The sequence below is a fragment of the Alosa pseudoharengus genome, unplaced genomic scaffold, assembly GCF_046254945.1.
Source record: "Alosa pseudoharengus isolate Yale_2024_CS ecotype anadromous, Long Island Sound unplaced genomic scaffold, YU_APseudo_1.1 YU_APseudo_1.1_scf_5, whole genome shotgun sequence".
Classification (NCBI taxonomy): domain Eukaryota; kingdom Metazoa; phylum Chordata; class Actinopteri; order Clupeiformes; family Clupeidae; genus Alosa; species Alosa pseudoharengus.
The window spans coordinates 39,428,549-39,494,281 of NW_027468837.1; the positions used below are offsets into that span (position 1 = coordinate 39,428,549).

General features: G+C 42.5%; 4 protein-coding genes across 7 annotated transcripts in view; 2 read left to right on the forward strand and 2 right to left on the reverse strand.

Annotated features, from left to right (window-relative positions):
* camk1b (calcium/calmodulin-dependent protein kinase Ib) overlaps nt 1-16,026 on the reverse strand; it is a 42,934-nt gene extending 26,908 nt beyond the window's left edge. The window contains exons 1-2 of one of the 3 annotated variants that reach the window (XM_076267356.1): nt 15,944-16,026; nt 10,115-10,231 (exon numbers count right to left, since the gene is read on the reverse strand). In XM_076267356.1, coding sequence (XP_076123471.1) covers nt 10,115-10,200 — 86 coding nt within the window. In that variant the 5' untranslated portion in view covers nt 10,201-10,231; nt 15,944-16,026. Of the gene's footprint in view, nt 1-10,114; nt 10,232-14,163; nt 14,307-15,943 lie in introns of those variants that run through there. The other 2 variants (XM_076267355.1, XM_076267357.1) reach the window with 2 other exon arrangements.
* A 19,121-nt stretch (nt 16,027-35,147) lies between these two features.
* On the forward strand, nt 35,148-42,522 carry prelid3b (PRELI domain containing 3). The gene is made up of 6 exons (XM_076267665.1): nt 35,148-35,258; nt 37,188-37,356; nt 38,807-38,896; nt 39,130-39,200; nt 39,388-39,490; nt 40,226-42,522. Exons 1-6 carry the CDS (start codon nt 35,227-35,229, stop codon nt 40,340-40,342), a joined length of 582 nt encoding a protein of 193 aa, XP_076123780.1. The 5' UTR covers nt 35,148-35,226; the 3' UTR covers nt 40,343-42,522.
* Nucleotides 42,523-43,923: 1,401 nt separating this feature from the next.
* Nucleotides 43,924-52,752, forward strand: aurka (aurora kinase A). 2 transcript variants are annotated; one of them, XM_076267524.1, is made up of 9 exons: nt 43,924-44,119; nt 44,498-44,555; nt 44,975-45,278; nt 45,524-45,551; nt 45,648-45,839; nt 46,705-46,843; nt 46,958-47,106; nt 51,347-51,521; nt 52,312-52,752. In XM_076267524.1, the coding sequence occupies exons 3-9, from the start codon at nt 44,975-44,977 to the stop codon at nt 52,495-52,497; spliced, it is 1,173 nt and encodes a 390-aa protein (XP_076123639.1). In that variant the 5' UTR covers nt 43,924-44,119; nt 44,498-44,555; the 3' UTR covers nt 52,498-52,752. The 2 variants fall into 2 exon arrangements, with proteins under 2 accessions (XP_076123639.1, XP_076123638.1); XM_076267523.1 differs by having other exon boundaries at nt 43,924-44,085.
* A 3,237-nt stretch (nt 52,753-55,989) lies between these two features.
* On the reverse strand, nt 55,990-58,973 carry slc32a1 (solute carrier family 32 member 1). The gene is made up of 2 exons (XM_076267935.1): nt 58,307-58,973; nt 55,990-57,372 (listed from the first exon to the last, which is right to left on the reverse strand). Exons 1-2 carry the CDS (start codon nt 58,712-58,714, stop codon nt 56,185-56,187), a joined length of 1,596 nt encoding a protein of 531 aa, XP_076124050.1. The 5' UTR covers nt 58,715-58,973; the 3' UTR covers nt 55,990-56,184.
* Nucleotides 58,974-65,733: the final 6,760 nt, after the last annotated feature.

Sequence of the window (65,733 nt, forward strand, 5' to 3'; positions counted from 1 at the left end):
AATTGCCTAAGCCCTTTTTCAACTGATCGGCCAACTGATGGAACTGACTTGATTCTTGATCATCTTTTTAAAACAATCATTTTTTGTTGTTGTTTGGCTTATAAAAATATAAACAACAGAGCAAAATGAATACAAATATACGGACAAACACAAATGCTTTGACTGTACTTTTGGGATAACCAAAAAAGCTCAAGAAGTAGCAGCTTTGTTGTATGTGCAACCGAACTGGGTTATGAAACTCAGCACCAGGTCTTCTGTGAGCGTGACCCGCGGGCTGCACTGAAACTTTATGAACAGCTCGACAGAACTGGGTCAGAACCAGGAGGCCAGAGGCGCCAAACTGAAGATTCTAGACTCTTTCACATAACAAACCGTAAGGAAGAAAATACATGATGGAGACGGACATATGGACAAAGACAAATTTCCACCCACCGGTGGACAAAGATAATTATATTCCATATAAATATGTATGATATTATTTGTCGTCTTGTGTTTCTTTTGCTGCTATATACTGTGACACTCAAAAGGCCTTTGACAGCTTAGTCCAGTTAGCTAAGCCCAGTTCATCACCATGCAATAGTTAGCTAAGCCCAGTTCATCACCATGCAATAGTTAGCTAAGCCCAGTTCATCACCATGCAATAGTTAGCTAAGCCCAGTTCATCACCATGCAATAGTTAGCTAAGCCCAGTTCATCACCATGCAATAATTGTCACCACCAGATCAGCCTCATTTCCTGCCACTGGCTGTCTGGCTGCCATCGCCATTAGCAACAGGAAGGGAAGGGGGCTGTCAAGGGCTTGGTTTCGGTGATGGACTCAAAACAGCTGGGAACCTCCAGGAAGAGCCAAATGAGCCGCGGCCCAATGGTCAACCACAGGCAAAGCAACAACCAAGTCCTCTCCGCAGAGGGCAAACAAGTGACCATCTAATAGTAGCCACTGGGTTGTACTGCTTTTAGCGATACAGCTAAAGCCAATGTGTGCACTGCTAATTGCGGTTCCCATGATGTGGACCTTTGGATTTCAAAGTCGAGGGGAAAAGCTGTGGGGGTGACCCGCTTTAAAGTGTCGGTTCGTCCTGATGGGCTGCCTACGCGCCGAACACAGGGCACGTACAAAACATCAAGGATGAAAACGATGTCAGGAGGGAACAATTGAGAACCCTGCAGTTCAGCATGTTCTTTCTTGTGTGGTTTAGGGAATGCAGAAAGGTCTTGGGAAGACTAAATGTAAGATACCGAGGGATCCTTCTATATTCGTCCTTTTGAAAATGTTTTGTCTGTTTTGCACAGATCTCCTTCTTTCTTTTTTTGCGTCCGACTGACCCTCACTACTGACTGTTTGACAGTAAAGGGGTGGAGGAGGGGGAAAAAATGTCAGCCATGCATGATCTAAGGGATTCCACAGGGCACATTTGCCACAAATCAAACACAACAGGCAGTGAGGCAAAAATGAAGTAACATGCAGGCAGCATGTAGTGATTGTTCTTATATTTACACACACGGATAATAATCTACATGCCCTGATAAGCAAGCTGCTCTCTCGTGACGCTAGAACTATAACTCCGGGCCTATAACTCCGGGGCTGGCCAGCTCTAAATGTTAACAGTGAAATTTGCAGAGACTCTGTCTAATTGAACGTGACAAGATTGAAAAAGTGCTTCACTAGAGCAGAGGGGTAAAAAAATAGAACACAATGGTGATGAAGCACTGCACATAACAACTCATGACGCACAAATGACTTTTAGCAGGAATTGTCTCACAGATCTTACAGATCCCTACATTGTTAATGACCTGTGTTAAAATTCTTCCTGGAAGATGTACAAAGACCTAAAGACCAGACATTAGGGCACATGAACAATTGTTGCAGCAGACACTAAAAAACAAGCATTGAGTCTAAGTTCTTAGAATGGCCGCCTCTGGATTTTCCTGTTATCTAAACAATGGTGACTGCACCTGTAAACAACTCTAGTGCTGACTTCCTGGTACCTTCTTGACATGCAGGTCCATCTCTACTAATAGTCCTCTCAGAATGTCAACATGCAGGTCCATCTCTACTAATAGTCCTCTCAGAATGTCAACATGCCTCTCAGAATGCCAACAGGTGATGAACAACCAGTGGGAACGGTCCTATCTATCAGGGTTGTGCAAAATACGAATTGCAATTCTGCTTCCTGTTTGCTACCTCAATTGAAGTGCAAGTGAAATTCAAGAATTGAATTGGAATTTAACCCATTCGTGCTGGATGCTGCATGACGCAACATTGACCCTCCCGCTGGATGCTGCGTAGCGCAACATTGACCCTCCCGCTGGATGCTGCGTAGCGCAGCATGCTTTTTATTTCATGTTTCTAGGTGCTACAGAGGCTTAGATATTACATTTTGGTAGACACTGACAATTTTTAGTATGCTTTCAGAAAACCCTCAGGAAATAAGGTAATTTAGTCTAGAATGCCATAGGATTCTATAAGCGTTTTTAGCAGGCATTTCAGGAATAAATGGGTTAAGAGCCAGTTTCAATTCAATTCTGGAATGTTGCACAACCCTGCTATCTATGCTCTGTCAACACGGAACCCACACTGCCACAGAACACTCCACAGAACACTCCGGTTCCAGTGAGAGACACTAGAATAAAAGCAGCGACATGATTGGGTATGAAAAAGAGCATCCCAGAGAGGCAGTCTCTAAGAAGTAAAGATGTAGAGGTTCATCACTCATTCATCTGCTTAAGGAGCTGTTGACCACTTTCTACTCAGCCACCATTCAGTCTGTCATCTGCACCTCACTGTCCGGTTTGGGTCTGCCACCAAACGGGACAGGGCCAGACTGCAATGGACAATTAGGACTGCAGAGAAGATCATTGGAGCTGACCTTCCCTCCATCCAGGACCTGTACCGGTCCTGCTGGCATCAAATTTAAAATTAACATATATTTTTCATGAAATATTCACTTTCTGCATTTGATATGTTGTCTATGTCCTTTAGCTCTTAAATATGGGTTTACACGACTTGTATATCACATTCTGTTTTTATTTGCATTTTACACAACATCCCAACTTTTTCTGATTTGGGGTTGTAGGAAAATGAAGGCATTAGGAACAGGTAAAACCTCAGGTGCAAGTCCCGGCAAATTAATTGCCCCATAATTTTGCTGCTAAGACATGTCCGTTAGAGACAAACCACTATGGCTAAAAAAAAATTATATCAGGGAATGTACATTCCTATAATGGAATCTCATAGGGCTTTACTGGAGAGATAGAACACAGTTTGTATAACAAGTAAAACTGAGGGTGATGGTGGTGGACTGTCAGTGTGCATACAGTAAACACAGCAGGAGCTATCACTGCTATTTTTGTAGCGCTGTGTCATGAAAATGAGTCCGGACCAGCTCATGGACTTAGCTCAAAATTCTAGAGCCAAGCCACTACCTTTTCCACGTTGCCAAAAATAAAGGCCAGAATATAGATGTGGCACATTGGCATGCGTTTGAATGTCCAAGCTGTGTAGCGTGCCAGCAAGGTTCCTATAGTTTGGGAGGGAGCGCTCCACGTGAGGCAAAGGGTCTGGGTGTGTGCCTGTGTGTGTGTGTGTGTGTGTGTGTGTGTGCATGTGTTTGTGTGGCTAGGTGTATGCGCATGTGTTTCTGTGGCAAGGTGTGTGTGTGTGTGTGTGTGTGTGTGTGTGTGTGTGTGCATGACGGCTGAATTATAGATGGGGCCTGGAGCACCTTCCTGTGTGTCTCCCATGCTGGTAAGGACACCTGCTCACAGTTCATTCACCCTGCAAAGCACATCAGAGTGGTGCAGGAGGGGAGAGACAGTCAGAACCCTGGGACTAACCATGAGCAAACTACACAGAGAACGCAACAGGGACAAACATCACGCCTTCATTAGAGTTTGTATCAAAAGCAAAGAGGCACTTGTTTTAAAGCAACACCAAAGAGTTTTTTGTACCTTAAAATAATGTTTCCAAAATTGTTTCCGTGGTTCATCAACTCGTAACAGGGTGAACGGCACTTCTGCATTCGCTTCGCGGCCCTCTATCGGCTATAACCGCACTATGTAAGTTTGCCAGATCGGGTAGCGGATCTGTAGTTTGATGGAATGAGACATAAGAAACTACAAATTTGACTTGCATGATGTCGCAATACATCGTAGCCTACTTTCATTAAATCATGCAACATATTCTACCTTGTCTATGGACGTCGTTATTTACAAAGCCGTTGGATAAACAAATAGCGTTTGTGCGACAGAGGAAAAGTTTTTTGGTGTTGCTTTAAGCCACACTGTAGTTTCATTATAAGCAGTTAATATTTGCTCTAGAAGGATTACAAAGGATCGCACCTTGAAATCCTGGAAACAATCATATGCTTGATCAGTTGCACCTCATTATCATATGCTTGATCAGTTGCACCTCATTATCATATGCTTGATCAGTTGCACCTCATTATCATATGCTTGATCAGTTGCACCTCACTATCATATGCTTGATCAGTTGCACCTCATTATCATATGCTTGATCAGTTGCACCTCACTATCATATGCTTGATCAGTTGCACCTCATTATCATATGCTTGATCAGTTGCACCTGTTTATCATATGCTTGATCAGTTGCACCTCATTATCATATGCTTGATCAGTTGCACCTCATTATCATATGCTTGATCAGTTGCACCTCATTATCATATGCTTGATCAGTTGCACCTCATTATCATATGCTTGATCAGTTGCACCTCATTATCATAAGCTTGATCAGTTGCACCTCATTATCATATGCTTGATCAGTTGCACCTCATTTCGTTGCGAACAACCAGTATGAGTTCAGCTGAAGCACATGGCTGTTGCAAAAAACATGCAGGACAACAACTCATTCCACCGTGATTGCACTTGGATTCGAATCCAAATCACTCAGACCTGAAAAAAAACAACTGGATGCGTATTCTCTGAGGATCTACCCGCTGAGGATCTTCAGCTCAGGTAAGACACCAAGCCGATTTGTGTGCCATTACTGCAAGGCTCCATTCACAGGCTTCAAATCAATGAAACACGACCTCTTTCCAGTATGGTAACTCAATAGCATTGTCGGCGTCCCCCTGTTCAAAGCACAGCCATTAAAACTATTCATCTCTTCTCTGTGTGAGCACTCAACGTCAAGCACTGTGGAGCCATTACGGCTGATCCCACCACCAATACAGGCTAAATATACCACTGACAAACTTTAGCCAAGTTGAGCCTCTCATCTACTCAAAACACGATGAGCGCCAGGGAGTGAAATAACAAACGTATGAGTCAGGCAGTAGGCTATGGACAAACAGCATCTAACCAACATCTCATCGAGAAGAAAGTGGAGAAAAAACACAGAATGTTCTGGATGGTCACTGCCATGGACTCGCCAATGCTTGGTTGCAAATGGAAATAACTTGGAGCACTAAAGGTCAGCATGATTTACGATGTCTGGGTACACCTCTCTGCAGATATGCAGATTAAGGACATTGTAAATGATCTGGGAACAACTTGAAAACACCAGAACAAGTGGCCATCCCAGCTTAACCTTTCTGTTGGGAGGGAAAGCACACTCAATAACCCTGAAACTCAATGTACCAAAAAAGCACAGCTTAAAACGAGCTCAACTTTTGTGACCCAAAGACAAACTGCTTCCTGACAGCTGTGCCCTACCAAAATGGCAAAAACCTACAATGGACTGCAGCCTGACTCCTACCAAGCGCTCTCCCTCCTCTGGCAATCCCAGTGGTGCAGGCTGGCCAGAGCCTGGGCAGGGCTTGAACATGCCGCCGCCATTAGACAGCGAGAAAAGCACTGCAGCGATCCATCAGCCCCATTGATTTCAGATGATTCCAGTGCCCAGCGCCCTCACAACCGACTGAGATCTGCGGACACGCTGCTCGTCTGTGGGCAGCATGACCCACTGGAAAACACACTACATTTTCTCATCAATACCATCGGCCAGCCGAGCTACGTCCACTGGAGAATAGCCTAAACTGTCATGACTAGCATCAGCTAGCTGTGCTACATCTGGCAGGCAGCTTTATTGGCAATCATGATAGTCTGCTAATGAATGCAGTTTCCCCGTCATTATAGGGTGGAATTTTTTTTGTTCATTTTTTCCCCCCAGATTTCACATTGTTTGTAATGAGGAAGATTTTTATTTTCAGAAGTGTGCTTTTTACAGGTGAGATGTTTGATATAACCTGATATATACCCATAGCTTACACATTAGTCAACCGATTATTCACCAGTAATGTGCTTAAAGGGTCGTGATGGATTGGTTTCTAAATATAGAGTTGACCTTAGAAACTCAGCTGGACAATCTTACCCACACATTGTGATGTCCGACCTGCAATGTGAAGAACCATAATCCTAAAGCGACCTTCTAAAGCAACATCAAATATATGATTCTGTCAGTGCAGTTAAGAAGGAAAGGTCAATTGTCTGATATGCATAACTACCGGTAATCGCCTGGATTAACTACCTCTAATCCAGTGGCTGATGGCTGTTCAGTTCAGATGAAGCTTCCCAGGACACATATTAATAGAGTGAGGACTGAAGATAGCTGGTCAGGTCGCCAAAACATGACCAGTATCATTTCAGGCTCTTCTGGACACAAAAGTAGCTCTATTTAAATAGTATACTGAATTTCCTGTTGTGATGTTGAAGCGTTTCACAGGAAGGAAACATGGCTGCTGGTCTCAGACAGCTCCATGAGGGGCAAACCCACTCTGCTAAAATAACACTGACCTAGCCAGCGAGACATTCATTTTTCAGCCTTATCCAGACACCTCACACTCCAACCTCATTTATCCACTTTAAGTCAAACCAGAGGCACACAGCAGTTTCTAACAATGGGTGTCACTAAACTAGATTCACATGCACTGTATTTAGGACATTCATTTCATTTTTTTTTTTTATCCCCAACAGACATGGTTCCACCCCCTTATAAGCAGACGTGGGGGTGGTTAAATCGTAGAATGCCCCACAATTTCCGAGAGGATTGCTTGTCTATTTGAGGAGGGCAGGGAAACAATTGTGCCGACAGCCCTGACCAAAATCAATACCTGCTCTTGTGCTTCACCACTCCCACTAATACCCACACTTCACAGCCCACTGACTGACAGCACTTCTCTTCCTGCAGCGGCACACATGCAGGGCCAGATAGAGTGCTAACATGGGGACATCCAGGGCAAAATGGCAAACGTGAATGCATTAGGCTGCTGAAAAGGCTTGGCTAGATGAAGGAGTCACTCTGGGAATGGGGAAATGTGAAGAGAGCACACACACATAACAAAAATACACACGGAAAACACACACACACACACACACACACACACACACACACACACACACACACACACACACACACACACACACACACACACACACACACACACACAGACACAGACACAGACACAGACACAGACACAGACACACACACACACACACACACACAGACACAGACACAAACACAGAGCTCACTCAATGGCTTTGCGATGGGGCCGCTTTTGTGTGCCCCGTTAATTGTTCCTCTGGTTTAATTACTGTAGAGTACACGCAAAGCCGAGGCTCCATTCTGCACAGCCAGAAGAGCAACACAGTAGAGTTTAAGAAGAGAAATCAGAAGAGCAACCAAAACTGATCCAAACAGTTCTACTGCGTTTGGCGTGCCGACAAACTTCCATGCATTCCAAAGTCTCTGCTAATCTCTAAATTATATAGCTAAAGGTGTAATGACCTCGACCAGAGAGCTCAGTGATCCTCAAGATGTATCTAGTGGCCACTAGAACTAATATTTATACACTGCTGCCACTCCATCCTGAACAAATGGAGTCACTTAGATGTAGATAAGCATCTAAGATATGGAGGCTCTTTTTTCCCACAAACTGGTTTACTCTACTACGGATATTGTTTATTCTAGTGAAAGTGTAGACACACCTTTAAACAACAAGTGTGCACTGCTGGAAATGATCAATGGTATCAAGATCAACAAGAAACTCGAGAATAAACATTTCTTTTTCCAAATGAACAATATTATTAATCCCTCTGAAATTGTGCCCACTGTGCCCATTTCCAAAGCACTGTGGAACCCAGTCCAGCTCTAAGCAGCCACCCGGAACACATCCACAATGCTAGTGAAAGTGTGGGGATCACACGCTCAGCCACAAGACAGAGTGTAGGACAACATGCATGGGCCAACTGCAGAGAGAGAGAGAGAGAGAGACAGACAGAGAGAGACAGACAGAGAGAGACAGACAGACACAAGGAGGGCAAATGAGGCACTAGGGTGTCAGGTCACCTAGGGTAGCAGCAGTGGGGGGGGGGGGGCACTACATCCTTATTCCTCATTCTTTCACTCCTAGCAGAGCTGAAGGAGTGCACAGGGAAAGGAATTCAGCAAATCTGAATCAAGCACTTGCAGTGTTGAATGAGAGCGTAGCGCGCTGTTTGAGTGGAGGGCTAAACTGCACCATTCAGTCGCACATTCACAAGCCAGATTATTAATAGAAAATAAAAACTTTGTTTCCATAGCAACTGTTATAGTCCATATGGAAAGTGTCTCCACCTGTTGCCAAGACAACCAGCCCACGATGAACTCGCAGCTGAGCAATGCTGTGAGGCAGTGATCTTTCCATAAACAGCCTGGACACGGGAAGACAATGGAGATAGGAAAAAATGGCAGAAAAAAAAACACAAAGGCTATCTGTCGAATAATCACCTCGTCTGATCTTGGCTATTCAGAAAAGCAGAGGGGTTTTCAGCTCACAATATCAAATCCAGATGTTCCAGATTGTCATGAAAACAGATTTGCAGCTTAAGGCCAGTACAGATTGGCTTGGAAGATATCATTAAACAAGGAATGGGACTTAAATGCTCACCAACCATGGAAATATATATCCCTTATACAAATAAGGAGAAAGACAACAGTTCCAAGTATTACAAATGGAAGATGGCCTTTCTTGAATTCTAAAGTAAATTCAGTCCCTTATTTGTTTCTTCTCATTATTTGCTGCAAAGGTGTCTTTGGACATGATCTTATAAAACGTGAAAGAAAACCTTAAATTTCATCTCGTTTTGTTCAAGATTCAATACTTTATTGCCATAAATGCAGTGCAAGTTGCTTCAGTATGCTCACGACAGGACATCAACAAAGACACAAAAAAATACATAGAACATGTACATGCACTACAACAGTGTAGTGGGGATATAAAGAGTAAGTAACAGTAAAGTTTGTAATATGGAAAAAACTATCATCCCTGAAGAAGTTAATCTGTAGAAAGGTTGTTAACTGCCAGTTAAACTGCCCAGAACAGAGTGGAAAGGATAAACTGAAGTAAGCTGAACTTTTCCCCCTCACAGACACATATTTCCTTCTGTCTGCACCACCAGCCCCCCTCCCTTTCGCTCCCTTTCGCTCTCTCTCTCTCTCTCTCTCTCTCTCTCACCCTCTCTCTCTCTCACTCTCACTCTCTCTCACCCTCTCTCTCTCACTCTCACTCTCTCCCTCTCTCTCTCAGGACCTCTGCAGGGAGGAGGGTCTGGGTTCTCGGGCCGCTTGACTCTGGGAAGATTCCATCCCCATCATGGCTATCTCTCTCCCCCCTGGAATTTCGGGAGCCCCAGAAATCCCACTCGGCTCTTCCCCACGGACTTCCATGGAAGGGTCAGTTCACACATCCACCCAAGAAACAGGCCAGCAATGTCACCCAGAAGAAGGCCCCCATCTTCGGAGTAAACAACTAAAAGTAGTCCTGCTGCATCTGCAACTTCTTAAAACTGTCACTGGCCCCTGATCTCAAGTGGGCCATTAAAGCATCACATTCTCCTTCTCCTTTTTCTAGATGTGTTTGGCACCATTCAGAGTTCTTCCACATTCGCTTTTCAATCCAAATCGTAGAATGCAGAATGTCACGACACACATACAGGCCTTTCAAGCTTTCAAACATACAGTTCTGATCTTGACGTCACCACTGAAGAAGTTCAGAACGTATGTGGTTATGTTATGTGGATATACAGAGGACATTGAGAACATTTTGTGGACAAATTTTATATTTTATGGGCATTTTTAGTATAGTATTGAAATGTAAGGTCTAAATATTGTACTTACGTCCCAAGAACATCTTTAAAGTCATACATCTCCTTGATGTCACATGTTTTCTTTTTCCATGAGTGTCCATCTTGACCCAAGGGCATTTTCCTGTTGTTACGATCAACTACAGGAAAGCTGAAGAGAATATGAAAAAGAAGAAATGACATAAACAGTGGGGTATCTGGGCACCTGCAGTGTATAGACGGGCAGAATTACAGGTGTTCATTTCTGTTAAAGCAAACTTCCAAACTGGTCATTGAAATACACAACATCTCAAGCAGATAGAGTCCTGGAAAAGCTATACGGTATGGCTCAGATAGAGAATAGCCTCTAGTCTTTTCCCTGAGCAGAAGCACTTTATGCAAGTCACTCTTTTAAATTGAGCTGTGAATTTTAATGGAATGACACCAAAAGCTTAAATAGCTAAAGGAATGCTGCAAACCAAGTTTTCATCCAGGAAGGCTTTTTGTCCAGAAAGCCAGGACAGAAAATGAGACCTCTTCTCTTATCTTTGGTCAACATGTGAGATGTGTCTACAGGTTAACTGGACATATAAGGGGTACAATGCAAGCGTAATAGACTAGATATCATGCTGTAAGAAACATTTAGGTTCATATATTTATTTTTGCTTGCTATGCATAGTACTTTACAACCCCAACTATCATCACTTCTCATTCCCCAACTCTCCTTGACCTTTGACCTTTTATGTGGCTTTCTTTTTTAAGGTGCCTGACTATTGAAAACCACTCCTGTCAGATATCAGCATGTTTTTCAAAAGTTAGGTAGATAAGGAAATTAAAAGTTCTACCAGGACACTTAAAGTGTAATTCCGAAAATTGACCCAAGAGATTTTTTCTGCATTAAAACTGACCCAAGGGTGTTTTCCTGCATCAATGGTTAGACCGATAATTCTCGTCGCAAATCGAAATTCCACTGGAGCTCCAAGCGGATTTGTACACGCAGCCTTACAACACTGTTTACACTTATGGTGTGGGTGCTTGTGCTTCTGTAGGAATCCGCCGTCTTGGTTTGTATAAAAATGAGTATTAAAGGAGAAGTTCGGTGTGGTATTGACCTAAAGTGTGTTGAAACATGATACCGAGTGTGAACTTTTGTCTCATAGCTCATCTCGGCTTGTCCCCTGCACTCCGAAATCTGGTGCTAGTTAGCCGATGCTACCAACAACATTTCAATGGGGGTGCCTCGGGCATCGGACAAGCCATGCAAATAAATCACTATTTTACACCATTTACGAGGCTCAAAGTAGCTCCACACTTCATTGGTAGACTTCCGAGGGCCCTGACATTTAAAACGGGACATTGAGAACTTTGAAAAAGCACTGGTAGTTTATTTACAAGACGATTTATACAGACAGTACCTTCAGGAAGTTTACCGTTCGCCACCATCTTGAATTTAGTCACGATAAGTCGAGCATCGAGTACGAATGAACAGGTATGATAAGGGATCAGATTCCAAAAATAATTCCGTGGAAATGCATGGATTGCAGTTGTTTCCAATTGCAGCAACTGGAATCTATGCATTTCCACGGAATTATTTTTACTGTGACTGGCTAGACTATACTTCACAAATACATAGCCTAACCTTTCTATTTGTGCCCATTTTTAGTAACAACCTGACAACCTACATGTCAACTAATGGGCTACAACAACTCTGGCCACTGGAACTTTCCAAGAACAATCGCACAGAGTCTATCAGAACTTCTTCTGTGTATAGCTAACTGATATAGCCGTGCCAAGTCTACTGGGTGCAACACATTTAAAGGTGTCAGGGCTAAGACTGAGTCATGGTGCACAGGCTCCTGGTCTTCAACAAACAAAATATCTACTCATTTAGCAACTCTGGCCTCATTTCACAGTTTGACAAGCTGTTTAAATCGATTTGAACTGTCTATCAGACAGACAGATAGATAGATAGATAGATAGATAGATAGATAGATAAGATAGACACTTTTTGATCCCCAAGGGGTCATTCAAGAATTGTCAAGCCTGTAGCTCAACACGGCAAGTCCTATTGGGCTACAATATCACAAAAACAACAAATATATTCAAATGCCTTAGATTTCTTTCTATTGTGCCAAGTTTAACGCTTTGACTGATAGCCGCAAAAGAAGGTAATAGGATTATAATCCTAAATTTACAAACTTTATAAACACCCTAGGTTATCTAGAGATGTCTCAACAGTTGATAATAAAAATATAAATGTTGTGGGACACATGACATCATACCCTTGCAGACAATGCCCTCCATGCATGTCGAAGTGGACAGGCTTGTACTCAGATTTGCACTAAATAAACAAGGTAGGCTGAAATTTGGAGATATTTGGTTGGGCTAAGGATTCATCCTGTCCCTATGAGAGGAAAGCAGGCATCAGTAAAATGTTGGCCACACTGCCACTGTAGAAGTGCACTTGGAGGTCCAAGGCTCTCCTTCAGACTGGAGCTGTGAAAGTTTCCATGGCAACCCAAGAAAGGAACCACAGAAACTGTGAAACCAAACTGTACCCGCACACAAAAGCGACAGGTGCACTATTTATTTTTGTCATTTGGGTCTGACACACACACACACACACACACACACACACACACACACACACACACACACACAGACATACACACACACACACACACACAGACATACACACACACACACACACACACACAGACACAGACACACACACACACTTCTTAGGAGTTGAATGTTTGAATTGTTGAGAGAATTGCTTTAAAAAGCTTAAACTGTTTACCATGTTGTTAGTCGCTTCGGCTAAAAATGCGTCAGCCAAATGTAATGTAATGTAATGTAATGTAATGAGTTTATCCCTCTCCTCTCCGCCGCTGCATAACACAGCCCTGTGGAGGGCTGATTCCTTCTTAAAAGTGGTGGAGGACGTTGCAGGCCATTTTTTGCAATCCTTCCGCCAAAGCAACTTGGTAAGAAGCAAGACGAGGAACCAAGAATGTACTACAAAAGCCTGCACTGTGTTCAAGACCACAACTGGGCCTAAATTTAACCTGTAATGTTCACACAGGAAATAACGAAATAGCATGACTTCTTCAAACTCACTGGCCTGCAAGCTGTACAATGTAAACCCCCTTTGGGTCAGGTTATTAAAGGAGAAAAAATATAGTTTCACACAATGGTAATAGTAAAAATGCACACACTGATACGTTTAAAATTATTATACCACATTAGTGCACTGACAACACACTCTCCAAGTTCTTTCGTACACCTGAGTGTATATTGACTGAAATATTAACTTCAAGATAATTGACAAGATGTAACTGACGTTCTAGATTGGTCACAGCTAGCACATTTTTTTCCTGCACAAATCTTACCTTATGCCAGTGTCATGAGAACATCAGTGAAGAACACAAGAACCATGTGAACATCAAGATCAGCATGGCAATCGTGTCCTTTTAACACAGTTGTAAATACAACAGCACTCTGACATTCATGATTACTGCTTGTCCCCTGGACACATCGAGCATGCTGGGTCAGTGCAACGTCCAGCCAAGGATATGAATGCCAAACAGATTCCTGATGATGTTCCTGTTTTGACATGTTTTTCCCTTTAGACTGTGATCCTTGCAACCAAATGCAACACTGTGGATGCTAACATGCTAAGAACTCAAGGGTATTTTGTCAGCAAATATTTCACCTTGACTGAAGAAGAAAATAAAGTTTGGAACGGGCACAGAGATGAACATTCATGAGACAAGAGAGGTGCGCTTGAGTGATAAAATCAATGGGAAAAAACACAGGCACAGATTGTTCTGGATTTGGTTCATGGGAAATGGGCAGAGGAACAATCGTTTGAGAAGAGAGCATGCAGGTTGAGCTATACATAAGGAACCGGAGCTGGAGAGGATAGATTGTGTCAACCAGGATATGTGAGGAACCGACCAACACAGACGACTGTCTTTAAGCAGTTAATCGAAACAACCGGATAAAGACTTCGACACATGAACTACAATATCTACAGTTATTGTGCATGCAACATTCTCATACGGATTGTGTAAATTACATATAGAGGAACGTGATACTCACTGGTTTCCCATTGCTGCGCGGTGAACAGAAGAGACACACAGAAAGTGACACAACCACCTTTAACTGGCTGGGTCGGGGGCGACAGGAGCCGTGCCTTGATCATGACAACCTGTGACACACACAGTGGCTGGCCTGGGCCAGCTTTTGCGACACCCTGCAGCAGCACTTTGGGACCTCCCTTTTTAAGCGTGACACCGCGGTGCTCGCGTTCCGACAGGATGTGGGAGACACTGTGCATGCACGGTTTCACTGCTGGGCCGAACAAGGCACAACAATGCAGCTGACATCTGCCATTAGGAAAATACTTTCACTTTCGAACATCGACTGACATAGCTGGAAACACAGAGCCTTCCCTCTCAAGCTCAATCTGGGAATATGACACCTTTTTCCTTTTTTTATATTCTATTTTTAATGTACACCTCTGTCTTCTTGAATTTAAAACAAGTCCAAAGACCAAACCAGTCAGCAACATCTGCTGCGGTTCATGACACACCGACACCATCTTTGGGCATTTTACACTGTTTTATTGTCCTCTTATCTGCGGCAATGGCAGATAAGGATTGGTTCCTGATTGAGAGGCGTTCTACATTTAGTTAAGTGATGATTTGTGCACAGCAGTGCTTGCAAAAGCCATGAGAACAGGTTTTAGTCATGAGGTCAGTAAAGTCGGGAGAGGTCTCCTCTGCGCCAGACTTATGGTAAATAGTCACCTTATGTAGGCCTACACCCCCAGGCTGACCAGGTGTGGCCCTAAAAATGCAAAGGCAATGCTTAAAGAGGTTTACCATACCATAAACCTATAGGGCTGAGCAACCAAGACCACATTTTACTTGGCTGCCAGTTCCAGTCATTTAAAAACAAAAATATAATCAGGCACAACAGAGTTCAATCAATAGTCACATCTGGGCAAGATCTAGGCCACATGCCCTGGTGCATTTAATCATGCTGTTATGATCAGACAGTAAAATGGCAATGTGTTAACTGTTCAAATGGAACATACAGAGAATAAAGAATTCCCTTCGGCACACATTCCCAAGATGTATGTAAGTATGCAACTAGGGATAGCCACAAGAAAACCTGTTCTAATCTTGACCAGTGCTCAGTAGTTCTCCTTCACACGGTTTACAGCAGAACATCAAGCTGATGTTCTAGAAGTGCGGACAGACGGGAATAGCACATTCCAGACGTTGCTGATTTCAGCAAATAAGTGGGTTACTTGTAGTTTGACAGGTCGAGTTGCACGCTGAAATTGTTCCTCCAACATTCCAACTAAAACAAGAGTGCTACATAGCCTAGCTCGACTAAATTTATCAGAATCTTATAATTTTTTTATGCAGCATCCTCCAGTTAAACTGAAAAGGAAAAGTGTTGTCATTTCACATCATAATTTCTGCCTTCCTAACCACGTCCGTCTATTCTCAACACACTGATGAGGCTGACCCTTCTAGCCCCGTGTATGAACTCGCAGCACCATATGCATAAGTGATGTTCAACTATCAATTATTGATTTCCAAAAATCCGTGGCGCTTGGTAAGGACAGCACTCAAGCAATGATCATGAGATCTGTTTCACAGCACATATATTACCACTGTGTGAGTACGCCCATTCTACCTTCCACGCGATTCAATTCAGTGTGCAACTCAAGCCAGTAGTCTATTTGACAGGCTAGTTTCTACGATAACTTACTACCAAAAACAGCGAAAACCTTCTTGCAGCTCTACGCGACTCCTCGTGCATTATGCAATGTTAAACATGAATTACACACGAATCGTTGATTTACCTGTAAATTGCTGGGTCTTGGGGATTCTCCTCTGTATGCCTGTGTAGAATAGGACTGCCCTCAGTCTGCTGAAGACTGGATCCTCTGACAAACCCACCAGTAGGCTACTTTCCTGACGTCAGAGTGATCAGAAGAGGGAGTGGCTTGACCATGAAGAGGGACGATCTGTTCGATCCTAAGCCAATAGGAGACTCATTCCACTCAGGTATCGCTGTAATTCGCCACCTCTTCTCTGGCATCTTGCCAGGACCGGTGTACACACTCGTCCACCCATGTTACTGTACACTGTATTTTTCTTCTTCTTTTGATTTCTTTTACAAAATATAATTTAAAATGTAAAGTGGTGTGAAGAATGGCAGGCCAAGTAATTGCAAGATACGCTAGCGTGTGTTGAGAATGTATCCTTTTGATTTTAATAGGCTATAGAAGATAGAAAGCTCCAGCTTACAAATATGACTGAATGTTTTAAGTTTGTTTGTTTCATAGAATGCCACTAGGCTATTACAAGTGGTCTATGTGTCTACTGCCTATATAATCTTTTTCAGGGAAATCGTATTTTAACCACATAATGTCTCGACTTCCTTAAGTCTTAAGATTGTTTGGACTCCCTCCGAGGAGCAATAGACTAAACAAAGCAGATCCGCGATTAGGATGAGGAATTCCATGTCCCATTATTGTTGAACAATTGCGCCACGCTGTGTCCACCTGAGGTACAATCAGACAGCGTACCCGGGACAGGCTGTTCCAGTGTCTCCTTGTTATGTAGGCTTATCTGGATCTCATACATACAGCATTACGTATAGACAACTGACGATCATCAATTATTTTAATTGAATTTCTTTTTTCTAATCAACTTTTTATGAACACCATTACGCCATAACACACACGAGTCATGACAGTTAGGCCTACTATCAAATGGGGGGGAGGGTCCCTCTCCCCACACACACACACACACCTCTATTCACATTTCTAATAACGAATTATTCCTATCATGAATGTGCTTTATAAATTATAAGTGTGTGCTAATTGACCAACATGAGCTTTGATCATTTTAATGTGGTCACACTCGGGTTACTCTAACATACACTTCAAAGCTAAATTTACCCATTTCAATGTCTGGATTATGTCCCAAATGACAAGACAGGATAGTGCTTAAAACTATAAATAGCAGCATTGCTGGCATTCAGAGCCATATATCTACAGATATATTTTTCTACAGAGATTTGATATACAGGATGATTTTATATTTTGCTGTTATACAAATGTAATTTTCTAAATGTGTTCACTATTGGGGGTGGACGATGTATGTATGTATTGTGCACTCCGGTACATACGGGTCAGGTGACCTATGACCTATTTAAAATGGCGATGGTCTTTTGTCTGTTCAAAGTCTGATGAAGAGCCGAAGGGCTCGAAACGTCATGTGTATGGGGATTTAAGTCAAATAAAAGAAAATAAACGGAGAGCAAGTGTGCGGACCTTCTCTGTTACTGGCATTCAGAGCCGGACAGTAACGGTACATTTACTTGAGTACAGTACTTGAGTACAGTTTTGAGGGATCTGTACTTTACTCGAGTATCATTTTTGGGCAGTCCTCATGACTTTACTCAAGTACATTTGAGAGGCAAATATTGTACTCTTTACTCCACTACATTTCTATCCATAACCGTGAGTACCCCTGAGTACTTCTTCTAAAAAAAAAGGAAAAAAGAAAAATTTGTTGTTTCCCTCTCAAACGTGATTAGATTGTGCAGGCACCACTGATTGGGACAGCCTATCAGCAATCACCTTCAGCTTTCCGCCAAAGTCAACTCCATGGTCAGATTTAGATAAGAGACGAAACCATGGACGAAACAGCTAGGTCCATCCCAGGAATGTGCCAACCTGTAGCCCCACCTCACCAGACTATTTCAATTTTCTGAACAAGTTAATGATAGTTTTTGCTTCAGTGTTTCAATTACAACATAGTATTTTGTATTTTAAATACATGTATTAGAAATACTGCCCATCCCTGGCAACATGGTAAAAAGATGAAAATGATGATGAAGATTGATTTTACTTTCAATTCCTTTTACATTCTCCAAGGTATTAACATTAACATAACTCCATGTAGGACGTTTCTTTACATAAATGTAAGCACTGTTAGCCTGACGAGCCAGACCCACAATAAAATGTAGGGTCTGGGCACTCACCGTTCGCAGTGCTCAGTCCGAGGGGCGGGATAATCGGGTTGTCTTTCAAATTCCTTCTGCACGCAATAGGACAGCGCTGAATACCATGCGTTTTCCCACCAGCGGAGCTAGTTGGCTAGTTCAAACTTTTGCCATCTTAAAACAAGCTTAACTCGTGTCACACTGTTGGCCAACAGCAACATCCATCTTCTTTGTTTTCAAGTAGCAGGGAATTCAAGCCAAACCTTTGCAACTCTGCCATCAATTATTATGTTAAGCCCGCCTAACAACTCTATACACAATTTGATTGGCCTTATAGAAGTTTAATTTTTCGAGCTCACAAGCCAACGGAGAGTGACTAGCCCTGGAAGCTAATGTAATTTGCTGCCGCTAGGGTGCATCTAGATTTCTAGGCTAAAGCACTGTGGCAGTAGTAATGCAATATTTAGAAAATGTAGGCTACTCTTGTACTCTTGATACTCAAGTACTTTTACAAACAAGTACTTCAGGGGCCTGTACTACGAAGCGGGGTTACTGGCTTATCTGGGTAACTTCGAGAGTAACTTGATCACGTGTGGCTTAACTTCCCGATTAACCCGTACTACGAAAGGTGGATAGGTTTTAACCGAGGTATGCTGCCATGGCAATTTACGCTGCATCTCAAACCTGCTCCGAGCAGGTTATGTTCTTGGTTAACCCGAGGTTTCCGTTAACCACACCCTTTTTTGAACCACTTCTACAACAGGTTTGACTGCCCTGCTCCAGCTCCAATGGCGGTGGTCTGTCCACCATCCCCCAGCCCCAACCCTCACACCCCCTCAATACCAGCGCAACACTCACCTCCATCATCACAGGCTATCGTACCCCCACCATCACTGGATTTTGCACCCCTCCCCCACATGGTGATCACGAACAATGAGGTGACAACGACCTCAGTCAACAGCCATCAGACACACAGATCCCAGATGCACCCCTCCCCCTCCCCTCCCCTCCCCTTACACCCCTCACCATTACAAAAGATCAAGTGACAGTCCAACTTAAGAAATTGCGCAGCAATAAAGCAGCTGGGCCTGACAGACTGTGCCCAAGGCTACTCAGGGCCTGTGCTGCTGAACTGGGGGAGCCACTGAAGCACATCTTCAATTTGAGTCTACGCCTTGGACAAGTTCCAACACTGTGGAAGACATCATGTCTCACCCCTGTCCCTAAGAAGCCACACCCTATAGTGAGCTTAATGACTACAGACCTGTCGCTCTCACATCACATGTGATGAAGACAATGGAGCGATTGGTCTTAGGCATGCTCAGACCCCAGGTACGCCATGCACTAGACCCGTTACAGTTTGCTTACCAGGAGAAAGTGGGCGTGGACGATGCCATCACTTATCTTCTACACAGGACACATTCCCACCTGGACAAGGGGAAGAGTGCTGTGAGAATCATGTTCTTTGATTTCTCAAGTGCTTTTAACACCATCCAGCCCCTCAGATTGGGAGACAAGCTCTTGCAGATGGGTGTGGACGCTCACCTGGTAACCTGGATTACAGATTACCTGACCGAGCGACCACAGTTCGTCCCACAGGGAACTGTGCTCTCTCCAGTCCTGTTCACCCTGTACACATCTGACTTCTGCTACAACACCGAGTCATGCCACATGCAGAAGTTTTCAGATGATACTGCAATTGTGGGGTGTATCAGGAACGGGCAGGAAGAGGAGTACAGGAGCCTGGTGGAGGATGTGCAATGGTGCAAACTCAATCATCTTCAACTTAATACTTCAAAGACCAAGGAGATGGTGGTGGATTTCCGCAGGTCTAAGCCCACTCTGCTACCAGTCCACATTGATGGGGTCAATGTGGAGATGGTTAGCACCTACAAGTATCTGGGTCTCCACCTGGACAATAAACTGGACTGGTCAGCCAACACTGATGCACTCTACAAGAAAGGGCAGAGTAGGCTGTACTTCCTGAGGAGGCTGCGGTCCTTCAATGTGTGCAGTAAGCTCCTCAGGATGTTTTACCAGTCTGTTGTTACCAGTGTCCTCTTCTATGCAGTAGTGTGTTGGGGAGGAAGCACAAGGAAGAAGGACGCGGGGCGAATTGACAGGCTGGTAAGGAAAGCTGGCTCTGTAGTGGGAGCTGAACTGGAGTACATCACTTCACTATCTGACAAAAGGACCCTGAACAAACTGATCAACATCTTGGACAATGAGTGTCACCCACTCCACACCACTATTGTTAAGCAGAAGAGCCTGATCAGCTGGAGACTTCGCTCACTGCCTTGCACAACGGACAGACTGAGGAAGTCATTTGTCCCCAGGGCCATTGAACTGTTCAATGCCTCACTTAAGGGAAGAGGAGAGATAGACTTCTCGGCATAGTCTGTCTGCCTCTTCACCCCCTCCATGTTTGGCACTGTCTGTCCACTAGCCACTTGTACCGCTGTCTTTATGCCTCACTGTTTGCGTGCTATATTAGCACATTTGCACATATGCATAACCCCCCCCTCCATGCCACAGCCGAACTGTGGACACACTTATACTTTTTCTTAATAGTTCAATATATAGATATATAGACTTTACTTTACTTACTTCTGCATTGTTGCACTGTTGCACTGTTGGTCTTACTCATTTGCACTATCACCATGACCACTATCACCATTGCACTACCACCGTGTCACTCATTCACACAGAGCACCTTACCATACCTTACTATGTACAGGAAATCACGGGATCAGTCCCTGCCTCAGTCATTGCCATTGCAAGCGCCTCTGATTGATTAATCACCACTATGTGGATACTGTTTTTAGAATTGATTTAGATTAAGTGTTAGTATAATTTGTATTTTTGTAAATTGTATTTTAGTATATTTTTATATATTGTATTAAGTGTCAGTTAGTATAATTTGTATTTTAGTATATTTAGCATATTCTTTATCTTGTACTGTCCTTATTATATTGTTTAGTTGTGTTTTTATATTATATACTTTAATTACTCTTTCTGCTGTTAGAGAATGTGTTTGTGTTGTATGTACACTGTTAAAAAAATAAAGGTTGACAGAACTTAAATTATCTAGGCAACGTGATGCATTTGGTTTTTTGAGTTTTCCTTACTTAAATTCACCGTGGTTGAGTTTACAAAGATTTTTGAGTTCTGCTAACTTAAATTTTTGGAGTGTTACATAGAAATTTTGAGTTCTACTAACTTAGGTTTTTGAGTTTTACACATGCATTTTGAGTTCTACCAACACAGGTTTTTCAGTTTCACCTTTAAATTTTAAGTTCTACCAACTCAGATTTTTTAGTGTTATCTGTAAATTGAGTTCTATAAACTCATTTTTTTCAGTTCTACCAATCATCTTCACCACTCCCCATCATTCAACACACAAAAAAATATGTTAATACAAAACTTTTATTGCTTAATGTCAAACATTGTATCAATATATATAAAACCATGTTCAACATCATAATCTTGAGCAAAGTGCCCTGAGAACTGAGCCTCTTGAACTGCACTTTCTCCACATGTGTGTGTGTGTGTTTGTTTGCTTATTCAGGAGTTGGAAACCTGCATGTGTGTGTGTGTGTGTGCGCACTGTGGTAAATAGCAGTCTGGGCCATAGTGGTTCCAGCAGGAACAATGATGTGTGCAACGAGGCTACTGTATAAAATCACAATGTTGAACTGCTATAGGGAGAGCACAGAAGAGCTTGGCGCCCTGTGAACTGAGCTTCTTGAGAACTGCTATTCCGTGTGTGTGTATGTGTGTGTGGTGATGGTAGAGAACAGTGTGTATGTACTAGCTATGTGTGCTGGCGAGCAGAGTAGCAGGTGTGTGTTAACATTGGTAATGGGACCTCACAAGCTGCTTAACAATATCCATTTACATGACCTTCTTTCACTTATAATCTGATTGATAACTAGATGTAAGTGCATCACCAAATCAGATTCTTTGGATCCAAGAGGTGGTTATTTGGATCCAAGAGGTGGTGTAGGCTATACCTTTCTGATACTCTAATCAGGAAATTAGGCAAGAGGGGTCATGTAAATGCGGCTATTGTATCAAGACACAAAACATAAAACAACAATATAAACCACATACATTATAAAAATAAAACCACAATGTACAATTATCTTAACTGCTAGAAGAGAGCAGAGGAGCTTGGCGCCCTGTGAACTGAGCTTCTTGAGAACTGCTCTTTCCTCTCTGTGTGCACATGCATGCTTGTTCTTGGAGTAGCTGTTGGAGAACAATGTGTGTGTACAGGCCTGTCCATGTAGTAGTTGGCAGAGAAGAGCTGTGTGTATGTGCTTGTTCATGGAGGAGTTATGACAGGAGCTGTGTGTGTGTCCATGCGTGTTTATGTCATGTGAGTGTCAATTATACACAGACGTCATAGCAACAGCTTCTCTTTCAAGGATCGCGTGCGCTGTGAGCATCTTGAACCAAGCTCGAAAAAGATATTCTGGATAGCCTCGAAGGTGTACCTCATCTGCTCTGGATAGTTTATGTCCATTGCATACAAAAGGCCAAACAGGCAAGCGAAGGCAGCTGTGAGGTCTGGTAGGCTGTGTAGTATTACTCCCCTTTCCAAGATGATAGCAATGTCAGTCACTGTTGTGTTGTGCTGCTGAGACCTTGAATTTCCCCTGGGGATCAATAAAGTATCTATCTATCTATCTATCTTTATAAGTACCACCCCTCCACTAACAATTTCTCCCGAGACATGTCGGCGTACCTGGATGATCCATACGACATTGGAGCGCAAATCGTGAGGGACTCTCTTCGCAGGGCGAGGGGTTTTAGAGACCGCCAGAAAATAGATATAGCCTACCCGGACGTTATTCTCTATGAAGATATAGATTGTCAGCCGAGGGAATTCGTTATCTTTGTCAGATGATCTAGGAAGACATCTCATAGCAATGCCCGTACGTGGACATTCATGTATTCCATTGGTGATGCTGAACATCTGAGCAAGAATAGCCTACTGTATGTCCGAAAATAAATCGGACATAGGCCTACAGTATGCTGAACATCTGAGCAAGAATAAATCGGACATATAGTAGGCCTAATAAATTAAAATCACCATTTTAACAAACTTATTGAATTGAATGTCATATTACTGTACCCTGCACATAAAGGCTACACATTTCCACAGCACCAGAATCCGACCGAATGCCTCCCTCAACCCCCTCCATAATCGGCCTTCCACTATTATTTGCGATGGCCAACTCCTCTGCTACTGTAAAACACTCTGGTGCCTTGCAGTAGTGTTCAAAGACACCTTTTTCTTGTTAGCTGTAAAAGTGAAGCTGCCAAGTGAAGGCTATAAGCATAGGCCTACATGTTTTCATAATTAAGAAATATTAATGCAAGCTATGACTATATAAACCACTATTCTGAATAATGTGTTTGTGTTTCATTTTCACCTGCTGCCATGTGCGTTTGGCAATGGTGTTGCATCTGAAATGTTCACAGGATTAGGCATACACTAAATCAGTCAATGGGGCTACTTAAACATTCAATTATCCTTATTACTGTAATCTATATGCCCACTTCTAAATTGTGTTGCATCTGTAGGCATTTCTATGAACTCAAAATAAACTAGATGTACCGCGTAGCGGTACAAAATATGACCGCCGCTCAGTCCTGCACATCCATTCCGCGAAAATAAATCATATTAATGAATTTGTCTCCATCTTCTACTCCATCCCCCACTCTTGAAACTTTTGTGTATGCTTGTTTGGAATGTGTGTTTGCACACATTCCGCACACAAAGTAGCCTACTGGCGCTGCAAAGGTGAATAGATTTGTTTCTGGGCCAAAAAATCTGTAACATTGTTATAAAACCTTTAAAATCTCTAAACAATCACAAGTAGGGCAGTTCATCATAGTCCATCCATTGCAACTGGACTGATGAAAGGTACACCTGTAGGCTACATTGTATTTGGGAAAAGCAGAAGGTAGCAGCATAATGTATTTATTTATTTATTATTAAACTAAAACAATCGCTGTCAGTTCCATGCAGTTTTCAACAGCTATCAAGAAGAGAGGTCATGTCATGGATTTTTGTGAATGTTTCTTCTTCTACATATGCATAGGTTTAGTCATCTAGTTCAAATTATATTCAGCTTTATTGTCAATGCACAAATTAAATACCAGTAGTCTAAAACAAAATGCCGTTTTACCCAGTGGTGCAAATAACTGACATGTCCAAAAGGGCCTTCATGAAATGCGTTGCGAGACTGTTCATACACATTTTAACGGGCAAAGTTGAAGAGCTACTCTCCGTTATTGTTTGTGCAAATAATATGCTGATTCATGTTCCCTTGCATTTTGCAACCATGAGGTCCATGGTTAAGCTCAATCTTTTGACGCAATCTTTTGATTTTCACCCAGCCTAGTCCATGGTAGGCGCCCGATAGAAATATTGTTTAATTTTGCGATTGAGATATCCACGCACTGGCGCCCCCCCTGCGACGTGTTCGCCCCCCGGTTTTAGAGCTATTCTAAATGCAAAAATGCATAGACATTGCATGACAAAACCGTGACTGTTAACAAACTATAAGCTATATAAGGTAGGCCCTATGCTAGGCCTATTACACAACACAAATTGTCACCAGGCTATGCTGGCGACCCAAATAAAATCTCCGTTGGAACCAATGGCTTACACCTTACAGTATCAAGCTGCCACCTCTTGGCGAAAAGTTAATAGTTTTGCATATCAGTAGTAATACATTTCACGTAGCTGTGAATCACGGAAAGGGCGAATGAAGTGGACACTTCTAAATGGAACCCAACCCACTGTACAGTAACTCAAGGTCTGTGGCTAAAGCAGCCATAATGAAAGCGTTATCATTGTTTGGATACTTCACACACACGTGTTTTTTAATCGCATAGACTACAACTACCAAGCTGGAATCAAAGCACATCGACTCCCCTCTCACACCCTAAACACGCACTTCGAACAAACAAAAAGCGCCTCAGTCTCACGGAATAGCCATAGGCAAAACTGTATCTGACCGGTGTAACGTTGGTACTAAATCATCCATCGCAAAGAATGATTTTTGTAGCACGTGCAACAAATATGTGTAGGTACAGCCCTGCCCTGAATACATCTCAACGTGCGCTCTAAAACATCTGGTTTAAATGGAGATGTAGATCATCACGGGATCATAGACAGGTTATCTTTTAGGTAGCCTAGGCCTATATATTTTCCATTAAAAAAACATCACGTAGCGAACGTGTTGTGGCTAACTCACTTAGCTCCTGTTAGTAGCCTAGGTTATGGTCATAAGCAAATGAGATGACAGTCGAAAGATACAATTAGTGCTGTTATCGATTTGCTTGGTAGCCTATAAACGCATTTATGGTTTTCTACAAATACATCAATAATCAAATTGGCCTCCATCACTCAACCATGCTAACGGTAACATTATTTTACCTACGTTCTGCTATTGATAGGATTAACGTAGCCTACCTGCAGTAAAAAACAAGCATGTCCGATAAACATTCTCAGATTTATTTCGGCTTCAAGAGGAAATGGGAATTACATTTCATGCAGAAATCATCCTACCCTTAGACGTTCTCTGCGGTAAACTACTGTAGCCTACAGTCTTGTCCTTGTAGGAAGCATAGTGTCTTTCTAACCCACTTTAGATTAACTTCCAACAAAATTACGTCTCACTGCAACGATGCGCCATCTAGTGGACAAACGACTACTTATCGCCAATACTGGAAATGCAGCCATGATGATGATGATGAATATTTATTTTGGCTTTCTTTTAATCCTACTGAATTTGTAATTATGTATCAGCCGTTCTAATACCGATAGTATGTGGGTGCCTGTGTGTGTGTGTGCATGTGTATATGTGTGCACCACCATCTACAGGCCAATGAGTGTAGAGTCACTAAATGTACACAACTTAATTTTTTAGACCCCCCCATGGATGAAATTCTACGAAACTTGGCATACCCCCAGAGAATGTCAGGTTAATCATACACATAAAATTTGGTGCAGTTCTGAACGTCTTTACTGAAGAGAGGGGCGATTAAAGCAGAATGATATTGCATTTTCATTTTTTACCGGGGGGGTGCAAATCACAAATGAGTGATTATGGGCTAAGTTGATGTGGGCCCTTGAGACCAACATACCATAAAAATTTCTTCATCCTCGGTGCCACGGTTCAGGTAGTTATTTAGGAAAAACTGCATTTTTTGGGTTTCGGGGGGCCCAGCGTGGAGGGGGAGTGGCCCCCGGGGACCAAACGAAATTTTTCCGTAAAAGTCTAGTGGGGCTACATACCCACCAAATTTCATGTGCCCCGGTGTTTCGGTGCCCCGGGTATCGTTGACCAAAATTTCAGGAAGTAGATGACGAAAAAAAAAAAAAAAAAAAAAAAAAAAAAACTTTGACAATCCCTATATGACCGCTTCGCTAGCTTCGCTAGCGGCGGTCATAATAAGCAATTTAATTATTTAAACTCATTAAATACATTCCGCAAGCTATTAATCCTCCGTATTTGAAGAACATGTGGACATAAAACTTTACTTTTAGGCATTTAGGCTACCCGATCTGCAATACGTTGCCAACAGCCTTGCCTTGCTTTGTTCACTGCCGACGTATTTGATTTTTTTCGTAGAGTGGGTTTTAATTCCTCATAACTTGTCATAATAATTGTGCATTCCTCATCCGTAAAATAAGGTGAACGCGTCATCACTGAAAGTGGTGATTTGCGCTGCAACCCGCCCCTTTTATGTGAACGCGCACACACTCCAATGAGGTTAACCCCGGCTCAACAAATCAACTTCATAATCAGCGTCGTAGTACCGATTAACACCAAGATAACCAGGTTTTGTCAACCCCGGTTTAACAAAGTAACCCTGGGTTACATCTGGGTAGGTTAAGCTCCCTTCGTAGTACAGGCCCCAGTACTTTTACTTAAGTAGACATCTGACTGTTGTACTTTTACTTGTAGCCTACTTGAGTAAAATTTAGCAAAGGCTATCTGTACTTTTACTCAAGTAATGAAGCTGTGTACTCTGTCCGCCTCTGCTGGCATTGCACTGAGTCTGATTGTTAAAGATTTACATTAAGTGAGAGAGAGAGAGAGAAAGAGAGATCTATGTGTTCTCTGAATATGTTTGTTTACTTTTTCAAATGCATGTTGAGACAATTGTGTAAAATACAAATATTCCAGTAGCAAAGACAAAAGACAAAACACACACACACACACACTGGATAACTTTAATAACTTATTTGTCTGCTGCACATTTAATAAGTTAATGACATACATATTAGTTTACAATCTCTTTTTATGAGATTCAGAGTCAAGCAAATATGGAAAGGAAACAAGGATTTTGTGTGAAGCTGTCAAGCTGCAGAAGAACAACCCCGCATTCTTCAATTTCTCCACAAGGTGGAGCCAAAACGATACATTGAGTAAATGTGATCTCATACCAATGACAGTAAAAAGGTATGAACAGCATGCTGCCATGCTTAATATGATTATTTAGTTATCTTAAGTCATGAAGAAATAACTCAGAAAAGGACCGACGCAAACTTGTTCCTGTATGGATTTAATGCAGTCAGTGAGATAAAAATCATACATTTTTATTTATCCTTAGCAATTAAAGCTATTCAGGTGAAACACACTCAGTGTTTGTTTGTCATCTGTTCTTCCAACTACAGAAACCAAGGCGACAAGCCTAGCTGAGTGAGAGTGAGGTAGAGATGGACGCAACCCCAGGAGACTACAATGCCCCAAATAAGAGAATAACCAAAAGCTGGATACATAATAATAATAATAATAATAATAATAATAATAATAATACATTTTACTTAAAGCGCCTTTCAAGTCACCCAAGGACACTGTACAATAAGACAAAAGGATATAGACATAAGAGTAGCATAAAAACATCAAACAGAGACAGTATACAAGAGAACATAGACATAAAAGCAACATATACAGGGACAGTACAAGTAGACAGTACACTTAGTAAAACACACTATACATTCAGCAGGAGACAGACATTGCCAACAAAAGTAAAATAAAATAAAATAAAACAGTAATAGAGGAGCGGGTGAGATGGAGGAGGCAAGGTTATGAGTAGGAAGGAAAAGCAAGAGTGAAGAGCTAGGTGAGATTTTAACATGGATTTAAAGGTGGACAGGGAAGTGCTTTGATGTAGTGCAAGTGGGAGGGAGTTCCAGAGTTTGGGGCCAGCCACGCTAAAGACCCCGTCACCCATGGAACGGAGATGTGCAGTGGGGGTGGATAGGAGGTGGACATCAGTGGAGCGTAAGGTGCGGGTTGGTTGGTAAGGGGTCAGGAGGCTTGAAAGATAAGAGGGTGCAAGATTATGTTGTGCTTTGAAGACAAGAAGGATGATTTTGAATTGATTACGGTATTGTACAGGGAGCCAGTGTAGTTGATGGAGGATGGGAGTGATATGTTGCCAGGGCCTGGTACGGGTGAGAACACTTGCAGCGGAATTTTGTATGTATTGTAGCCTGTCTAATCTCTTTGCTGAGACACCAAAGAGCAGGGCATTACAGTAGTCAAGTCTGGAGGTTATGAAAGCATGAATGAGAGTCTCAGCAGTGGTGGGGTTAAGGGACGGACAGAGTTTAGAAATGTTTTTGAGGTGGAAGAAGGCTGTTTTAGTGATGTATTTGATGTGAGAGTCAAAGGAAAGGGTAGAGTCAATTATGACACCAAGGTTTTTGACTTCAGATGTAGTGGTGGTGAAGTAACCAGGGATGGATAACTGTGATTGTTCCAGCTTTTTCAGTACAGATGGTGTGGCAATGAGTATGGCTTCTGTCTTGTCATGATTTAATTTGAGAAAGTTCTGTGTCATCCAGTTGCTTATGGCATTGAGACAGGTGACCAGATTGAAGGGAGGGAGTGTGTGGGAGGGCTTCGTGTGAATATAGATTTGTGTGTCATCAGCATAGCATTGGAAGTTTAAACCATACTAGGGCTGGGCGATATGGCTGAAAACTCTATCACTATTTCATATCAGTCGATATCGATAATTATTGATTTTTTTTTTAAATCTATTTCAGATAAGGACCAGAAGGGAGAAAAAAAGTTCAATTTAAACACTTATTTTAAACTTAACCAATTCCTCTGATTTTAATCACCTCAGTTATCAATCAAAGCAAACAGGGGAAAAATAGCAATACAATGATGAAAAACACTCAAATAAATAAATGTGCACATAAGTCTGAATGAAAAGCAGCACTGGTTGAAGCCTGGAAATATTGTAAACAAAGTAGCTTAATTTGCTAGTTTATCATAGTCTACTGGTTAGACTGTTCAGTTTCCCCACATGTGTTTATGTTTCAAATTAATACTTTTTCTCCTTGGGACAGGCCCGTTTGAGTCTGGGAAAATACTTTTCCATTTGCATCGGGATTGAGATGATTAGAACTTAGCAGTCAATTTGAATGCAACAGTTTTGAACAAATTCGTGCAGCGTACTAATGATGCTAACCGGATTTAATAGCAATTTAGCAGTCGTCTTGCACGATTGTGAATGTTTGGATTACATGTGCATGCTGAGGAGGGATGCGCCTGTTGAGAGGGAGAGAGAGAGAGAGAGAGTGCGCAAGGGGCAAGGACTCATTGAGAGTCTGTGTTGAGGTAGGCCTACTTCTATCGCCTAGGCTACTCTGGTCGAGTTGCACATAGCTACAATGCAAGATATATTTAGCCTATTATTTATGGACAACGTAAGGCGGGAGGTGTGTGTTGCTTTTAATTATCGAATGTTCTATCGAACGTATTTTTTATTGATATCGATTACATGTCTATTGCGATATATATCGCTATCGTTTTATCGCCCAGCCCTAAACCATATTGACGCAAAATATGACCAAGCGGAGGATGTAAATGACAAAGAGCAGGGGACCTAGGACAGAACCCTGGGGAACACCATGTGAGAGGGGTGAACTGACATGGCCTGTATCAGTCGCAAGGAGTAGGTCATTTGTGACCTTGACCAGGGCCGTCTCGGTGCTGTGATGAGCCCTAAAACCAGACTGAAACACTTCCTATAGGGCATGAGCAGTCAGGTGTTCTTGGAGTTGTGTGGCTACAGTACGCTCAAGTAGTTTGGAAATAAATGGCAGGTTGGAAATGGGACGGTAGTTTTTGAGATCAGCAGTAGCTGCTCCAGATTTTTTAAGAACAGGAGTGACAGCTGCAGTTTTGAGAGAGTGAGGGCCAGAACCAAGGCATGGCATGGCATTGCCTCCATAATTCAATCCCCTTAGTTAAGAGGGTGACACACACCAGGGGGACTCCCAGGTTTAGTCAACACAGTAAAGGAAGAAAGACCTGCAAGTCTTGTTCATGGATTTGGTGACCATGATGTGTCCCGGACGCAGCTTCACCAAGGCAACAAAGCCATGTCTCTCCAGGCTGAATGCAATTATTGTAACAAGAGCAACTGGCGGTGGTCCTGGGCATCTGCCACTTCAAAGGCCACATCAATGGAATATGGCTCCTGGTACACACAGATCACCCTTCACTCACCTGGCTATTGGACTTCAAAGAACCAAAGTGCCATCTGGCATGGTAGCTTGAGACGGCAAGATTAAAACTTTGAGGTTCACCATTAAGATGCCTATATGGCATCGCTCATGTAAGGCTCAGTGCCAGAATTATCAGTGCAACAAGGAATAGAGAGCAGCTGGTCCTGTGGTGACTATAAGCCACATCATCCGAGCATGCAGACAGCCCTTTCCTGTAGCACCGTGGAGGTGTCCAGAGCAGTGAGCAAGGCCTCTTCAGTTGTCTCCAGCAGCAAGGGCAGCCGTGGCCTACTGGCTAGTGCTTCGGACTTGTAACCGGAGGGTTGCCGGTTCGAACCCCGACCAGTAGGCCACGGCTGAAGTGCCCTTGAGCAAGGCACCTAACCCCTCACTGCTCCCCGAGCGCTGCTGTTGTTGCAGGCAGCTCACTGCGCCGGGATTAGTGTGTGCTTCACCTCACTGTGTGCTGAGTGGGTTTCACTAATTCACGGATTGGGATAAATGCAGAGACAAAAAGAGTCCTCCGTCCTTGGTAGAGACCAGGGGCCATATTCACAAAGAATTTTAAGGCTAAAAGTAGCTCCTAAGTGGCGAATTTAGGAGCAACTCCTAAAAATAATGGGCGTGTCACTCCTAACTTTAGGACTCCTAATTTTTTTTCACTAAAAGTAATTCACGAAGCATTTTAGACCTAAAAGTAGCACCTAAGTCTGGGACAGCTTAAAAGAAGTCGAGAGGAATCCTAACTCACTAAGACCTATTCACAAACAGCTTTTTGTGGCATTTCACGTTGCGATGTTTTGAAATCATCAAAACATTTCAAAACTTCCAATCGTGAGGAAACAATTTTGCATTGTAGGCATAAAAGGGATGCTATAACGCCACCATCAACAACCAAAACTACTCATTGTCAACATGTAAATTGAATGTAACGTTTCATTGTGAATCAAATTAAAATGTTCTCCTCTTTGCAAACATAGGCATATGGTGACAGATTAATTTAATAATGTTGCAAAGAGCCTAGCCTACTGCATCAAAGGCCTATGTTTCCTTAGGCTACTAGGCTGTTTGTTTTGCCTTACTCTTTATTCATTTAGGCTAGGCCTTTTTATTCAGTTATTCATCATCTTCCGTCCTTAGCACCATTGTGTAGCGCACGCATTCTCAGACCTGTCACCTGTCACTCATCATCGTAAGGGAGGTGTTTAATAAGCCTATTTCAGAGTGTCCAGGTGTCCGGCCTTGTTGATGTTAATGATGCCTTGGCAGGGTAAAACGTCTTCCTGCTTTTGTCTTTCCTGTGGACCTTTCTTTTGCTGTCTATGGGACTGTGTTGTTCCACAGGAAGTTGATTTACACAGCGGCCCCATCTTGTGAAATGGGCTAATCAAGGTGGTCACTTCAGTCAAGCTCGTGCATGAGTAATGACGTCATCCATAGCAACGAAGATTCACTCTTAGTTTAGGAGTTGTCATTTTTCCTTACTAAGAGTAGGTCTGAAAGGCTTTGTGAATAACTTTTAAGAGAAAACTCCTAGCTAAAATCTTTTATTGCGATTTAGGAGTACTGCTAGCGGTAAGATAAAAGGCTTTGTGAATAACTTTTAAGAGAAAACACCTAGCTAAAATCTTTTATTGCTATTTAGGAGTACTCCTAGTGGTAAGATAAAAGGCTTTGTGAATACGGCCCCAGATGGCCAGCTCCAGATTTCAGGTCCAGTGATTGGTCCACTGCTTGGTGAGTACAGGCCATTATGGCATCACACAGACACTCCAGCCTGGTTCTGCTGACTGCAGGCTTCACAATGGTCCTACACCTTGACCTGCTAGCCTCTTGATCCTGCTGGCCCCTGGCTCAAAAAAGGAGTTAGGAACGACAGGTTCTATGAACTGGAAAAAGTCCCTACAGTGTGCATTCTACCGTGAGTCTTTTATGGGTTTTTTTATTATTCTTTAATTATATTATGTACTTTACTTTTTATACTATTCTTTAACTATTGTCCTTTTATGCTTTTATGTAGTAGTACTACTACTCGTGCTTTTGTTTCTGTAAAGCACATTGATTGACCCCTGTGTATGAAATGGGCTATAGAAATAAACTTGACTTGATTTGACTTGACTTTGTTCAAGCTTGAGTTGGCGGAGTCTGAGGGACCTCCTGTAGCTTGCCTTGGTTAGGGTTGGTGGAGTCGGGACATCCTGTAGCTTGCCTTGGTTAGGGTTGGTGGAGTCTGGGGACATCCTGTAGCTTGCCTTGGTTAGGGTTGGTGGAGTCTGGGGACATCCTGTAGCTTGCCTTGGTTAGGGTTTAAGCAGCATGGGAATGCTGAGGGGTTTGTGTGTTCCGTGTAAGTGTGATGTAGATGAAGCCTTAATGCTATGCGAATGTAAGCATGAGTTTCTCCCTGCAATTATTTGAAATGCTTAAAATTAGAATGTCCTATGATGCATGGAATCATAATGTCCTGTGATCTTACCCTTACTTTAGTTAATGTAAGGGTAAACTAATTACTCTGTTAGCGATCTGTGTCTTGTATTATAAACTAAATGTACTGCAGAGCGGTACAAAATATGGCCGCCGCCCAGTCCTGCACAGTCCTGCACAGTCTCTCCTCAAAAATAAATCACACATGTCAATTTGTCTCCATCTCCTACTCTTGCAACTTTTGTTGTAAATTAGCATGTGTGCGTTTGCTTTTGTATATGTGTGCCACTGTGTGTGTGTGTGTGTGTGTGTGTGTGTGTGTGTGTGTGTGTGTGCGCGCTCGCCTGTGTGTATGTGGGTGTGGGTGTTCGCTGGTGAGTAGGTGTGTGGGGGTAATGGGGTGTGTGTGTGTGTGTATGCCTGCATGTGTGTGTGTGCGTGTTTGTGTGTGTGTGGGTGTGTTGATGTGTGTGAGTGTGTGTGTGTGTGTGTGTGTGTGTGCGCGCGCGCGTGGGTGTGTTTGTGCGTGGGTGTACGTGTTTGTGTTTATGTGTGTGTGTTTGTGTTTATGTGTGTGTGTGCGTGCGTGTGCTTGTTTGTGTGCATGTGAGTCTGTGCGTGCATGCCTGTGTGTGCGTGTGTACGTATGCCTACATGTCTACTGTGTGTGTCTTTATGTGTGTGTGTGTGTGTGTGTTTTTATGTGTGTGTGTTTATGCATGTGTGTGTTTATGTGTGTATGTGCATGCGTGCGTGTGTGTGAGTTTGTGCATACCTGTGTGTGTGTGTGTGTGTGTGTGTTTAGTGTGTGTGTGTGTGCCTGCATGTGTGTGCATGTATCTTCATGTGTGTGTTTGCGTGTGTTAATGACTGCATGTGGGTGTGCATGCGTAGTGTACAGTCACTAAATGTACACATATATTAATTTATTGTATGGTGCCCCATGAACGGAATACCACGAAACTTGGCATGTGAGGCTACTTGGCACGATAAACAAAGGTTCCGTGTCATCCTTGTGAGGCTACTTGGCTCGATAAACAATGGTTCCGTGTTCCGTGTCATCCTTGTGAGGCTACTTGGCACGATAAACAATGGTTCCGTGTTCCGTGTCATCCTTGTGAGGCTACTTGGCCACCAAGTTTCGTACAGCCCGGTCTTTCAGTGTCCCGGGAATCGTTGACACAAAATCACTAAAGAAAAAAAAATCCAGGAGAAAATAAACCGCTTCGCTGCGCGGCGGTCATAATTATGCCCCATTGCTGTTTCCTGTCTGCATGTGTGCTACCCTTGCCCACTGTCCTGTGCCGCGTTTGAAAGCCTATGCCAGTTGCAATTTTATTAGTGCCTGAAGTCTCATGCCTGTGTGTTTTAATAAATGGTCGAGAGCCAAAGATACAGTCTAAGCCTGACACGTGAAATTGCAGTACATCCTGAGATGATTTATTTTTAAATGGCCTACTCAACCTTATGGTTATGTACCTTGGCCATCAGCTATTTGAAACATTACCTAACACCTTTGAAGTCCTTGCTACATTAATAATACATCACTGACTCTATAACTGTAGAAGGTATGTTGGTAGCTGACACGCCACATGTCACAAGCTGATATAAAAACTTTAAAGTAGGCTTATTATGTCTGTAGATTGCACGTTACCAGACAATAGTGTTGGAGGGTTTTTTTATAGAAATAGAAAGCATATTATAATTGTTATAATAAAGATGAATGAAAGCGTTTGCTAAATGTCACTTCAGACCTAGTCTACTATGTCTGGAGGGGTAGGCTATGTTTAAAAATAAAAAATAAAAAAGGAAAGAAAAAGGATAGGCTAAACAACTTGCAGAGGACGTAGCGATGTCACAATACTTGTCTCTGATGTAACAGTTAAGGTTTACATTGTATCTTTGACCCATTTGACTTGGAACTCACCTAGACAAGAACGTGGCGGGGGTGTGCTCCTTTTTCCAGTCAGTCCCTGCGCAGTCGATTGGCTACTGATGAAGTGGGTAGCCGGCGGAAGTGCGCAACTCATATGACAGGAGGAGGGAACTACATGTACTTTTCTAGATTGTAAAGCATTGCATTTGGTCAGTGTAACTACTGCACTCGCCGGGAGGTTCACCTAGAAACATCTGAACTGACAGCTAACACAATGAAGATCTGGACCTCTGAACACATATTTAAGTAAGTGTATTGTTCAATCTTTGACATCAAATATAAACATCTACCTTTCTTCATAAATCCATGCGAAATTGCAATTGAATGATCTCGCTATTTGCTAGCCAGCTAACGTTAGTTATGCAAATGTTAGCTATAGCCACCCTAGCTAACACTGCTAACAGTGTAAAGAAAAGTTATATCAGAATTGAACAGGTTATTTTTTAAGTTGGCGATATTGCTTTGTTTTAGAGTCATGTGGGTATGCATTGTACCTCAATAAGATATTTGTCCTCTAAGAGGAACTGACTTAAGTTACTGTCGGTGAAGTCCTAAGTTAACGTTAAGCTTTTGCCGGTGCCTGGAGTGTAACGATAATGATGGCATATTTGGCGGTGTTATGTAAATGAACGGCCTCGTGGATTTGTAATAGATTATCAACCTTGAACACTGCAAGTATACCTTTATAAAAACAACAACAGATGCCTGTTAAGAAAAGTTACACTGAAATATGTGTATATGGTGATGTCAACTGGTGCTGCATGTCTAACTTTACCGTCAACGTAGCCTAGCAATATTAGCAATTCCTAGTGTTAGCCGGGTGGCCTGTGAAAAGACTAGTGTTAGCTAACTTACACAATGTCACTTTGGGGAACGAAGCTATCTTGGTAGCTAGCTATTCAGTTTGGTTTGATATCCTGAAAGTATCCTTACAGACAACGTTATGGATCTTAGGCAGTGATAATAGCAGCTACTAACTTAAACGTTAACGTAAGTTACATTTTAACGTTAGTTTAGTGGGTATCGGTGTTAGGGCTAACATTAGCATATCGTTAAATCATCGTATGGAGTTTTAAGTTAGCCTAACGTCACGTGAGCTTTTTTTTAAAACATGTGTCATTTTAGGTCCTTTGCTTACTTACACTTAAACGGTATCGGTAAAGGATCTTGTTTTCTGATGTTCGGCATGTCTTGACCATAGACTGTAAAAAATAGGTCTTGACAGCGTTAACGTTGCGCTAACCTTAACGTTACCCAAGTTCATTTGTGAATTGGTGTAGCTGCTAACCTTGCTAGCTTGATACCACGTTTGGATGCAATGGTGCATGCAACGGTGTCTACTTCTGTAAAAAAAACATATACATATAATGCTTTTTGTGTCATAAAATATGACTAATGCTAAATTGGACATGTCAATGTCTCTGCAGGATAGTATTACAATGAACGGTCTTCTCCTGCCCGCTATCAGATCGTACTACGACGACAAGTTCAGTGATTGCGTAACTACCCTTGACTGAAAAGCTAGCGCTAACCTTTTCCCCAGATTTTGCCGCGCCGCCCATTTTACGTCAGTGTGCACATGGTTTCTCGCGAACACCATGGCAACAGCTCACATTTGTCAAGATATCAAAGATGATAGAGTTCTTAATATGGTAGAATTTTCTTTTGTATAATTTTTCCAATGTATGGATGGGATGCAGCCACTATTTTAAACATGCGGTTAACATCTCGAATGAACAAATTGGCGGTGCTTGACAATTTTTATCACGTGGAAAGAGTAGGTTCTCAATGTCAATTTCTATTTATCTATAGAGCACTTTTGAAACGATGGCAGTTGACCGGAGTGCTGAGGTTGAAACAGTTAATGGTTCCTTTGGTATTTTAGCAAGTAATGAGCGTTGGCCTTAGCTTTTCACTGATCTCGTGCAGCTCACAGGGTTTAAATTATGCTAAATTGAAACCGAGTCCTTGAATGCTCCAAGTCATGTGGCTAGATTGAACTTAGCAAGACATCTCTTGCTGTGAGATAAAGTGGGTACCAGTACCAAATCATCTACCAAAGGCTATCCAAGGACCCTAATAAAGCACACTTTGTAGATTAACTAAGGTGAATGTGTCACTAAGCTTCTTAAGCAATCTAGGTAAAGGTCCGTGTGTCTGTCCTATTTTCTACAGCCACCCATGGGAGACGGTGACCAAAGCTGCCATGCAGAAGTACCCCAACCCCATGAACCCCAGCGTAGTTGGAGTGGACGTGCTGGACAGGAGTGTGGACACCCAGGGACGGCTCCACAGCAAAAGACTACTGAGCACAGAATGGGGTCTTCCATCCATAGTGAAATCGGTGGGTTGGTGTTCTTCTAACCATCACTCAGTCGTTGTGAACAGGATTCTTTTTTGCCAATGTTACTGTCGATCCGTTAAGTGCATTTATGTTTCGAGAAGTCTGTCAGGAAGTTGTCACAGCCACGAGACGAGATGTCTCGAGATGGTGTCACTTCCTTTTGCCGCAGTCATTGTACCTCCACTAGCCCTGGACACACTCACGTTATCTAACAATCCAGTGCCAAAATTAAGTATCCCAGCCACATCACCTGGCAAGTAATGTGTGCAAACAGCTGACCGTATTGAAGGTCTATTTCTGTGTGTGGGGGGGGTGTACAGGGTGTTATGTATGGCTGACTGCCAGTTTATTCCCAGTCTGGCACATGCCGTCCAGGGCCATGCCTCCCGGCACCCTCGTGGAGTGATGTAGCTGCTTTTCCACCAGCAGTGCTTCGTTTGGCGGTCAGACAGATTGGTGTACGCACAGGCACACTGAGGGCCCTGACCTTTGTCCTCGTACAAAGTTTGCTCACCTTGGCCTTTGCAGAGCTGACGTTGCGCAGATAGATTTGGCCCAGTCCTCATATGATTGGAGGTGCAATTAGCTAGTTAGATTGTGTGGAAATCTGTCTGAAAAATGTTGTGCAAATAGTCGCATGCCAGCTGCCCCTCCACGTGATTGCAATAGTAGGTCAGACACATTCAGTGAAGCTAATCTTTGTGCGGTTCTCTTTTTGAGACATCATGAGCACAATCTAAAATCAGGTTACACTGGTTTTAGCTTATAGTCATGATTGGGAAAACATTGTACAGCACTATTTACCTTGTACTTTGTAATGTGTAGTAACATACACAGACTATTATTATTCTCATAGTAAAAATAACTAAAATGATTAAATAATTTGGAACTCTTGGTAGTGATTATTGTGTTTATTGGTTTGATTCATTTGACCACATGTCAGCACTGTGTTGCATGATTAAAGCTAACCAGTCTTGGCTACCTGCGGCAGTGTGAACTAGACCGGCCAATGACTGCGTGTCTCTTCTTGACTTAGGTCCAAGAGAGGTCACAAAAGGTAGTACGAGTCGTCTATTAATAACATGCCTAAGTCCTCGAGCACTCTTTGCTCCCTACTTTCAAACTGGTTGACTAGAACATGCTAAATCAATTGCTACCTCACTATAAATGCCTTTCTAAGAACCAAGGAGCGTCAGCCTCGGGAACTAGAAGCACATGCTACAGATGACTGAGGCAATGATCTGTCTAATATGGATGAGGGATCTTGGAATAAGAAGGGCAACGGTCTGACTAATCACTGAGAGAGAGGATTAGTCTATCTGTCAGTCACTGTTGCTATTGACCTCTCGGCCAGTAATATTTAGTAAAGTAAGCACCTATTGTATGCATGGTTTGGTGATGTTTTTTTTACTATTATTATTCTTATTGTCCTGTGCTTGTGTTCCCTCAGATCATTGGAAACACGCGGTCGTGTACTTACATCCAGGAGCACTCAGTGGTGGACCCTGAAGCAAAGACATTTGAGTTACAGTCAGCCAACGTGAGTCTAACACAGCAATCAAAACTAACCATGATACAAGCACAAAGCCTTGGTGTTCACACTGTGTGGGCAGGAAGCTCTGCCAGCTTAAATAATGGACCATACGTTTGAGCCATCTCTGGAATGAGACTAAACCAGATTTGCGCAGAACACAGTCTTTTCACTAGGGTGGAGGTGAACAGAGACTTGACTGTTTGTTTTTGATTAATTAATTTATTTTCTGCCATTTGCAGATCACATTTACAAACATGGTTTCAGTGGACGAGAGACTCATCTACAGGCCACACCCAGAGGACCCGGAGAAGTAAGACCTTCAATTCTCACTCTTTGTCTTTTGTCACACTTGCGTTAACATTTCATGGTGCTCTGCCAGTTTCGAGGGCACGTTGGCATTAAGGGCTTGTGATGTCCTGGCCTAGTCGCCGAGCTTTCTGGTAGTTCTGGTCGAGGGATAAGTGTCCCAGTTGTGCTCACTGTGCTAATCTCTACAGGACGATACTGACACAAGAGGCCCTCATCTCGGTGAAGGGAGTGAGTCTGAGCAGCTACCTGGAGGGAGTCATGGCAAGCACCATCTCAACAAACGCTAGCAAGGTGAGTGTCTCGACCGGGGCAGGAATGGACATGTCGTGTAAACAACCTCCAGATCAGATTCATACTAGTACTGACTGCAGGGCGTCGACTTAAGTTTTCCTGCCAAGGTCAGGATTTGACCTTCAGTCTTCGGTATCATGGTCGCAGGATATCTTTTGAGAGCATATATGCAGTCATGCTAGCCTGACGGTCTAGGGACTCACCGTTGGCAGTGCTCAGTCCGAGGGGCGGGATAATCGGTTGTCTTTCAAATTCCCTCTGCACGCAATAGGACAGCACTACAACTCATGTGTCCCATGCGTTTTCCCACCAGCGGAGCTAGTTGGCTAGTTCAAACTTTTGCCAACTTAAAAAAAAGCTTAACTTGTGTCACGCTGTTCGCCAACAGCAACATGCATCTTCTTTGTTTTCAAGTAGCAGGGAATTCAAGCCGAACCGTTGCAACTCTGCCATCAATCATTATGCTAAGCCCACCTAACGTCTCTATACACGATGTGATTGGCCCTATCGAAGTTTCCAGCTCGCAAGCCTAGACTAGCCCAGGCAGCGAACTACATTTTCTGCCGCTAGGGTGCGTCTAGATTTCTAGGCTACAGTCATGCAATCAAGTCATCAAATATGTAAACCATGGCAATGTATTGAAAATGTCTTATGACCCATTGGAAATTGTACTTTAGACTGATAAGAAGTCAGCACGTTGGATAACAAACCCTGTGTTGTCATCTCTGTCCACAGGGTCGGGAAGCAATGGAGTGGGTTATCCGGAAGCTGAACGCAGAGATCGAAGAACTTGCCGCCACAGCCCGTGGAACCATGCGGACCCCCATGGCAGCGGCCGTCACAGAGAAATGACCCTTCCCCTCTTCGATATCTATTTAACATTTCTCGGTCACTTCATTCTCGATCTGCATTCCCTGCTCTCTCTCTCTCTCTCTCTCTCTCTCTCTCTCTCTCTCTCTCTCTCTCTCTCTCTCTCTCTCTCTCTCTCTCTCTCTCGACTCTTCTCCTGTGCCAGCACTTGAAGCCTCCTTCTGTGTTGCCCATACTTCCTTAGTTCTTTCATTTTTTTATTTCCATTCATGGAAAGGTATTTTATCCATCTCCCTTCGTCAAAGCCTCTACATTAGATGCTGAAGGGATACCCGGGCAGCGACACACGAGGAGGCTCATCTACCACAGATTCAAGGCTCCCGAGACGGTCGGTCTTGGAGTCTGTCTTTCGGTGGACACTTAAGGACTAGAGCTCATTCAGGTCACAGGGTGGCAAGTGGGGGGAAGTGGATATGCAATAATGATAATAAAACAAATAATAAAAAAAAAAACAGAACAGTACCAACGAAAAGGTTGCCAGTGCCAGGAGCTCTTCCTATCATGTTTTTTGTTTGTGTTCGGCCTTTGCACAAGATGCGTTGTTTGGCCCTCTTTTTGTCACACGGCCAGCACTCTGAGCAGTGCAGGTGGTTGTGTTTCAATAGGGCTGCGCCGTAGACAGCAGGGGTCACCGTGCCAGCAAGTCCACCTGACTCTCACCTGCCGCGCTCTCACGTGCAGGACCACACCAACAGCAACAACAACCATTAGTGTGGAGCTATGAAAGGATCAGCCATGGTCTTTATGCAGCACAGTGCCAAGATTTCTTCATGCGACAGCACTCCCTAAGCTTGGTCATATGAGCTGTGAATGCCTCAGTCCACTCAACAGCTATTCTGCTTAACATGCTGGGAAGGGTTTCCCTTCTGGCTCCTCCGGACTTGAATGTCAAGTACTGTACAAGTTATAACAAACAGTAATGAATAGTAAATAACTCAGATATTGTCAAATATTTTTTTATTTTGATATGTCTATTCAAGGAAATATTTGAAGGGATCAAAATATCGGTTTGTTTTCTTTCTCTGATAATAGTTCATAGAGAGGACCATCTTGAATGCGTAGTCTTTAGATATTGACTGTAGGCTTGATGTGTAAGCAGACAGTTTTCTTTTTTGGGCAAATAGGCCATAAGCAGAGTGGCTCTCGGAAGAAAACTACCCCAATACCATTGAATTTCCACCTGCCATTTGATATTTACATTTGCTATATTAATAGACCTGCCACTTTTTAAAGCAAATGAAAAAAATACATGATTTGAACTAGCTGTTTGAGAAATAGCAGTTATCATAAATTGTTACATGGTGTCTCGGGGCGTGGTGTCCTTCAGGGTTCACCTTTGAAGGTGGTGTCTGTTGTATGTTTCAAAGGTTATGTCAGCTTGTTGTCCCTAAGGATTGTCCAATCATGATGGTACTATATTTGTTTCTGAAGTACTAAGAAGAAAAAAAAAAACTCAGCATTTGTTTAACTTATTCCATTTTTCTTTTTAAGTTTTGTCTTTGTCCAACCTCAGAAATGAAAACAGAGTTAACTAGGTGGGGAAGCAATGCAAAGTGTCATGAAACCGCTTTTTCTATTGAAGAGGCCAAAATGTATGAAGTAATGGCAGGACATGTGAATAGTTCTAAACAGATGTGGGCTTTTTTTTGTTTTGTTTTGTTTTTAGTGAACATATATATTTTTTTCTGACATGGGGAAAAAATAAATAGCAACTATTTATTTATTTATGATGGGCTTTATGTGTGTTTTCAATGCAGTGGTAATGGCGATGAAAAGCAAGTCTGTTCTCAGTGAGGGGGAAAAAAGATGCTACTGGTGTATTTTCCAGAACACTTGAAAGTTGAATGGCTCAGTGTGTTTTATTGTGCTAAGTACAAAGTAGACAGGATGTTGCAGTCAATATTGTTAACACATTTTTCTAGACTCATTCCTGTTTGCGGTGTTTACTCAGTTTTACACTTTTAAAATTACTTCCGTTGGAATTCTTTATAAATGGTGAACTGCACTTAACAATGTCGGCTCATGTTGACATTTGTTCTACATTCAGACTTGACAACTGCTAATGGAACAGCATATCTCATTTCTTGTTAACACATGTACTTTTATTGTAAGTCATTGGTTGGAGAGTATCTGCTGAAAATAAAGAAATGTAAAGATGAAAACATTGTTCATTGTTGTTTTTTAGAAAGCTATGGCCATGACGCGCACCTGTGTGTAAATTTAAGCACATCACATAAAATACAGTTGTAGTTCATGTGGGAATCAGAGGAGAGGGAAATTGTGTGTGATGTGTCTAATCATTGAAAGGTAGGATGGTAGTACTTCAGTATAAATTGTTTTCCTTCTACCTTTTATGTCCAGGGCTCAAGGATTCAAAAAAGACTGTCTATCACATAGTAATAGGAAAATGTCTTGGGTTAAGCTCATATAGGGTTAGAGGCTAAAGCGTAAATAATCAAATAGATATGCGAAGTGGCAATTACCAAGAGGTGACAGCCTGTTTTCTCTCATTTATCATGCATATTGCTGTGTGAAGGAAAGTGTTTTTGTAAATTCTCTTTCTGGACAGAGGTGCTCTGAACTGTCAGCCTGATTAGAGCACCTGAAATAAATGGTGGAGAAGGGGGTGACGGATCCTTAATGATGAATTTGCCTTTCTTACTTTTTACCGGATGCAATATTGAATGTGAGGGCTGATTCAATTACTTTTTGGTATATTGTTAAAATGTCCTGTCTAACAAGCTTTCAGGGTCCTCAGGAGAAACGTGTTGTGCTTTTTTATTGATTCCATCAGCATGTTGTGTGAGGGACAGATTGTAGTCAATCTCTATGCCCAGGCACGTAAAGATCTCGACCTGTTCCACTACCTGCACCTCCAGCCTGAGTAGTTTGGAGGGTGTGGGGTATCAGGTCGTTTGGTTTGGTCTTGCTAATGCACTGTCCCAGGGAGCTTTCCTTTATCCAAAAGACCATGGTGTTCACATGTTGCCTGTATATGGACAGGGAGTGATTGTCTGTGATGTGGGCCACCAAGGCCATGTGATATTGCCACAGCATACTTGAAAAGAGACATTCCTTTTGTTGCAATGGAACCACTTGTGTAGAAAGGAATGGGTGACAACAAAGCCAGTATTTAAAATAATGTTGCCAGATTTAAGACCGCTCACTCTGGCAAGTTGCTGACTTGTCCTTTAAATGTTCTTAATCCAAAACATCTAATGTGCATGAACACAGCCAAGGAAATGTACAAAACACCACCATGTCTTCGTTAATCTAATCTGCAAACAAATGCTTACTACCATAAACTGTGCTCCAGTTAATCTGACAATGTTGCCACCTAGAGGTACCGCCGTACAGACATAGCGTACAGCCAGAGTCAATATTACCCAAAATGACTTGCGGCATGCAACGTCAAATACAATCGTATCGAAGTAGTTACGCACCCACGTTTAGCCAATAAGCAACAAGAGAAGAGCTTCCCTTTGACCAACCAGAGACGGAGGTTGGTTTAAAGGTATTTAAAAGAGGGAGATTTTGAAATTAAACAAGGGAAGTGCCTTTGCTGCAGAAAAGCAGGCTCTATGTATATGCATCGGTAATAGTGGCATTCGCAGGTTATTGGTCATTTTTTTTATATCATATTGAAAGTTAAATATCTTGCTCGATAATAAGTTTTCCACAGCTGTGTTTGACCTAAATCACAATCCGGGAAGACTACGAGCTGTGTGAGTAACCTTGGATAACCATAACTTAACGATAGTAAGTTACACGTTAACGTTAGCTAACCGCTAACGATGCGTTACATTTGTGGGAAATGTTGCTGTTGTGGTGATCATCCTGGTGAAATTGCTTCATATTTTTCGTCAAAGGCTTGACGTTAGATAAGTTAGTTGACATTGACTATATAAAAATATATTAAAGTTAAGTTGTCGCTAACGTTAGCACCTATGTGAGATAGCTTGCAAGCTAATGTTACATGTTGTCAGTCCTAACGTTAATGCTAACTAGGATAACTAACTGAGAATATGCGTTAATGTACTGACCACATTTATTTAATCGCCAGTCGCCTACACACAGCATTATTATAAATGCCCACTGTCGTTTTTAAATTATCTCGTCACATCATTTGGCTTTCAGGCCGTGGATGCAGTGAACAGGTCAACCAGAGATATCGAAGCACGGACCAGCCACTGAGGTTTGTTGGAGTTAACTTAACGCAGCTATGTTCCTTCTCTTGTCGTATAAATGTTAATGCCAGATCATTTATTAATGCGGTACGCTGGAAACGTTCGATCATACCAATTAGCTGCTACTGTTAACGTTAGCAGCTACATGTTGTACCACAGTTTAGCAGAATGCTAGCAGTATAGTCATGAACGTGATTACTATTTAGCTGCTACGTTAACGTTACCACCAACAGAAGTTCATAGCCTACGGACCGTAGCCACCAGGTAACGTTAAAGTTTCACGTCACTTGACTATATCGTTAACAGGCTGCTGTTGTATAACTGGGGTTTGAGCAACATTAACAGACTACCTATCGTTGAACGTATGCGCTTGCACAGTCGAAGTGATATTATATTAACGCCACAAGTCCAATGTCTTATTCTTCAGATGAGCAGCAACGGGCCTCAGAGGGTTCCAGTTCAACAGGCTTATGTTAAGCCTATGGCACCGCAATCACAGCGCATCCAAGACCAGCCAAATGGACCACAGCGTATTCCACGACCTGTTAGCCACCAAAAACCACTTCATCACGCACCTCGCGTGAAGCCAGCATGTCCGAATGATCAGAACGTTAATCCAGCGCACGCCACAGCCCACCCCCCATCTCAATCCAAAACTAAGAGCCACCAGGGACCTGCTGCAACGGATACTTCAAGGGCCGCAGAGAGGTCGAAGCTGGAGTTGCCAAGCCGTAAGAATCTATACACTTTAATGTGCATGTACATGTCAATTTTCTATTAAAAAAACACAACATTTACTTGAAGTACTGAAAAGAGAAATCCAACGAGTTTTCACAGCAGCTAGATGTGCTAAATGTGTTATTCATACAAAAGTGTAATACTACTATACAATGACCAAATGCACAGGAAGATATGATGCAATATGGCTAGACTAGAACATCCAATTTATGTATTCATTTATTTTACCCCACTCTAGAAAAATCCTGTGGATCGTCTAGTTCAAAGTAAGTGTAAATGCCCTTTTTACAACTGGACACAAGCATAAGGTACAATTGTCAAGTTGTGGCCAACTTACTAAAATTAAATAATTTCTGTTCCAGGAGTCGCTGGAGTCTGGACAACTTTGAAATTGGTCGCGCTTTAGGAAAAGGCAAATTTGGTAATGTTTATTTGGCCAGGGAGCGTCAATCTATGTTCATCCTGGCCCTGAAGGTCCTCTTCAAGAAGCAGCTGGAGAAGGCTGGGGTAGAGCATCAGCTCAGAAGAGAAGTGGAAATTCAGTCCCATCTCAGGTAATACATACATACACAGGAAAGGTGTTAAACTCCTTCTGCTATAGATAGGTTATTTCCCATAGTGTCTGGTCAATGACCAAGACCATTCTATGTGACACGGCATGACGCGAGATTAAACAACAATGCACAATTGGCTTGTGGCAGTCGCAAATCTGCCACCAGTTGTACCTGGATCTGTAAAGGCCCTCCATGGTACAACATGCCCTGTCACAGGCCAACCAACAACGAAGCTAACGAATCTAAAAAGACACATCAGGACATGACACGGTAATGCAGAGTTAGCTGACGGTGACCAGAAATGTGGTATCTGGTATCCATAAGGGCTCATGATTGGTTGGGATATGTTAGACTTCATGAGTCACCACTCCAGTAATACAGCGAATATTTTTAATTGAGTTAATTTGGGTCATAATGTGCCCCTAAGTAGTCTGTGTGTTTGCCATAACCATTGGCTTGTCCTTTCAGCGGCCTCAGCTTGCAGGTGTTTTTAGTGATGGTCCTCAAAAAAATGAAATCTTAACAAAAAAATGTTGACCCTGACTTTGCTACCAAGCCTCTAACACCCATCTACACCGACTACTTAGTGGTCACAACAATACACTGTGGAACTTGCTGTTGCCTTCTGACATCAACCAGGAGTGTCCAATCCCATGCTTTGCCCCGTCCTCCTGTCCAATCCCATGCTTTGCCCCGTCCTCCTGTCCAATCCCATGCTTTGCCCTGTCCTGTCCAATCCCATGCTTTGCCCCGTCCTCCTGTATTGCTTGTAGCCTGATGTCCACTTCCCTGTCCCTCTTATGCACATGGAATGCTACTGTCTCGGTGTTAATCAAGCCTATCTGTACCAATTCTTTCTTTATAGGCACCCCAATATCCTCCGTCTGTATGGTTATTTCCATGATGCTTCTCGTGTGTACCTCATACTGGAGTTTGCGCCCAAAGGCCAGCTTTACACTGAGCTCCAGTGCTGTGGCACATTCAATGACCAACGGAGTGCTACGGTAAGAAGTGCATTTTTGACCATCCTTGATTGTGGCCTTTTAAGTCATGCCTCACTTGGTGCACTATTGTGTTGAATTACGCCATGTGTGTAATGTGACTGTTGTGTTTTGCAGTACATCATGGAGCTGGCTGATGCCTTGCACTACTGTCATTCTAAGAATGTTATCCATCGAGATATCAAGCCTGAGAATCTCCTCCTTGGACCCAATGGCGAGCTGAAAATAGCGGACTTTGGTTGGTCTGTCCACACGCCATCGTCAAGGTATAATTATTTGCTTTTTGTTTTGATGCCAAACCAATTCTCAGAGATATGAGCGTAGCGTGAAAGCATAGCGCCAGTTTCAAATGTAGTGACAAATTAAAGCGTAGTGGTGCAGCTACACTTTTGTGGAACCTTGGATTTACACACTCTGTTACAATTTTGTAAGTTAGCTCTGTTTCAGTAGGGTTGGGAGCAGAAATATAAGAATCGAGTAAAATTGATAAGACAACTGGAATCAATAAGCAGAACCGGAATGGACTGAATTGACCTGTCGCTAAGCCCCGCACCCCAGTGTTACCTTGTGAACTCGGACAAACAAACCAGACTTGATTAGAAATGCGTTGTGGACAATGGCAGCTGACCGTATATTAAAATAGGCTTTGAGGACGTTTTGGTCAATAAAAGGATTTACTTTCCTCCAGAAGCTAACAAAAGGGACTTAATTATGCTATGGAGGGGTGTATTCAAAACTTTAGAATACATATAAGGTGACAAGCAGTTGTGGCGAGTAGCCGTGCAAATCCCACTGACGTTAATGCTAGCTAGCTAGTGGAAGATTGATACTAAGATATGTTAGGTTACGTTAATATTTGATGTAGTAAGAATATAGTAGTTGGTTAATGAGCATTTTCATCTTGGGATTTAACAGGGAACCTGTGCCCACGTTGTTGGCTTAGTTGCCTACATTACATCGAGCTGTTGCAAACGCGAGAGATGTCCTGTAGGCTACTTTTGATGAAAATATACCCCGTTTTCTAGCCTCGGGGTACCGGCTATCAGTATTACACGTCCCCAATGCAAAACATTTGACCATGGTTATCCGTCGGGTTTTTTTTTTTTTTTGAGTTAATAAACTCTATAAATAACCATTAATTTGTCATTTTATGCCTGTCCCCTGTTTCCTATGGTGTTGTCCGAGCTGATGTCCGAGTACCGTTGAGGCTGGACTGTCATTGGCTCATCAGCGTTGTAAGGGTGCCGCTTAGCGACGGGTCAATTGAAACTGACAAACTGAATTTGGTTCTGCCGATCAATTCCTAAACACAGTAGCCCCTTTATTGTAAGGAGGTGGTGTAAGCAAAGTCCTTTTAGGCAAGTCCCTCCACTCGGCGGCCATATGGCAACGCTTGGGCACTCGTCGGGCATCCATCTCAGCAGAAATGCGCGTGCGCAAGGCTTCACGACACCAATCTACTGCAATCTTGCTCGGCGAGATCACAACACATGATTGGCACGTTGTCTTCACAACACACCACATTATTGGCTCAATGTATTCACAACACGGCACATGATCGGCTCAATGTATTCACATGTCGACGTTTTGCTGCGGAAGGGAAGGGGTGTGATGGGCATAGACAACTGCCATATTGGCGTTACAAACTAACCCCATGCATTTCTATGGAGTGCTGTGTCTCCTCATTAGAAAGTCTCTGGTGTAAGGGCTAAGTAGCCGGGCTGGCACGCGGTAGCCAGAACATCGTGGGCTTGAGCCAGAAGTTCATTTAATTAGCTGCTTTAGATTAATCTCCATCTATTATTGAGGCTTTAGGGTTAGATTATGCCTGCCTTCGTTATCCTGAACTACTGTTGACTGGCTGGAATTTTCATGGCTTGGTCTATAAGCGGTTATTTTTTTTAAAGGAACAATGATCATTTACTCTTCTTTTTTGGACTGTGCAAATCGTAGACGTCAGGACTGTGGGTTTTGACTATTCACTGAATTTTACAAAGTGTGTGTGTGTGTGTGTGTGTGGGGTTTAGTGTTGCATGGTGTACCGATACTACAAAAGTGTCGCAATACCCCTTATCGCAATACCTAATTTTTTTTTTAGTATCAATACTTTAAGAATGACATGCTCTTTCGTAACGTTCATGTGCGCAAGGCATGCTTCTAGCTTCTCCTGTGGCTGCGTCTTCTCACATGTATGCGCAGCTGTTGTGCTATAAACAGCGAGACATGGCTAAGTGATGTTATGGCAACACATAATAATAATAATAATAATAATACGCTAATATCAAGTTTGATTTGTGCTCACTTGCATCTGAAGTTTGTGTTGCTAACCTATCTAGGCCTACTATTTGGGTTTAATGTCATTTAGAAATAGGCTACGCAACCTTGGCAAACTTTTATATCTGGAGAGAGCTCCTTGCTAACTATCCTGTTAGCGCAGGTCATGTCTTTCAGTAGTGCTCACTAAAATCATTAAAGAATATTGCAAGACACTTATCTCTTCTATGATCCCAGAAAGGTATTTTTTGACTTAGTTTTTTTTTTTTTACATTTATTTTATCTAATGACCTAGAACCACGGTTGTCAAACTGGGGTACGCGTACCCCCAGGGGTACGTGGACTGATTTCAGGGGGTACGCGAAAAAATATCTAAGTCAAAACGTATGCCTTTTCAAACGTTTTCTCTATCCCACGTTGGTAACTTAACTTCCGCATTTGCACTGCCCATTAAAAACTTATTTTCTCCGCATTAACAAAATATTCGAGAGTGGAGACGGAGAGGGTAAAACAGCGTTTCTCAAACTGTGGGTCGCGGAGACATGCCAGGTGGGGCGCGAACTGACGTGAAAAACAGGAGTTTTTTTTATTTATTTTTTTTATCAGTAACCTAGGCCCAGGTAGCACCCAATGCGCAATGGACGCACTGTTATTCATAGGGAAGCGCTCGTGTCAAGGCAGCTTAGTTAGTCCCGACCTGAATGAGATTTTGAACGAGGTTGTGAGTGGTGAATTTCATCAAGACCCGGCCCTTAAAAGCGTGTATTCTCCGCACTTTGAGAGGAGATGGGAGCTGACCAAAAGGCTGTACTGTTTCACAGTGAGGCAAGGCTTTCCCGAGGTAAAGTGCTGTCGCGTGTTTGAGCGCCGAGTCGCCTCTTCTTGGAGGAAGAGCGCATGTTTGAATCTGCAAGCACGTTCACTAATGAACATTTCTTGACTAAGCTGGCCTATTTTAGCGATATATTTGGGAAGCTCTGAGTTAAATGAGTTAAATCTCCAGTTACAAGGCAAAGACAAGCACCTAGCAGATAAGATCACTGCATTCGACAAGACTATTGTGTGTGAGATTAGGTGCAGATCTATTTAAAATCATTATATTCAGCACATTTGTAGGCCTATCATATGTTGACTATTGATGAGATTTGTATCATATGTTTATGATCCTATTCACTATTCTCGACAAAATTGATAAAAATAAATATTAATAAAACAATTTTAAAAAAACTTGTTAACAATTGGTGGTGTTGGGGGTACTCCGGAAGATCCTAATGTCTCAGGGGGTACATGCCTGTTAAAAGTTTGGGAACCACTTACCTAGAAAACATAATGAATTGCAACTTTTATTCACTAGCCTAAAACGGTGAGACTGAAGACATATGTCTTAAAGTGACAGGCAATCATTTACACCAACACATCACCAATGTGCACTCATTTAGACCTACACACCATAATATGAAGTATTCAAATTACTAAATGTGTTTAGCTACTGGTAATTATGCAGATTATAAAATACTATGCATTATTAAGTAAATATATATACACTTTATACGAATTTCAAAATATATGAACTAGAAACATGATATACACACATCATCTCTGTGTGTGGAGAGTCAAGCAGAATCTAGTTGGTCACTGGATGGCCACACACTATATTCAATATTACTGATGACTTCAAGGTGGTGGGGGCCCCCAAATCAAATATATATATTTTTTTTTTTAAATTCTTGACTTGGTATTAATTTTGGTATCGTGATGACTGCCTTTAGCCAGGCTTCAGCAGCTACACTTGTGTATACCCTAGATCAGCTGCAACAGAACATGATGGATTTGGTATAACCATGCTGCATACAATGAAACTTCCTTTCACTTGCTCTTTGGAAGTGTCTTCCTCGGTCAAGACCTGTGTTTATTTCAATCACCACTTGCAGTCGTTAGGTCAGCTTCAACATTACTCAAGTCAAGTCAACTTTTTATATAGGGCATTTCATACAGAGGTCATTCAATGTGCTTTACCTAAACAAAAGCAAACGGGAATAGCTGATAAAAGCATAGAAGGGCAATAGTCAAAGAATAGTTTAAAAAGTAAACAATAATAAAGATCATAATAAAAAGAACTTAAAACACACAAGGTAAAATAATTTAAAAATAACATGCAAATGTTAATGTGCCCTGTTGGCTTTTCCATTGTGTTACTTGATCAACTGAATGTGCTGTATGTTGTCTCTAAAGGAGGTCCACTCTGTGTGGTACACTGGATTACCTGCCTCCAGAGATGATCGAGGGCAGAACCCATGATGAGAAGGTGGACCTATGGAGTCTGGGTGTGCTGTGTTATGAATTTCTGGTCGGGAAGCCACCATTTGAAACGAAGACACATGAAGAAACTTACCGGAAGATATCCAGGGTAAGATGGAGGGCGGTTGGTTGGGGAGACAGTGGGTTGTTAACCGAAGGTCCATAGTAAAGCCTGCAGAGTGTTGAGGTCAGCAGAAAGTACCGCTAGGAGTACACTACCCAATCTTCAGGATGTCTACATCAAGGGTCATTTGCCCCAACTGGTCTTTGCTACGCCTGGTCCTAACTGCAAAATTGGTCTTTGTTAAAGGGATATTCCACCATTTGGGGATTACACTAATTTTCCACCTCCCCTTGAGTTAAACAATTGATTTTTACCTTTCTCCAGTTCATCCAGCCGTTTTCTTGGTCTAGCGATACCACTCTTAGCTTCGGCCTAGCGTAGATCATTGAATCGGATTAGACCATTAGTGTCTCACCTGCTAGCATCATGTTTAAAAGTGACTAAGATTTCCGGTACTTTTCCTATTTAAAAACTTGTTTCCTCAAGTTAGAAAGTGTAATAAGACCAACAGAAAAAAAAAAAATTCTAGGCTGATTTGGCATGGAACTACTCTCATTCAGGCAGTACTGAAACCTTACGTCCAGTCTTTGTACCTGGAGCACCTGACATGACAACCTCAGTTCACCAAATCACGCACCTGCTTGCATCCCTCAAGCATACTTATTTCTATGTATATCTACATTAAAATACACACTGCGGTCATTTTGTCACATTTTGCCACACATTGTACTTAATATAAATGTATGTAACAAGTTAATGACTTGAACTACATCTGGTCCTTCTGTGTGATTTATTGTAGATGTTTGTATCGTTTCTGACTTGTTGCCTCCTGCAGGTGGACTTCAGCTTCCCTCAGCATGTGAGCGCTGGAGGCCGAGACCTGATCAGCCGTCTGCTGAAGCACAACCCCATGCATAGGCTACCCACCCAGGGAGTGATGGCCCACCCCTGGATTGCGGAAAACTCGACCAAGAAGCCAACCATCCCCCTTCCGAACAGCCCCTCGGGTACCACCCAATGACCTGGTCGGGGCCCTGTAACCTTGGGATGTATTGGGCAATCGCATTGCCCTCTGCTCATGTGCTCAACAGTGGTGCTTAAGGAGAACTTTATCTGTACGACTCCACCCTGGGGCTCTTAATGTGAATGTGTGTACGTCATGTCCTTTGCCACTTTTCCATTTCCTGTCCCTTTCTTATGTTGTGCAAACAAGCTGTTGATGCTCCTCTGTATATATTTTACTGTTTTGAAATTATTAAAGTTTAATATTTTACCTCCATCTACTACTTTTAAAGTTTAAATGTAATTGTGTGTGAGGGATCACTTTAATAAATATACTGCAGAAATGTGGCAGTAATGTGTTTGGATCTTGACGTTGACAAGACTAAGTGCTGACCTTGTGTCCATCATGGGTTTATTGCAATCACTGTTAGCCTTTTTTTTTTTTAGACTGAATAAAGCAAGCTTTTTGAAGCATCTTCTGGTTTATTTTTTATTTTGACAGGCAGAGAGACTTCAAAGTCTGCAGATTACAAGGGTGTTGGGAGAGCAGAGTAATTTAGTTGATGTCTGAACTGATGTGTTGGAACCCGGATCATGGGAAATGGTCCTCCTCAATTTCTCCGTTCTTGTGTATTGAGTTCCCAAGTCACTTGTAAGTATTTGATTGCATCTCTAAGAATGGGTTTCCATCTTGATTTGCATTGTAATTCAGTTCAGTGTTTTAATTTACTGTAGTCATGCCTTTTCCTGTGAAAATGGATTTAAAAGTAGGTTATATAACTTCCGGTGCAATTAGCTAATGTTTTACCAATGCTTAACAATAAGGTGATGTTTAGACCTACAGCATTAGTTTTCTAAGAATTTATTTTGTGTGCAAGCAATTGGTATTGTGACTGATACATTTTTCAGAATCCATCTAATTGAATTAAGACTGTGAACCGAAATTCAAACAATTCAGGAATCAGAAGATATCCAGTTCTACTCAAGCTAGCTCTACATCTATTCAGCTGAAGTCTAACAAAGGCAATCAACTACTGAATGGTGTGAGCATGGTGCTGGAACAACACTACAATCTGTATCCAGTCATATGGCGATTGTCGTTCTGGCATACGATCGCTAGGGGGTGCCCGAACATAAATTGTGTGGTTAATTTCAAAACTGCATATTGGACGATCATGAAAAGGATATAGTCTACTAAGACTCCACTTAACTAGGCATACGGACTCGCTAGTCATAGATAAGATTTAGTAGTCTACCATAATATGTCACCTTCATGTTTCTATATATTTTCTATATTTCTATTTCTATATTCTAGTTCTATTCTATATTCTATTTTATGTTTCTATATTTTAACTCTGGAAGCTCATCAGAAAATGAGCTTCCAGAGTTGACTTACAAGTGGCCTGATGTTTTTTTCTCGCGGATATATTGCCGATTCTGAATGTATGCTTTACTATCATGGTAGCCTATCAAGCAGCCCTTGGCTGAACGAATGAGTAGCTAGTAGCATGCAGTCAAATATGTGCTTAAAGCAATTCTTTGAATTTCAAGTTGGGTTCATTGTTCTGGCACGCACGCCATTGATGCTCCGTCGCTTCCTCGTTTTGTCTGCAATTCAACCTCACGCTTTCCACCCAACAAAACAAGCAAATGGCCATTCTGCGTGGCACACTATCTCGATAACTGCATCACTAACTGCAGCTGCAGCACTGCCGGTTGTTGCAGACCCACCTAAAATAAATCAAATTAGACCATCCAGATGTTTCCTGCATCATCCAAACCCTTACGGTCAGGAAACAGGTAACTGATGAGCCCGGCAGCAAAAAAGCTGCCCAGCAATCTGTCCAAAGTTCTTTTCGCTCGCTCACTGCTGTGTCTGGCAGTGCTGTTGCATGTCCAACAGGCACACATGACCGGATGGGCAAAATAACTTGAAGCGCTTGGACATTATTCTGGCAAGTAAGGCAAGGCCACGCTATTATTTTACATTTTCTTGCTCTTTCTTTCTTTCTTTCTCTCTTTCTCTCTGCCTTTCTTTTCCTATCTACATGTAGGCTATGTGTTTCTTTGCCGTCTCATATCATATCTTGTTTGTCTGTTTCAATACTTCAACGATGAAAGTGGCAGTTAGGCTAGATTCACATTTCGTAGACTAATCACAAATACTCAAATTCAAATCTTACCATGCATTATTAGACTAAGTAGCCTATGAGCTTTCTTTGGAAAAGGCCATAATGTCACAACTTTTCTCAGAAAACTACATCGAAATAAATGCTCGCCATCAATGTTCTCCATCTGATGTTTCCAGAGTTTATTTTTGGAGGGAAAATACATATTTCTCACGATTTTCCTTGTCACCACATAAAACCATAACACATTTATACAATAGAATTTCACGTATTTCTTTATTCTTCAATATATTCATTTTCACGATATATGATAACGCTTTTGTGATATACATTCCATCTTTTTGAAACCACAATAACACTACACATACGGTTTTATTACACTTCCACAGGACCCGTTGGATTGCACAGAATGAAAAATGTCTTTATGCACGTTTTCATCTCATTAAATCTCTTCAGAATGTTCAGATTTAGACACGTAATTTCTGGACCATTAACAAAACTCTTTCCTCTTGGGACATCACCAATTTCTGACATTTTTGTTAAGAAAACTGGAACATATTAAAATCACAAACAATTGATCAGTTAAATAATCGAAATTGTTTCAGAGCTTCTTTCACAATTTTGTCTTATTTTGTTCTTCCTCTTAGAACTGGAGATCAATTCAACTATGCTATGATCAATTCGTAAATGTCAAAACGAAACACTGTGTACATAAATCCCCAGCAAGCTTAAATGTAATTTGCTCCAGATGCATGAATATGATACATTCATAATGCATAGTTATAATAACTCGAAGACTTATGTCCTCTTTAGATTTGGTCGAATTCCAGATCACCGATAACAAAATGCCCTAGTAATTTTGGATATAGCCATAGCGTCTGAAATTAAAGTCCGTGAAAGTTATTTCCATACTGATACACGAAAAAATCTAAGTTCTTTCCATTTATTGCAGTAATGGTCCACAAAATATCATGTTCTTGCGTTTTTGCAAATTAAGAATTCAGGGTCAGACAAGAAATCACTTATTTCAATTCACAACTTAGTTTCGTGTACCATCTCTGTCACCATATATTAGTGTTCCTTCCCCCAACATCACGCACTCAATGTCATATTAAATGATCTTTGATTTGGGAAAATCCCAGGGGTGAAAAAAAATACAACCCAATACATACGTCTTTTGTCGACCTATATTTTGTAAACTTACTACACTGAAATTTTTTTTTAAATTAATTTCTTGTTGTCTTATTTCACATTTTGGAGTCCATCATGTTCTATGTTAAATAAATGTGGAGTGTGTGTGTGTGTGTGTGTGTGTGTGTGTGTGTGTGTGTGTACACGTACGTGCGTGCGTGCGTTTGCGCGCGCTTGTGAAAGAGTTAGAATGTGTGGACGTGTGCGTGCTGGCGTGTGAATGTAGCAGGCTATCCATGTGCGCACACGTGCGTGTGCGTTTTGAGTGATTGCGCGCCGGGGTGGTGTCGCATGAACTTTAGTCAAAGCAAGGGGACTGCACTCGCGTGGGGGGAGACTCGGTTACTCGTATGGGAATGTGTGGTAACGTCTAGTCCCAACTAACACTAATCTTCAATGTTGTACCTATATGCCTCTATGAGACCCTCCATCGAGTGAATAAAACCAGAGATAGCGCATATACCCCCAATAACAAATATAGCGACATCAAAGAACACCTGGTGCCACAGAAGATTTCTCCACTGGAGCTTCAGGTGAAAGAGGCTGGGAAGCAGAAAGCACAGGCCGGCGCCCGTCAGGCTTCCCGTCAGGCCCATGAGCAAGGCGAAGTGGGGCACGTAGATGGCCATGAACATGGTGAACACCACAAGGCCACATCGGAGAGAGAGGCCCCACGATTTCAGGCGTCCGTCGCCACCATAGCAGTCTGGGAATACGGCGCGCCCTCCGTCTTGGAAAAATGATTTCTCCAAGACCTCTACAGCAGCGAAGAATGGTAAGGGGTATGAGAGCAAAGCTTTGGACACCAGGAAGAGATTGACAACCGCCCGGATGCCGCCTGGAAGGTTGTCGGTGATGACTTCCTTGGTCGCGTCTGCCCAGGTGAGGTAGGCCACTAGGGCGAAGAGGCCTTTGAGGATACAAGCAGCGATATGCGTCCAGTTCATCATACAGTGGAACTCGGCGGGATTCTGCATGTTCCCCTCCAGTGACGGCAGGAAAATCTGGGACGTGTAGCTAAACACGATAATCCCAATGGAAATTGGAAACTTCTTGACGTCGATGTAGAACTTCACTTTGTCCCAAGCCCAGTCCCGCGCTCTGGAGAGACAGTAGGCGATCACCAGGACGTTGATAACGAAATGGGCGAGCGTGCACAGCAAGCTGAACTTGGACACGGCTTTGAGGTTCTTGAGGAAGGCGCAGGGGAGGAGGACCACAGTGGCTATGATGGCCCATGATCTCTGTGACACGGGAAGGCTCGGGAAGCTGTTGTACATCAGGTTGCCGCTCACAACCACATACAGAATGCAGGTCATCACCAACTCAATGATCTGGGCTACATTCACTACGCGACCGCCGATGGTTGGGAATCTGGGCGCACAGCAGGCGTTGGCAATGTCCACGTACGATTCCCTTACTCGCACCAGCTGTCCATCTTCGTTCTCTTCATACAGACATTGGATGAGGATCTTGCCCGTGTAGCAGCACACCACCGCGGCAAAAATAATGAGAAACAGTCCGAGGTATCCGCCGTGGAGAATGGCATATGGTAACCCAAGAACGAACATTCCCTGGAAAAACACAGTATGATTATGATTGTTGCAAACTAATAGAATTGCAATACGATTTTTAGAGATGCTTGTGTGACATATACATTTACAGGCCTTCGTGAATTCATTTGTATTTAATTTACAATAAATCACTTAATTAAAACGGGCCATTTGACCGAATTCACACTTTGTTTTGATACAGCCACTGTGCGCATTATCTGCATGGCGGGGTATTCCATTTAGCTGTGAGCGCACCCTCTCTCAGATCATTTGTCGTCATGAGGAAGGATCAAAGACATACAGAATGACGTAACGGTGACCGGTTGCGGTCATACCGTGCGTAATTATGCATAAAATGCCTCTCGCTCTCTCTTCTTTCGTTTTTCTGTCACATTCACTCTCTTTCTTTCCTACACAATTGTATGCTCTGTCGAGTAATTTCTAGTGCCACAGGCGCCTCACACGTTTGCGATTTCAAAAAATCTTAAGGTAGCAACTGTATATCACAACAGGCATATTCTTAGACCTAATAATAAAATGTATTAACCTTTAGATTATCTTGGCCATTTGGGAAGAGGGTATATAGAGAAAGAGAGATGGAGAGAGAGTGGGGAGATAATGATAATCAATTACTGTAAGCATTTTTCATAGGCCTACTAATCGAAAATGTGCGTTCAGATTTGTTTGCATCCTGAAGAGCAGCAGCCAGATTCAATTAGGTGTTTGAAATTTATGTCACTGCCTGGTAGCCTCACCGCCATGGCCGTTAAGGTTCTGGGGCAGGGGCAGACCTATAATTTAAATATTTGTATTTTCCTCAGACGCAATGTTGTTAATTGTGCGTGGAGAGCATCATGTCCGCGCCTTTGAGGTAACAATTCTGAGGTTATGCTTAGAAACTTTATCTCATCAATAATTCTGGGGATTTGAGCTGCTCATTTGTTCGCTCTCTTACCTGGATGGCATTGGTGACGTTCCAACCTGCCTCCCAAGAGGTGATTTTTGGCCTGTCTTGAGCAGCTAGTTCTGCTAGTGCGCCGTCTTTCGAGGAGGATGGTGGGAGTCCGGTGCCGTCTCTCTGGTAGTGGCTGTCCCCGTCTAACGTGCCATCCCCGCCCATGTCCCCGCCACCGCCTTCCCCTCCTCCCATCTCATCATTTTTTAGAATGTCCATCTGTAGCCCCTGCCTATGGTCATAATCCAAATCATCACATGCGGCGAAGCCCAAACCCTCCTCGTCTGTGGCGGCCTGGAAACCCAACCTGGCGAACATCCCACTAACCTTCGCCTGTGATTTATTGGAAACAGTGTTGGCCGCATTGGTGATCTTGTTCGAAAGCTTGCCGCGGATTTGGGTTGCCATGTTTGCTGTTTTAAAACAAGATCTATCGATATATACTATTGGGAATAATCAAATGTGTATACTATATACTTAGGCTTTCTTTCTACGCATTAATAAAATCTCGCGAAGAGGAAACTTGGAAACACCTCACTTGTTATCTCCAATTGTAATCAAAAGTACACCTGCTGCTATTGATAATCCCTTGTTTCATGTCACCTTCAGACGTCGTGTCTCGGCTCCATCATCATTATCGCGCGCCGCTCTTTTCAGTCATTCACGAAAATTTTGGGCGCTTTACGCAGTGGAACACGCAACCCGTCCGCTCGCTTGCAAAATGTGCCACGGACAAAGTGGTCCGATTTTCAGGATGAATAGTCCGTGGTGGTGGTTGCGGCAGCGCTTCCACAGTTCCTCTCAGCCGTTAGTGATGCCGGAGCGGTGCGCAGGAGCCTGGGGGTGGGGGGCGAGGAGGAGACACGTGTCATCATCAGCCTGCCAATGCGATGACTGCCGCGCAAAGCACGTCTCTAGCCCCTAGTGCGCGCAGCAACCCCACACCAGAATATGGGAGAGGTTTGCTGCATTTCTAGGGGAGGTGCTTGCACCCTAACCCCCTCCCATTCTCATCAGCAACAATAAAGTTTATCATCGCACCCAATGACATTTCCAGACTTACGTACGTGTATAACTTTAACTGTATATAAGGAGAAGGGGACACCGCCGTGCGCCAACTCTGAAGTTCATGGACTAGTTTTATCGGTCATTTTTAATGTTTTTTCTTTAAAATTTCAGGTCAAATGGGTGCATTTTGCGGTAGGCTAATATATTTTGTTATTTTGTAGCCCCATATAGGCGTGTTTATCGTTATTTGGCTATGCTCAGATGCAAGAGGACGAAACCTTTCCAAAACTAATATGATGAAGAGACCGTGCAGAGTGACTTGTAACGGACGCGCACTGACGAGTATTTGTGGCCATTACAACGGCGACCACACCGTAGGACTGTTGTAATTAGCCTGTAGATGTTGCACAAGGTTTTAGTTATGCTGCGTAAATGTTTGTCGTGTGGAATTATTTGTCTCTTTCATCTTCTCTTGCTTGTTTTAATTCTATTGCCCTAATTCTTTTTTTTTAAATGTGGTTTTAATATTGCAAATGGAAAATATAGTTGGATCACTCCTAGAGTGATTTATCTGAATGAAGTGACCACTTGGCAGGCTTCATTCATTCATTCATAAAATGTTGGCCTTCCCCATACAGTGGTAATGAAGGTAAATGGAAATAACTTCACGAATTGTCTGAAAAATAACCTTACGTCGTCTGAGATTGTAGTTTCGTTCAGTTTTCAACTATTTAGTATTTTAATCCAGTTCATTTTGCTTCAATTCGTTTGGAACCACGGAATGGATATTTTTAGGATATTTTTCAGTAGGTTTCTCCTCTGCTCGCATTTTATTTCTACATGGCCTATGTTATTCTTTTTTTTGTAAATTAAATCGAAAATGTATCTGAAAATGAAAAGATTTTCGATCATAGACTGATGGTCATTTTTCAGCCTCAGCTTTATTTCATCTGCCACTGTTTACACACATGCATTTAAATCATGGCGCGGAGTAGAGTACATTCCATTAAACCCAAGCTCCTGGCGCTACTTGCCTCTGCGTTGCTTTAGCGCACGCCACACGCCACTTTAACAATGGTCTTGGCCTGCTCTCAACATTGAATAATTTTTTAATGCATTGCCCCACTAACTGGTCTACTATCTTGATAGTAGTTGAAAAGTGTTCAGTGAATTAGTAGCTAGTCATTTGGAATTGACATTGACATTGTATAGGCAGGCTACATTGTAGTATATGTTTAAGAAACCGATAGAACCTATTTTAACTTGAAAATGTGTTAGGCTACTTTTTAATTTAATTCTGAAATTAACTATTTGTATTCTTATTCTGAACAGAACTATTGCGAATGGAACGGTTGAGAGTTTAGGATATAAACAGCCTGTCGCTTCACGTTTTGTGATACTCGGGTAAACGGATCATATAAAACTTCAGTCGACAGAGAGGTCGAGAAAATGGCGCTGGCGAATCTTTGCCTTTGTTTGGTACGTAATTGCGTTTCAGCACCCTGTGCACATTGGACAGCGACTACACACGCACGTGGAATCACTCTGCGCGTTACCGGTGGCCGGTACACATTGCAGTGGACTTTTGTCCAAACAATTATGATCTGTATGGCACTATATCCCCCAGGCATACAGTAACATAACTCATTCATTTTTTTTCACTGTCGTCTCATATTTGTTACTTAAGTTCACTGGCACATTATATATGTATTGTTTCTCATATAATGTTTTTTAAGGAGTTATTTAATAAGGCAGAATAATTGATATTGACTGCAGCTTTGCATGCAGCAAACTTACTGTATTTATTTCAGGTGACTTCAACCTATTTTGCATTTTTCACATCTGCTAGCAAAACCTCTATGGACGCTGCCGCAGAGAACGCAATCCTTGAGAAAGGGAAGGGTTAATCAGTCAAGGTCTTATCAGCAGCCTGCAGACCTCCTTTGATATGTACTCACGATGGTGTGCTTTAATACGGCGTAAAAGCGCAGTCATGAGAAGAATAACATTGACAGGACATGCAAGAGGGTTTCCGTTCTATTTTTTGTCAAGTACACAGTGACATTTCGCGGGCAGTAGCAGCAGCAGCAACAAAACAACTGCATGTAGAACGACTCTTGTATTTATTTAGTTTTAAATCGATGATCATTTCACCAGTAACATGTCAGCTTATACCAGCATATATCCATTCACACAGATGAATAATTATCGAAAATAAAAAAATGAAACCAAATAATTTGTTGTTTGGATTTTTTTAATCCAATTTTAGGATTCTCCTGCTTTAGTCGACACACCTGTGAAAATCATTTAAATTTGGATCGTGGTTTGCTGACACCCTTTATATTAACGCATAATAAATACATTTGATGGAGATGCCTATATCATATGGTCGAGAGAAACTGTTCATGAGGTGACAGAATGAAAAAAAGAAGTTGTGTTGAGAGTAATTTACTGTTTCCCTTTGATCAATACTATAGCTCCCGTGAGCTCATGTCTGTAATAAAAAACAACCGAAAGACGAGGCGTGAAGGGAATGGAAGGCGTGAAAGAGCTGACGGCGCGGCTCGCTGGGCCGGGACTGATGTCCTTCCCTCAATGCTCACAGTTTATTACCTATCAGTAAGGGCAATGAGGGGTCAGGAGCCCGGCCTAGAGAGGTTTCACACCACAGCGTCGCCCTTTCCCCCCACGGAGGTTGTGTCCCACTCGCATCCCCCAAAGGACCCGACTGAAGATTGGTGATAACGATAACACAGTCCCAGCGCGCTATGTCCCCTCACTCACACCCCACACCATCCCCTTGTCTCTATCGCACTCTACAGACATCCCACGGTTTGTATCTGGGTTATGCAGCACTCGTGTCTGAATGAAAACCCCGGGTTTGCTTGTCGTGAAGTGTCAATCAAATTGTTCGCCAATGGTGGCGAGGCTGCATCTCTTCGCCCACCCTGCCCCATCCCACCCCCCGTTCCTCTATTCCTCCGACTCCCTCCCCTCCAGGCTTTGAGAGTCTGCTCGCTCCTTTTTCCCATTTCACACTTGGCTGCGCTGGCAGTGGGTTGGCAGGCCTGATGTCACCCCCACCCTGTATCAGAGGAAGATAATTAATTAGCCTCGCACAGAAGGTAATATTCCATCCAGAGGGGGACATTATGCATCACAACCTCAATACTTGCCTCTATTTATAAAGTGTACAGACTAGAACAGTGGATTAACCTATATACTCAAAACTGTGTAATTAATATGGGTTTCAAATGTCGACGTGTGCCTATCATAATCTTAGGACTAAGGATCGTAGGACTAAAAAATAAAACAAATTGCAGAAGATAATGAGAAATAGCTTAAACCAAGATCTGACCATTACTTTGTGTCAAGAATATTTTTCTGAACCGTGTGTGTGTGTGTGTGTGTGTGCGCGCGCGCGGGCGTTAAGTGTTGAGGAGTGATGCGCGATGCTTTGTGACAGCAACTTGCAGAGAGAAAAATACGAGAGGCTGGAAATGTGAGAGGGAGCAGCCTCTCGTATTTTTGACTGGAGGACTTGAATCATCGGTGCCTCAGCTGTGCTCCTTTGCAGCGAGACTGTCTGCATGACACCAGATACCACAGCAGACATTAGGCCTATGTCTGTAGACAAAAAGTCACTCGCACATTTTACGCACGTTTTCTGTACAACTCTGAGATCGTTCACTCTTAAAAACGAATGTGTTGTCCCTATCTGGACACAGATATAAAAAACAACAACAACAAAAAAACAACGCAAGTTGTGTTGTATTCAACACAAGTTGTGTTATCTTCAACACATATTGTGTAACAAATAAAAAAGGAAACAACACAAACTGTGGTGTCCGTATCTGGACAGAGAGATGTGTTAACATTTTATCACATTCGTTTTAAGATTGTTCGTTCTTTCCCATTTTTCCTATCTATCTTCAACGTTACTTCATATACACTAAGGCTAAAAATAATATAGCACTGATATTATAAACTATTTAGACTACTCTACATTTATTTGAGCACCGCTTACGCCAGGCTTTCACTGACATAAATCGGTATTTTAAACTATTTTGCATTTCATTTTACAAGAAAGCATCATATCACATTGCATCTTTTGAAGCTGAAGCTGAGAGTCTGAAGCCATCGGTCACATCCATAGACAGCTCAGCGAGGCAGAAAAATAACACATAACACACTTCAATTAATGAGCCAAACTGAAAAGACACAAGTCTCCAGGGAGCTGCAGCCGCGGAGAATCAGCCAATCATGAGCTGCGCTGGCCTCTCCCCGAATCCATTACGATTTGCATCACAATCACAGGTACATTATCGCACTGATTAGCTGGTAGTGCTGAAATTGGCAGCGCAAGCCCATTTTAGCCCGCTCAAAATAACCTCTGCAGCCTTTAATGTGCGGCCTGTCTACTACGTATGCATTTGTTTAGATATAAAACACAGCACAGGCTAGTATTGAAGTAACATTAAAAACGCAGAAAGGCTACTCACCAACATAAACATGCCTTTGAGAGGTGATGCAATATAGAAAAAAACACAAGGCTTTTACAGTTATTTTATTATGTCACAGAAATAATACTGGCTATGCTGCGTTAGAGGCTTATCAACGAGCCCGGGGCCATGAGTAGGTTAGTGCTCCGTAGGATACAAATTCGCATCTTGATAGCTCTCTTGAAACTGGAGCTGGTAGCCAAACACCCTCCCCCCCTCGAGAGAAATCCAGGTGGCCCAGTGGTAACTGCTTAAAAGCCTTTTCATTTATCCTAATGTGCCTGTTTAATGGCTTATTATGAGGCCCCCAGAGAGTTGTACGAAGGGGTGTGTGAGATTTCCTGACCACGGACTCGCTAGGTAACGAATAACACAAAAGTACTCTGCCCATCCTTTAGTGAGAAGTCCCTCCCTTACAGTGTCTCACTGTTATGATTTCGAAATTAAACGTTTAGGCTTGTAGCATTCATAAGCATATACATTATTTTAATATAATATAAATGACTTCGCGATATCCAGTTTTGATCGTTTGCCATTATTATTATTTTTATCCAGTAGCCTATAGGTGACAGCTGACATAATCTCGTTGCAATAATATAACATTTCTCCAGTTGCTAAGTAGCTTGGGGCAAGTCTGCTCGGTCTCTAGACGCCATTTGCTGTTAACCTGCCTGACTCTAGTTCACTCCATCACCTTTTGCGTACCCCTGTCCGCCTCTGTGCGCGGCTCCCCCCCTGCTGCGGAACATTAACATTGTAATTGCCTCTTACCGCTGTTTTTGAACACACCAAACTGTGCCTTCCCGCGAGGGCCACGTAGCCCGCGGCTCGACACAATCTCCACCACAATCTGCTTCCTATTAATATGGCTACTACAGCTACAACAGCCATTAATAATATGTTACAGTCATACACTCTGGATTTGGAATAGCATATTATTTTAATGGTACACATAAACAATACAATGATTCAATGCACATTATGAATTTGAATGTCCAACTAATATAAAAATAGGCAAAAGTACACTTTCTGTAATGTGTTTTAAGTCCAGTGCACTTGCCTAAAGAAAATGTGTTGCACACTGAATATCAACACAATTATATGACACAATAATTTGGGGACACCAGAAAGTGGACGATCATACATAAACTGCTACCAATATACCCTATAATGCATCACTATTACCAATATACCCTATAATGCATCACTATTACCAATATACCCTATAATGCATCACTATTACCAATATACCCTATAATGCATCATATAATGCATCACTATTACCAATATACCCTATAATGCATCACTATCTGCATTTGATTTCTATATCATTTTAATGCATGTAGACCAGTGAAATATGAGGGCATTCTGATTCATTATGATCTCATTGTCTTCAGTGGTGTAAATAAACACCACCTGGCACCTTAATAAGATCACTTACAGTTGTTGCTCAGGCAATCGGATACCAATCAATGGATGTTTTACAAACAATGGAGTATAGAGAGAGATAGAGAGACAGAGAGAGAGAGAGAGAGATAGACAGAGAGAGATAGAGAGAGACAGAGAGAGAGAGAGAGAGAGAAGTAGAGAGCCCCAAGGGTACAGTATATGCTGTTCTGTCTCTCTTCATTTGGTGCTCTCTCTCTCTCTCTCTCTCTCTCTCTGTCTATCTCTCTCTCTCTCTCTCTGTCTATCTCTCTCTCTCTCTCTCTCTCTCTCTCTCTCTCTCTCTCTCTCTCTCACACACACACACACACACACACACACACACACACACACACACTTTTTCACACGCTGTGCATGTCATGGCATTGCATGTTTGAGTGGACATTTCTGTTCCAGCGGTGCATGAATGAGTCCAGAACAAGTGAGGGCACCATCTATGTTATGCAGAGCAAGTGTGTGTTATGCAGAGCA

Excerpts from the sequence above, each read along its gene's own strand:
- prelid3b (XM_076267665.1), top strand. The coding sequence starts at position 35,227 with ATGAAGATCTGGACCTCTGAACACATATTTAA. Across the intron at positions 35,259-37,187 it reads ACCTCTGAACACATATTTAA|CCACCCATGGGAGACGGTGA; the intron begins GTAAGTGTATTG and ends TATTTTCTACAG. Across the intron at positions 37,357-38,806 it reads TTCCATCCATAGTGAAATCG|ATCATTGGAAACACGCGGTC; the intron begins GTGGGTTGGTGT and ends GTGTTCCCTCAG.
- aurka (XM_076267524.1), top strand. The coding sequence starts at position 44,975 with ATGAGCAGCAACGGGCCTCAGAGGGTTCCAGTTCAACAGGCTTATGTT. Across the intron at positions 45,279-45,523 it reads GAAGCTGGAGTTGCCAAGCC|AAAAATCCTGTGGATCGTCT; the intron begins GTAAGAATCTAT and ends ACCCCACTCTAG. Across the intron at positions 47,107-51,346 it reads GTCCACACGCCATCGTCAAG|GAGGTCCACTCTGTGTGGTA; the intron begins GTATAATTATTT and ends TTGTCTCTAAAG.
- slc32a1 (XM_076267935.1), bottom strand. The coding sequence starts at position 58,714 with ATGGCAACCCAAATCCGCGGCAAGCTTTCGAACAAGATCACCAATGCG. Across the intron at positions 57,373-58,306 it reads ACGTCACCAATGCCATCCAG|GGAATGTTCGTTCTTGGGTT; the intron begins GTAAGAGAGCGA and ends GTGTTTTTCCAG.